This window comes from Ochotona curzoniae, unplaced genomic scaffold, assembly GCF_017591425.1.
Source record: "Ochotona curzoniae isolate NIBS_2020 unplaced genomic scaffold, NIBS_Ocur_1.0 patch426, whole genome shotgun sequence".
Classification (NCBI taxonomy): Eukaryota; Metazoa; Chordata; class Mammalia; order Lagomorpha; family Ochotonidae; genus Ochotona; species Ochotona curzoniae.
The window spans coordinates 282,587-346,424 of NW_024467002.1; the positions used below are offsets into that span (position 1 = coordinate 282,587).

Genomic DNA, 63,838 nt, shown 5'->3' on the forward strand with positions numbered 1-63,838 from the left:
GTGGGTGGGACACGGGAGACTTCATCACACAGCTCAGAATGAAGTGCAATTTAAAACCTATGAACTATTTGCTTCTGGAAATTTCCATCTAATCCTTTTAGACTGTTGCTGACGGACGTTGATGGAAGCTGCAAGTCAGGGAAGATGCAAACGCCGAGATTCTTTGCATTTATAATTTGTGTACTTTCAAGAGTGCCAGGAGAGGTGAGGCCTAGTCCTAATGGAATGTGGGCAGAGAAGCCAGGGAAAGGACAACATTTTCAGTGTAAACATATCCAGGTTGTTCACATCTCTTAGGAGAATTTATACTGCTGGGGAAGCTGGAACATAGGTCTTCAGTTTAATGGATGGATTTCACAGTAATGACCATTTCTTCCTCTCAGGGTTTCAACTCATATTGGATTGCCACTGTGACTTTTCATCTGCTGATCTGTTACCAGCTATACGGTTGCCTAGTATCTGTAGCTAGCAACTAGGAAGGTGGGACTCCGGAACCTGCTGGTGGTGCCTAGAGTAGCAGGTGCCAAGTGTGGCTCAGACTCCTTTGTACATCCTACACTTGTGCCTGTCATGATCTTTCTAGCACCCAGCAACAGTTCTCATATTGTTGAATAGGCTGTCTGTATTCCTAGCCAGGAGCACAGGTGGCTGCAGAAACCTTAGTCACTCAGTGTCTTTCTCATGAAGGTGTGGTGATCTACATGGCTACAAAGGGAAGCCGTCTTATCTCTGCCCCCTGGCGGCCATGTGACATCTGCAGGGAGTGTGGGTAGGGTACCTCGGAATGCAAGTGTGCCTTACTGATTACCAAAAAGGCAGAAACACACATGGGGGGGGGGGGGGGACTCGTTTCTCACCCATTGCCTGCTCTAGCTTCCTCCCAGCAAGCTACCAACAAGCACATCAGAGTTGTAAAACACATTGCTTCTTGGCCTTTTGGCTAAGATCAAGTGCACAGTTCTAGAACACAGCTTTTCTCTGCTGAAGCTTTTCCAGAGAGCTGTCTCCCCTTGTAGCTCTCCACTGTACTCCATCAATAAAGACACAATAAGATGTCATTACCAGCGAGCAGAGAAGCAAGCCAAACAGCACAGTTCGTCCTGTGCCTACAGGAAGGCACGCACAGCTGTCTGCCCACAGTGCAGCCATTGGGTCTTCCAATGCTGCAGGATGTGGGTGACATCTGGTGATGTGGCTGAGCCCAGGAGCCAACGCTGACCAGCGGGCAGCAGAGAGGGTCAGTTCTGGGTGCCCGAAAACCATCTCACGTGAGAAGACACAGACACAGTAAAATTCAGAACCTGGGACTCCACGAGAGGCCTTTATTTTTAGACCGTCACCAGCATAAAGATAAGGTCACTTGGGGTACAGGCACATTGTGGAGTGTCGGGAAAAATGGGTTGGGGAGCAGAGAGGGGAAGCAGAAAGCTGTGTGCAGCAAAAGAGGCACCCCCCCTTCACGGAGAGGAGAAGCGGCCGCAGAAGAGAATTGCGTTGGTCTTGATGTGCTGGATGAAGAAGAGGAAGGGGTGGTCAGCGCGGAACTGGTTGGGGATTCTCGCACACCTCAACATCATGATGCCGGCAGTGGCAGCCGCAGCCTCCGTGCCCTCCTCGTTGACCTCCACGAAGGACTTGTGCAAGACCTTGGACAGGTGCAGGCTTCCTTTGGAGGACATTCCAGAGAAGTCTGCGCTGCCCTCCTCGAAGGCGTCCGTCATGCCCAGGCGGCGCAGAACATCTTCCATGTCATAATCCTCCTCCAGTTTAAACCGAGGCAGGTACACGTCCACCTCCTCTTCGTCCATCCTATCTGGCTTGGTCCATTCCACAAATCTCTCATAGGTGAGTTCTTTTTCCACCTGGAAGAGAGTGGGCGATTCTAAGACCTGGGGCAGATGTGGCCGACAGGGCCCAGTGCAACAGTGAGCATGACGCTCTACAGTGGAGACAACAGTGGACAGTGGTGCTGCCGGGAGGCCAGACTCACAGCTCTCCTTCTCTCTTATAACCCTGCCTTTCAAATCAATAAGCCAAAGAGTGGGAGCCTTGTGGCACAACGGGTAAAGCTTCCACTTGCAACACCAGCATCCCGCCTGAGCACTGGTTCAGGTCTTGGCTACTCTGCTTCTGATCCGGCTATATGGTGCTTGGGAAAGCAGAGGTGGGGCCCCGGCACCTGTATGGTAGACTCTGATGGACACCCTGGCTCCTGGCTTTTGTAACTATTTGGAGAGTGAGCAAGCAGGTGGAAGCCCTCTTTGCCTCTCTCTGTCTCCCTCTCTGTAACTCTGCCTTTGATATTACCGCCACCCCCAGGACGCCAGCACGGCCCCGTTGGCCTTCCCGTCACCTCTTTGAGGTCCATGTGCTCATCTGGAAGCATGATGATCATCTGCAGCTCCTTGCCCACATACGGGAGCATCAGAACTCTGGTGAATATCTCGCCTACGTAGGTGATTTTAAAAGTCGACTTCCTAAACATCATCTGCACGGGTTTCTCTTCATTCTGTAAAGGAAGGAGACAGATGTGAAATTCAAACCAGACCCAGTAGGTACACTGGATGAATCTAACAGAACAACATCTACCACACTAAGGTGTGAACCAACCAATGGCTATCTAGAACGATCTAGGAATTCTAGGCAAAATTCACACATTACCACACACACAGCCCACATTTGTTGCAGGTGCATCCCCAGCCAGAGTGTGGATGCCCCCAGACAGTGGCTACTCTCCTCCCCGAATCCTCTTGTGTCCCACTCTCCACCCCCACTCTGCTTGAGTCCCAACTTGCTGGAGTTTCTACAGTGTCCTGAGACAGACACAAGCAAAGCACTGTGCAGTCTCAAGTTCCCTGCTAGAGCACGGCACTCAGCATGAAGCGGAATAACCCAATATGCTTCGACTGTGGCTTTGCCATTGTTTTGTAACTCCCCTGAACCAGCCCTCAGCAGTGATGGCCTCCTTGCCCTTGCCAGACCAGCTTGCAGCTTATTTTCTCTATAACCAGGAAAGAGCTCTGTGGGACACCTGGTGGCTGTCACTCAGCTCTGCCACTGTGGGATGCAACGCGTAAATAAAGAAGCATGGCTGCGTTCCAGTTCCACTTTACTTAAAAGCATAGACAAGCGGGCTGGGCTGGACTCCAGCAGCAGCTGTCACCTACGGGCAATTTGGCCCTGCACCTGTCCAGTTCCCCCTCTCGTCTCATGGAAAAGAATTTGGTCTTAGTAACTGGATGCTTCACTGCATATATGACTGTGTAAGCAAAGTCCATTTCATCGAGAAATGAAGAAAATCTGCATCTGTACACATCCTTCCCCAACCCTGGGCTGGCACAGATAACAGTGGCAGCCCCATCTCTGCCTTTCTCAACCGCAGAGACAAGACGGCAATGCAGGATAGAACTGGTGCCCCAAAGCCTGGCTCCTGTGCCACACTGGCCCTGCCTCATCCACCCCAGACCTGCTGGTGACAGAAGTGACCTAGGTATTCTGTTACAGTCATGTGAAGTCCCAGTATACATCTTGGATGAATTTTAAGGAGAATTTTTTTTCCCCCAGGGAAAAGAAGATAGCTGGTTTTAGAATAAAATTTAGAAGAAAGTGTATTTTTTGAGCAAATGGAAGGTTCACATTCAAGTCGGCCTGGAAGATTTAACTTGGGGCCAGTGATTAAGAACACATTTTCATTGGTTGATCTGCTTTTGTGTCTGGACAAAGAGAACAAACCACTCGAGATGCCACAATCCCACACCACAGTGCCTAGGTTTGAGTCCCGTCTCTGCTGCAGAGTCCAGCTTCCTGTTAACATACACCCTGGGAGACAGCAGTGACGGCTCAAGCACTTGGGACCCGTCAACCATGTGCGAGACCTAAACTGACCTTCAGGCTCAAACCAGTCCCAGTTACTTTAGGCCTTTGAAGGGTGAACTAGCAGAGAGAAGATCTCTCTCTCTGCCTTTAAAAAGGAGAGGAGAGGAGAGGAGAGGAGAGGAGAGGAGAGGAGAGGAGAGGAGAGGAGAGGAGAGGAGAGGAGAGGAGAGGAGAGGAGAGGAGAGGAGAGGAGAGGAAAGAAAAAAGAAAAGTTTGAGCATAAGCCAAAATGGCTTGGATGCCCTTTGAGCTGAGAGCATCCCGTATCGGTGTGCCTAGGTTTGAGTCCCAGCTCTGCCTTTGATTCCAGCTTCCTGCTAATGTGTCCCCGGGGAGGCAGCAGGGGATGGCATCAGTACTTCTGTCACTGCCAGCCATATATAAGACCTGGACTGAGTGCTGGGCTCCTGGACTTGACTTGGACCAGCCCTAGCTGCCGCCAGCTTTTGTAGACAGTAAACCAATGAACTTGTCTGAACATGTGAATGAACCAGAATGTGTCTGTCGAATAAGTATGGATGAAAATAAATTGCAACATGTTTTAAAAAGCATTAATTGGATTGGACAAGTGAAAGATGAGGGCCATCGGCAAGGAACACACACAAAGCCCGGGGTGGCTGAGCTCAACCTCTCCTTTGTGCACTTGTGTTTGGACAACAGTATATATTCCTATTATCCTGCCTCTCCTGGCTGAAGATCACCTGCTGGTTCACATTTGCCAAGTGCCAGTCACATGCCAGCCATTCTCATGACAGCCCCCTGGCAGTCTGCACCCATGTGGCAGGTCCAGGGGAGGTGGGAGACCCATTCCTTCCACACACACAGCCTCCTGGAGACCAGGCAGGACTTGGGTAAAGGGTGCTGGATACCAGACCCCAAAGAGGACTATCCGAGGGCATCTTGGGGGGGCGGTGCTGGACAGCTGCTATGGGAAACAGAGAGCAATGGGCAGGATCCCCCACAAACAGCTTTGCACACAGTACAGCACAGCTCCGGAACTATATCCAGAACGTTCCAAAAAGCCAGGCAGGATGTCAGTTCATCATGGGAATGACACCATGAGATCAGCCCCACGGATAGAACCTGCTGCCGTGGCACGCGACAGCCTAGGGACCGGCAGCCGGGAAGAAGGCAGCCACGTTGGATGATACACAAAAGGGAATCAGGGTGACAGGAAGGCCCCCGGGAGCTGGGCTCCCTACGCAGTCTAGCACTCAGGTTACTCGCTCAGGTTACCTGAGGTTCTTGCATATTTCAGAACCCGAAGGGCAGCACAGGACCTCGCCTGAGCCCCTCCTGTTACCCCGCAGTACTCACCTTGCTGACTTTAAACGGCCTCTCCTGGGTACTCTCTTTGTCAAACTGTTTTTCCCAGTTTCCTTTGAAGTAGATGGCGTTCACCAGAACCAGCTTACTGGATGAATTCACTGAATTTGGTGACAGCAAATCTGTGATCTTATCTGAAAGGGAGAATTAAACAGTCAGCTGAGAAGTTTACTGATCTGTCTGCAGGCATGACATTTACAAGGTGTGATCTCTTTGAACAGTCAAGTCCATGGATGAAGGGCTTTGCTGCCCCTTAGATATAACAGCATATCTGTCTTTCAAAACACAGTGGTGATAACAGAAGAAACATCTGGGCTGGATGCGGTGGCCTAGTGGCTAAAGTCCCCACCTTGGACGCACTGGTTCTAATCCTGGCTGCCCCGCTTCCCATCCAGCTCCCTGCTTGTGGCCTGGGAAAGCAGTCAAGGACGGCCCAAGGCCTTGGGACCTTGCACCTGCGTGGGGGTTGGTGTTGTGGCATTGCAAGTGACACTGCTGCCTGTGATTCTATAGAGGCACTGGTTCAAGGCCAAGATGCTGGATTTCCAATCCAGCTCCTTGCTGGATTGGCCTGGGAACGCAGCAGAGGATAGACAAAGTGCTTGGGCCTCAGCATCCATGCAGGAAATCCAGAAAAAGCTCCTGACTCCTGGCTTCAAGCCTGACCTGTTCTAGCTGTTTCGTCCACTTGGAAAGTGAACCAAAGGATGGAAGATCCCTGTTTCTCCATCTAACTCTGCATTTCAAATAAGAGGAATCTTATCAAATAAGAGGAATCTCTTAAAAAGAGAAGAAAGAATTTTCGTTAGGAAAACTTCAATAAGAATCAGAGTTTGACCAGGTCTTATGAAAATGCATAACAGCGAGCACAAGGAGCCAGCGCTGTGGTATTGTGGGTCAAGACATCGCCTGTTGTGCTGGCACCCAAATAGGCACTCATCCAAGCGCTGCTGCTCTGCCTCCGATCCAGCTCCACGCCAAAGGGCCTGGGAAAGCTTTGGGAGGATGGCTCCAAGGCCTGGGCTCCAGCACCCTGTGGGAGACCTGGGTGACGCTCCTGGCTCCTGGCTTCAGATCAACTCCAGCTCTGCAGCTATTCGTGGGGGTGATTAAGCAGATGGAAGGGGTCTGGCCTCTCTGTTTCTGTCTCTCCCCGTAACTCTGCCTTTCAAATAAGGAAATAAATCTTTCAACACAAAACAAAAACTCTGGGGGCCGAGCTACACCCCCACATGCGACAGCTGGAGCTCTGCCATGGGAATCTTTACACTGTTTGTGCAAAGACAACGTGTGGATTGCTCCAGAAGAAAAGTGCAGAGTACAGGCCGACGAGAGCGGAAAGCTAAAGAGCGTGGCCGGGGACTGCACTTCCTTAGGGTCTGCAGGAGCAGCACCCTCCCCGTTCAGCCCAGCCCCTCTGACGAGAAGGCTCCCCCGCAGGCTGCCAAGGAGGAGCAGTCTGCCCACCTTCTGTCGTCTTGGCCACCCAGCTGTTGATGTGTTTCCTGCACTCTTCCGAGGCGGCCATGAAGTCCAGCTCTTCCAGCTCTGCTTGGTAGAACTTGCGGCAGGAATCTTTAAATGCCTGGGACACAGACAACTGGCTTAGTCACCTGGCTACAAAAATCGCCAACGCCAACTCGCTCCTTTATGATCCCAAAGCACAAAGTCAATAAATACTCTAGGATTTATCGATATGATTTCTATAGAAGCAGTGAGAATTAACCTAGACCCCAGCTTCTTGGTTTTCAGCTACATGTAATCTTTTTAAGTTTTCTTTTTAATTATTATTTTCCATGATACAGTTTTGTAGGTAAAGGGATTCCCCTTCCCCCTTCTTTTCCTCTCTTCCCTTTCCCCCATATTATCATAGTAGTATAGTCTGCTAGTAACAATTACAAGGTTAACATTCTGTTATTTAAGAATTCATGCCTGGGGGCCCGGCATAGCAGCCTAGCAGCTTAAGTCCTCACCTTGAACGCGCCAAGATCCCGTATGGGTGCCAGTTCTAATCCCGGCAGCTCCACTTCCCATCCAGCTCCCTGCTTGTGGCCTGGGAAAGCAGTGGAGGACGGCCCAAAGCCTTGGGACCCTACACCCATGTGGGAGACCTGGAGGAAGTTTCTGGCTCCTGGCTTCTGATTGGCTCAGCTCCCGCCGTTGTGCTCACTTGGGAAGTGAATCACTGGATGGAAGATCTTCCTCTCTGTCTCTCCTCCTCTCTGTATATCTGAGTTTGTAATGGAAATAAATAAATCTTTAGAAAAAAAAAAGAATTAATGCCTGCATGATGGCATTGTAGGTATGGGAAAAAGTCGGAAAACATGTTGTCAAGGTATATTTAACTATTTCATTGGGAGTCCTCCATCTATTCAGGAGTAGAGACACCTACTGCAACATAGCTTCACTTCCTGATATGCTAGTCTCCATCATACAGTTCATCTATGAGAATACATGCATGTATGTGTTCATCTATGTATCTATTTGTTTTGCATGAAGGTCGCTTTAGATCACAAAGAACATATGGTATGTGTTCTCCTTGGACTGGCTCACTTCACTGAGAATCGTGGTCCTCAGTATAAACTGGCCACAACCCAGAGCCCTCAGGAGTTGCTGTGCCCTTGAAGGGAATGGCTGAGGATCTGGAAGGTAACTGGGCCCAGGATGCAGGGACCGCAGGGAGTGGCCTCTTGACCAAGCCTGGCAGGTGGCGAGGAAGGGACAGCACTGCTGGCGTCAGGGCTCTCCCCAGCCTGCGGGACCACCGAGGCCACACAGGAGAGGAGCTCTGCACCAGCCCTTCTGCCACCCCTTGTGATCCTGGATGTGCTCTGAGACAGCGTTGTTCAAAACCATGCCCAGGTCTGAAGGTGCCTGAGACATAGCAAGGGCAGCCAGCAACAGAACCATTCTTGTCATTTTAATTAAGTGTTCCAGAATGTAAAAAGCTCCACATTCTAGGATAGGTCAACTGTGAACAACTCTCATAAACAGTCCAAACTGTTTCACTAATAAACCCTATGAAGTGATAACGATATTGGTGAACACATAGAGTATGCCATACCAAAGTAGGAAACTTGATGGAAAACAAATGGGTTGAAGGAACTTGCTTTGTAGCAGGCCAGTGTTGTGGCCAAGAGGGTTAAGCCACTACTTGTGACATCAGCAGCCAGTATCATGGTGCTGGTTCAAGTCCTGGCTACTCCACCTTCCACCCAACTCCCTGCTAGTGCACCTGAGAAAGCAAAAGAAGATGGCCCAAGTGCTTGAGTTCCTGCCACCTATATGGAAAACCTGGAAGGCATTCCAAGCACTTGATTTCAGTCTGCCTCAGCCCGGGCTGGTGCAGCCATATAGAGTGAACCAGCAGTTGAAAGATGTTTCTCTGTCATTCCAAGCATCAAATCATTTGAGAGGCAGATTTATATAGAGAGGAGAAATGATGAGAGAGAAAGAGTGCATAAGATCTTCCATCTGCTGCTCCCCAAATGGCCACAATGTCTGGAGCTGAGCTGATCTGAAGCCAAGAGCCAGGAGCTTCTTCCAGGTCACCTACATGAGTGCAGAGGCCCAAGGACTTGAGCTATACTCTACTGCTCTCACAGGTCATAGGCAGGGAGCTGGATCAGAAGTAGAGCAGTTGAGACACAAACTGGCACCCATATGGGATGCTGGCACTTCAGGTGGAGGATTAGCCTGCAAAATGATTACACTGATCACCATAGAAATAAATCTTTAAGAAAACTGACCTTTGGATACCTGCATTAGCTGCTTTATTTGCACAGCCAAAATGTACTCACAAGTGACCGAAGAAATTTTTGTTTATGTCATGCAAAGCAACACAACAGCACGTGAGCAGAGACCCAGCTGGACTGTCTACCTCCCTTGTATTCACACTGCCCAACCATCACCTTGCTCAGTCCAAACCAGCAAGGACAACTTACTGCAAGGAATTCCCAAGTCTGCTCCCCAAAGAGCCGGTTGGCCGTTCGAAGCAGGTACTGCGTATCGGGCCTGTTCACCTCGCTGAGAAGTGACTGGAAACCCTGGTGGACATCACCAGCTCCACCACCCTGGGTTTTAGTTAAAGAAAGTGCCTGCAGTCCAAGACACAATGAAAACACACAATTTTAGAAGATGAACACAACATGAAAATTCAGCCTCACAAGCATGCAGATGGACGTTCCGTTCAACCGATACAGGTGAAGACCCATCAACTACAGTAGCCTGGTGTCTGCCAAGCTCCCTGCCTGGGCCCTGTCAGCCCTGGTAAACGTGACCTTCCTTGGTCCAGGCTTGTCAGGCTCACGACTGGCGGCTGGGCTGCAAACAAAACTGCCAGGCAGACCACCAATGTGTGACGTGGGGGCTGCAGTCTGCCCTGCACTTGGGTCTGGGCCGGCTCTGGCCAGCAGAACTCAGCAGACACATCTGGACGTTTTAAAACAGCTGCCACACCTGCTCTCTTGTGTCTCAGCCACCATGGTGGAGGGAAGCCAAATGACCTGGCCACAGGGTCCCAAAGAAGGTCCCAATCCAAGGAGAGACCTGCCTGGAAGAGAACTAAAGTGCCAGACTTGAAAGAAGCTTCCTTGGATTCCCTTCCCAGCTTCCTGCTGAAACAGGAAGTGAGCCCAGCTGGCAACATGTTGAGCAGAACTGCCTGGCAGAGCCACAGATTCAGGAAAAAAAAATCCACCATTATTTACAGGTACTAAGTTTTAGGAGGATTTGCCTTACAGCAACAGGTGGTAGAGATCTGCCAAGATTTAAAAAAAAAAAAAACTTTTAAAACTAAGACATGGGGCTCTGGCTTTTCATCCAGTGACTGCAGTGTCTGCTCCACCGCCTGCTGCAGGCCAACCTGTGCCCCTCAAACTCCCCACGTTAAGAATCCTAATCCTTAGGGCTAGGGCAAGAGATCATTAAGTTAGAGTCAGATCTAATTTACTCCAACTGGGGCCCTTTTAAGGAGAAGAGCAAGGACCCAGACAGAGGCAGAAGAGGCCAATTCCGGGAGCAGGAAAGAGGTCTCTGGAGCGACCAACCCTGCCAACACCGTCACTGTGGATTTCGGGCAGTGCTATGAGACAGACGTGCCTGGGGCGTAAGACCCCCAGCAGGTGGTGCTTGTTCCACAGCACCTGCAGACCCCCCTACTTCCCAAGGGACCATGCACTATAGTTGTCTCGCCAGTCTCATTGTTACATGTCAGGTCTGTAGCAGACTGTCCCTCTAGTTCATGACAGTCCTGTTCTAAGACTCCCAGCCCAAGTCTGACTCCAGGAAGAAACGTGACTTCAGGGTTTGGGGAGGTGGAGAAGGCTAAGTACCATTAGGAGCTAGAGGGCCAACAGTGGGGGACAGGGGTAGCCTTTATAAGCCATACCTTTTAGTGTTTGAGTCCCAGACTAACAGAGGTGACAATCCCCAGAATATCAGAGGACTCATCAACCTGAGACGCACAACTCTTACAAACTCGGGTCACGTGGTGATGAAATTACCCACTCCTCTGAGTCAGACACACTATCTCTGTCCCCAGGGGACAGGAGTAAGCAGCATGTCCTTCCTTGTCAGCTCTCCACCCCTGCCCTATGGCCCTGTGATGTCAACCCACAGTTGCCATCAAGAGCAATCCCCCTAGGATTTGAAAATGTGGAGGATGTGACTGACACCCAACAGCATTTCCTGTTGCCCTCCATGACGTTCGGTACCTGGACCATCTGAGCTGCTGTGTTTCCCTTTGCCCCCATCAGGACCATGGCCAAGGTTGCGGAGATGCTCATGGGCGAGAAAAACACATTCTTGCCGCTGTCTTCACCCAGTGTTTTCAGGAGGGTCAGGGCGAAGGTACTGTTTGCTTCTGAGAGCGCCTCCATGATGGCAAGCCTGAAACAACATCCCCACCGATCAGTAGCATGTAGAGACGACTCTGTCTCCACCCTCACAATACTCACCTTGATGCCGTGGCTGCAAGCAGATGGAGCACACACAGTCATTTTGTGTGCTTCCAGTTGTAAATGGAAAAAAGCAAAAACAGAAGAGTTATGTCTGGAGATGATCCTGTCCTGTAGGGACTTGCATGCATGCTTGCCTGGATACACAAAGACAGATTGTGGGAGGAGAGGACTTCCTGGTTCTTACCTCATATCTGAATTCTCTGGTATGTTCTAGCGTATTATGGACATTGATTTCTATCATTCTAAGGTCATTCAAAATGATCGATTCTCTCATTTCTCCCATAATTTTTTTTTAAGATTTTTATTTGAAAGGTAGAGTCACAGACAGGAAAGAGACAAACAGAGATCTTCCATCCGCTGGTTCACTCTCCAAGTGGCCACAATGGTGAAGCCGAGCTGGTCCAAAGCCAGGAGCTCCTTCTGGGTCTCCCACATGGGTGCAGGGGCCCAAAGACTTAAGCCACTCTGCACTGCTTTCCCAGGCCATAAGCAGGGAGCGGGCTTGCAAGTGGAGCAGCCAGGATTCAAACCAGCACCCATATGGGATGCCAACACTGCAGGCAGAAGCTTATCAAAAGCCCCATTTCATAATGTTTTTATAATGTGGAAGAAAAGATCTCATAAGAGGTGACTAGAAGCCCAGTAATTCAAGGGGTTGGCATTGTGGCTAGCTCTAATTGGGCCACTGCCTGCGATGCCAGTGCCCCACATGGGAGGCTGTTCACTCCCAGTTGCTCTACTTCCTGTCCAGCTCCCTGCCAATGCCCCTGGGAAAGCAGTGGAGGACGGCCCAAGTGCTGGGGCCCCTGGAATCCACATGGGAGACCTGTGGGTAGCTCCTGACTTTTAGCTTTGGCCTCGCCCAGATCTGACTGTTGCAGCCATTTGCAAAGTGAACCATCCAATGGAAGATCTCTCTCTCGAATTCTTCCTTTCAAATAAGTGATTTAAAAAAGAAGAAAGAATTCAAACCACACAGCAGGTATAGAACAACCTTACAAAGAGCACCTTCTGCCCCTCAGTTCTCCTAGGAAACTGGGGTCTGTGGGAAAGCCCAAATGGGAGGCCATGCTCGGAGGAACCCCCACCCTGGCATTCCCGGGTCCTGAGCACTGAGGGCACCTGGCTGCAAGTCCCCCAAGACCCAGCCTCTTCTCCCAGCAGCCTGGGTGGCATAGGCACAGAGGTCGGGTGTCCGTAGCCCCTGTCGAGAAAGTTCCAGGAAGCCAGCAGGGCCGCCAGGGTGGAGATGAGCTGTCTTGTACGGAACCACTGACTCACAGTGACGGGGCGACAGGCCTGCAGACACCTGTTATCAGCTCCCCACTTTACAACGGGAAATGAAAAGCCCACACAGGCAAAGTGACGGAGTTCAGCTAAGGAGCAGACAGGCTAACTGGGGCCCGAGGAGCTGGCTTCTCAAGAACTCCTCAAGAAGTCATGGCTTCAGGACGTGCCTGAAGGAATGAGGGCAGAGAAAAGGAGATGGGAGACAAAAGGAGGAGGGAAGAAAGAAGGGCCTCGTTCAGCTACTACCTGGGCACCTGCATCCCATCTGAGAGTGCTGGTCCAAGTCCCGCAACACCACAGTTCCAGTCCAGCATCTTGCTGTTGTGCCAGGGAGGCAGCTGCTAGTGGTCCACATCCTTGGATTTCCCTTCCACTACTCAGGAAGCGATTGGGAGTGCCTTAGACTGTCTGTATTCCCGCTTACATGGGAGACCCAGCCTGGCCTAACCCTGGCTGTCACGGACATTTGGTAAACTCCTAGATGGAAGCTCTCTCTGTCACTCTGCCTTTCAAATAAATAAGATTTCTGCTTTGTTTTGTTTTGTTTTGGGGTGATTTTTGTCTGTTTGGTTTTGCTTCTAAGAAAATCCCAGTCACACAGGAACCCTGAACATACGGCAGAAGAAGCTGGCACAGCCAAGGCTGTGGAAACAGCACCTGCCTGTTCCAACATGCCACATCAACATTTGCCAAATTCCTGTGTCCCCTGTGAAAAACACCGCCATCTAAGACCTTCCCAATGGCTCCCCGAGCAATGGGTGGGGACCCACAGGGCAATAGGAGAGGGCGGCAAGAATGGGAGCCTCCTGCAGTGGACACCCAACTGAAGGACCTGCCAAGAGAGCCATCAAGTGCCAGGTCGCCAAAGGGGTGGCTGTGCTTGTCTGCATGAGGGTCCCAGAGAAGCCCAGGTGCTAATCCCCGGAACCCATCCATGTGTCCCGGAATGCCAAAAGGGATTTGGCAACTGGGATTCACACTGTTCAAACAGGAGATTGTTCTGGATCATTCCACAGACCTCTAAATGCAATGACAGATTTTCTTGTCACATGAGGGGATCAAGCTGGCAAAAGGAACATCACAGGGAGGTGCGCCCTGGACAAAATATGCTATTTGGGAATAGCCAAATGTTAAACTCCAGAATGACAATCACAGGCACACCCCAGGAGACCGGGCAAAGAGGGGAGTCCATGCAAACGGCTCTGAGCAAAGTTCGTGGATCAGAGGGGCTCACGGCAAGAGCCGGCAGGTGTTCGGTGGTGGAGACAGCTGCAGTTGGCCATCTGTCCTGACCCTGGTGCCTTGTCTTATCTGAAATACAACAGGGCAACAGTCCTGTTTAGGACAGACTCTTGATAGCTCTGTTTGCAAGGGGTGTGGGCACAAGAGCCCCTTCTTTCTGGTCCACTCTAACCCACTTTGACTAGGGATTTCCATTGCACATTGTCTCTGGGAGCAGAGATCCACACAGCCCAAGCAAGCAGGGTGAAGAATGAAGCTGGATGACTCTGCTGACCGTGAAGAGGACGGAAATTTATCCCAACTACAGTGCTACACATGGGGCTCTTGGGGAGTGACTAGGATGGGCGTCATCAGGTGGGAAGCCTCATCATCGGCTTCACTGAAACAGCGGGAGACATCAGAAGACACGCACGCACATATGCTGTGTCTCGCCAGGTGATGTTCTGTGACTGTCACCACAGGAGAGCTCCTGAACTGACTCCCCGCGAGCTCTTCTTCTTCATAAGGCATCCCAGCCTCGGGTGTTTTGTTATAGTAACTAAAGACAATGGAGCCTCAAAGAATGCAGCTATTCCCAACTGGAAAAAGGCCCAGAAAAAGATTCTCTTTTAGAAGCAGCCTGGCCCTGCAGATGTCCTGATTTGGGCGTCAGAGCATCGGTGAGACTGAATACAGACGTCTGGCCTCCCACAGGCTCAGACCATCAACATGTGCTGATGAGTGTGCAATCGCTTGTTACAGCCACCGCCACAGGAAACTCACAACATAAATTAACATACCTGTGTCAGTCTTACTAAATATTTTGCTTAACAACTGCTTTTTGTTCATTTTAAAGATCAGGTGGTGCTCAGGGTGCTCCCAGCTTGCCAAGACTTTCCATGCACGTCTGAGATGACTCATGGTTAATCAAAGTATAATAGAACAGACATGTTACTAAAGTTCTTCTGGATCCTTTGATGAGTGAAAAGCAACTCGAGAATTTTGCAGAGTCGTGGAAATATCAGTACAAAGGTAGCCGTGACATGAACCAAAGCTAAATTTTACCTGCTGTGTTCCTTTAGCCTCTTAGTCAGCTACCTATTCCTCGGCTTTCAGGAAGCACTGGGTAAAACCATGAAAGTGGAATGGAGAATTAAGAAGTGGCATCCCAAAGCGAGATGCGCCGTACTGCACATGTGCGACTCAAATGTCTGCCGACTCCTGGCCACGCTGGGTCTTTGGGGATATATGTGACATTGTCCCTGCCAGGCTCCTCAGCAAATGGAGAGAGGACAAGGTTGTTGCCAGTGCAGCTGACCCAGCATGAAGTCCTTCCAGCCAAGGTCCAGGACCAGGAACCACCAGCACACATCACCCCCTAAATGCTGAACGATCCTCAATTCCAATGGAACTGCCTTGCCAACAGAGGCCGTTAGTGGAGCTCTCTGTCTTTAGTAAGGCCCTAGAGTTGCTAGTTTCAGGTGCTACCGTTCTGGTAATAACCTCGGAGAAGACAGAGCTAGCTGTCCTCCTCTCCCCACCTAGGCACAGCTGTCAGGTGAGCACATCTGGCCAGCTCATAGTACACCCTCTGGGGCAGAAACCAGGGTATAACTTTATCATCATATCAGAATGAATTCATGCTGCAAGACCTGATTTCTGGCCTGAACCCCCTCCCAGCATGAGGAAGGGAACACACCTGGTAACCCTTCCCTTTTATCTCTCATTTTCAATAATCATTAACATCAAGTGCAGAACAAAGAGCAAAAATTGTAGGTCAGTTGTCAAAGCCCACAGTGAGTTCAGAAGTAACGTTCCACCTTCCTGTAGGGCGTGGCTGCTGATAGCCACGGAAAATAGAATGATATCTATGTCCTGTATAAAAAAAAAGTTAAAAAATAACTACATCAAAAAGACAATTCAGTGACAACATGGGGGTATATCCAAGGGACGCAGGATAATCTATCGGTGGGAATCAATTAGCACACCGAGTAGCCACTCCTGGGAAAGGTCCTTAAATTGGAAAGAGAATGTGCCTTCTCCTCCAGGAAGGCAAGAACCACCCACTGGGGCAGCAGCCATAGAGCAGAGCTGCCGGCCAGAGCTGGTGGCCTGCGGTCACGGCTCTGCCAAGGAAAATGGAACTCAGGAAACCTAAGAAGGGAAAGTATCAGAAAGGAGATAAAATGAACCTGCTTAGCAAACCATGCGATTGCCAGGATGAATCAGTGGAACACCCTGAAAAACTGCTCAGAGATGACAATAAAACGAGGCCCAGATAAAGTTAAAACTGTGCAAAGGACACCAGCACACTTACAAAAGGAAAAATAACCAAGGGGGGAAAAAAAAGTATTATACAAAAAAGCTTGAACCTCAGAGAAAATAACAAATATCAATTTTCTGGACATACAATGCACCACACCTTACATTAGCACTTTTCTTGAAACATTTTACAAACCTGTTGGGTAGGCGTTGTCAGCCCCTACATTGTGTGTGTGTGTGTGTGTGTGTGTGTGTGTGTGTGTGTGTGTGTGTGAAAGGTTTTGAGAGAGATATGGAGAGGCAGAGATCTTCCATGTACTGGTACACTCCTCAAATGGCCACAACAGCCAGAGCTGGACTGGTCCAAAGCTAAGAGCTTCATCCAGGTCTCCTATGTGGGTGCAGGTGCCCAAGCACTTTAGCCATCTTCCGCTGCTTTCCCAGGCACATTAGCAGGGACTGGCAGGAGAGAAGCTGGGACTTACGGGGTACTGTCACAGGCAGCAGCTGTAACAACACGGCCCCCAAATAACCCTTAGCTATCCAAGCCGTTTTGTCTCTAGAGGTCATGCACCTAAGAAGTAGCAGAGTCAGGGCCACAGACCAGATCTGTCTGGTTATCCCTTAGGGAATGTGACACACAGACCTTCCTTTAAGATGAGTGAGAGGAAGTAAATGAAAGATAGCTTTTTGAAACATGAACTTCACAAACACAAAACCCACTCATTCCCAGCACTGACTAAAGGATCACATCCCTTCCTGTACAGGCAAATCATACTGTGAGCTGGAATGTTCCTACTTCTTGAGTAGACCTTGGAATTATATACAAAACACAAATAAGATACAAGAATGTAGGAACAGGCGCTAGCCCGGTGGTTACGACGCCCACATTCCACATGGGAATTGCCTGGGTGCAGTCCCAGCGCTGCCCCACCCGATGTTCCTGCTGCTGCTGCGAGGCAGTGCGACTGGGTCCCAGCCACCTGGACTTTATTCCCAGCATGGGAAGTGAACCAGCAGTTAATAAATGAAAAGGAATAAATGAGAAATGAAGAAAGAAAGATGCCATGGAGACATCCACTACATGTGAATATATATATATGTATATATATATATATATATTAAAAACCCTTGATCTGTGAGAACTTAACCAAAGATAAAATTCTCAGTTACTAAACAAAACACTATGCAAAAAAAACTATGGCCAAAGAAAATATTCCAATGCCAACAACAAAGAGTAAGTCACATTCTGTCACATTCGTGAAAGAATATTCACAGAAGCATTCATTTTTAAAAAGCACAGTGATATAAAAGAAATGTACAGAATTTCATAGCGAAAGAAAAACATAAAATGATAATGCAACTTAATCTCATCTATGTAATTTGGAAAGACAGATGTGAGTCTAATTAAAAGCATACTACATACTAACTGCATACTGATAGCCCTAGGTCATTTTAATTTGTGTTTTTTTTTTCAAGATCTTCACATTTTCTATAACACACTGCGCAAAGCAATCACTTGCAATGCCTTTCTCCTCCAGTGTTTCGCTTCTGCATCTAAATACTGTGTGTATGCTGCTTCAGACCTAACTGCCGACCGCTGAGCTAATTTGGGGTTCTGGGTAGGTTTCTATGCTGCTCCCCTCTTCCTTCTGCAGGAATCCCCTGGCTCTGTACCAGCTGTAAGTGCTCAGCCAGGGGTGCAATGGGAACCCATTTCCTTCCTTCATAGAATACTGCTTTCCTTGCACACATATTACCGCTCCCTTGCTCCTTTGGTTCTCTATATATCTGTGGCAACATTCCTCCAGGGGCTCTGTGGCTCAGTCAAACCCTTTCATTTTCTCAGAGCTCAACCTGCCAGCCCCAACTTGCTCTTGCACCTGCTGTAAGAAACACCTAAGAGGGCTGCTTGGTACTCTAACACACCTGGGCGTTCTAACATAGGATTGCAGCAGTCCCAACCAGCATCTTAACCACTCAGCTACAGTCCTGCCCCAACACCGATTATACTTTAATGTCACACTTCCAATGCCTTGCACACCTTTTAGAGCAAACTTACCAATCTCACAAACAAATTTAAGGAAATATTTGAACTTCTATTTATCTGATAAATACAGGCTCTAAAAGCTAATAACTCCATCTCTCCCAAAATTTCCAAACATGCTTAAAGACACAGAAAACAGTACAGTGATTTTAAAACATTTCTACGCTGTACTTAATCCAACCAAAGGAACTAATGTCACATACTTAATTTATATTTGGTGTGTCCCTGAATGCCTTTCCTACAGTAATAGGATTGCTCACTCTAATGATTTCCTGAGGTTAATCTAAACCGTCCCTCTTCATAGAAACAAGAGGGTGGGACTACCTGATTCAGTCACTGTCCCACCCCAGCTGCCGCTGACCTATGGGACTCACTCTGCAGATAAGCACATTCGACATGATGGGCAATTTCTAGCTTCACCTTCACTGGGATGTTGTAAAGCCTTGGCCCAATACCAAGTTTCAGTTCCTTGTGGCCTAGCATCTTAAAATAAAATATGAGGTTTTTTTTTCCATCTGACTTGCAGAGTTCCGAATTCTATCAAGTAGGTTAACACTGAGCCTTAATTTTAGGAGTCTAAATTGGGTTTGTGGAACTCTTAAGCTTGTAGACAAAGGAACTGGAAAGAACCACTTTTACACAGCAATCCTAGATGCAATGCAAGCGTTGTTGGGTTCCTTTGTGTCCTTTTACTTATTACTTTGAGAGAAACAGGAGATCTCCCTTCTATCGTTTCCTTCCCAAATGCCAGCACTGGCCACGCTATGCCAGGCTATGCCAGGAGTCTGGAACAGGGACCCAAGTACTGGTGCCATCATCTGCTCTTTCCCAGGTGTGTATGCGTTTCGGGTAGCAGGATTTAGAATGGAGACAGGATGCAAATGCAGACCTTGAGTGTGAGAAGTGGGCATCCTTACTGCCAGGCCGACACCTTGAGCGTGAGAAGTGGGCATCCTCACTGCCAGGCCGACACCTTGAGCGTGAGAAGTGGGTATCCTTACTGCTAGGCCGACACCTACCCTGCTGGTGCCTTGTCAAAGCTCACCTCGCTTGCCTTATCTGAACCGATTAACGAACTCAGGCTTTTTATCAATAGTTCAGCAAACTGATGCTTGCTTCCTTCTTAGTGCCCAAGGTGTCTTAATGTGGCGAGGATGATTCTTCACAAACCACTGCCTTTTTCTCCAAAGTCTCAAATACTTGTTGTATGGCAACAATTGGGATGTATAGGCTCAATGAAGCTGTTTTTTTAGAACAAAGAGTTAGCATCAGTCTTGTGATTTCTTTTCATGAAGGGGAGTTTAAAAAAACTCAATAGCAGATGAGTTTTGGTACTATCTGAAAATACTGCCATCATCGTTGGGCACATCAGGGGTAGAAGCTGCCCATGTATCATGCTACACATTAGATAGCAGTTTCAAGGTCTGATGCACCTGCTCTCCTAAAGCAGGCCTTGACGCAGAGGCGTTCCTCTGGGCTACAGCTACACCACACATCTGTCTCCACATACAGGTGCTACTTTGCCAGTGTCAGCAGCCACATGATCCGCCACCACAGTGCCACTGTGGACTCACTGCTCTGTGGTGCGTGGCACAGCTGCCTCTTCCAAGATACCCCTTTGCCACTGACCTTTATGTTGAAGCCTGCTACCCCATCTTCCAGTGTCCCGTCTTGTGATGGAACAAATTGTCCCCTTTCTAAGACAGATCATGCCATGCACCCCACTCTTCTGGAGCCTCTCAAATATCATCCCTAACCCCTGATTTCAGAAACGTCCCAGGGGCATCTTCTCTGGGACCCCCATTTCTTCATTCTGCCAGGCATTGGCTGCCCTCTCAGTCCAGCAGCGTCAGACAATTTCCTTGTCCATCAAAGTGACCCTTTGTTCTTTTCCTGCGCGTCCTATCAGTCAGGTGCATCTGAGGCTTTCCCAACCTTCTTCCTTGCAGGCCACAAACAGAACACGCCCATCTCTGGCAATTTGGGATGAGGCCGGTCACCACAGAAGCAACTGGGTTAGCTCTCCAGCCCCCCGATCGCCCCTCCAGAGACCCCGACTACAGAGTGCCACTTGTTAGAAGTCTGGCCTCTGATTTTCTTCCTTTTTTGCATTTTTCCACCACAGTGGCATTCTGTTCTAGTTTCCAGAAAATGGCTGTGACTTTCCCTTCCAAATGTTCTGCTGATCTGGGGGATCTTCTCAGCAAGTGTAGTTTCAGCGTGCAAGGAGTCTTATTCTCCGATATGCCTTCTTTACAGTCTCAGGCTGTGCACCCTTACAGGATGTCAGCGTCAGTTCCACTGAGTCGACTTCTGCACCCTGCGTTGTATTTGTCGCTGTGGTTGGTGTTTGCTTTTCTATCTGTTGATCTCTGTCTTCCATATCTAGGTTTCCCAGAACCACCTGACAACCCCTGGGTGTCAGCCCACGTTTAAGAAAATACAAGGGTCCAGGGTAGTGGCTCGATTGGCTAATCCTCCCCCTTCAAATGCCGGAATCCCATACGGGCGCAGTTTGTGTCCTGGCTGCTCCACTTACCCTCCAGCTCCCTGCCTGTGGCTTGGGAAAACAACAGAGGACGGCCCAAAGCCTTGGGACCCTGCACCCATGTGAGAAACCCGAAAGCAGCTCCTGGCTCCTGGCTTTAGACTGATTCAGCTCTGGCTGTGGCCTTTTGGAAGTGAACCTACAAATGGAAGATTCTCTCTCTCCTCTCTGTAGGTCTGCCTTTCTAGAAGAGGAAAGGGAGGAAGAAAAAAAGAGAAAAAAAACAAGAAAGAAAATACATCATCTGACAGAAGATCTTTCTGCTGTCTCTCCTCCTCTCTGTATATCTGACTTTGCAATACAAATAAATCTTTTAAAAAAGAAAAAAACACTGGTGCAAATTCAGGAGTGTGCAGGACACGTCAGCCAGGTACTTCATTGCAGTGCAGCAGGGCTCAGGGGTCAGCACTGGCCACTGGGAGGGCACTAGAAGCAGGTGGATAGTCACGGGGGTGGGGGGTTCCACTGGTTCCACCACCCCCTCATTTCAGCCCTGCCAGCTGCTACTGGGATGTTTTTCCTCTGTGCATACTGAACACCCTTTTCTAAACATTTTCCCCTCTCTACCCGAAAAATCTGGCGTCCTTCATCCTCCACTGTCCTTCGTGATTTAAAAGGCTCCTGGACCAGTGCCTTACGTAGGAGAGAAAGTCATTAAACACAAATGGCTATAAATACGTAAACCATTTGGTGATTAGAACAACATTTGAATACAAAAAGCTGTATTTCTTCAGTTATCTTGTCCCTCTTTTAATTGCAGAACGCACGCCCCCGCATGGAGCAGAGTTTGTTGAAAACCTCATTTGTCTTGCAACTTGCTTTTGAAAGTAACTGGCCACTAAACAGAATCATAATGCAACTTTCACTTTCACTTTACAATAAAATATAAATCCTAAACAATCACTTATGAAAAGATCAAAGAGGTTCAAATCCCCAACAGGATTAAAAACGTTGCAGTGTACTGCTTACTGAGAGTGATGCCAGAGCCATCCACTGAGTGTGTCAGACGCGACCTCAGTGCCTAGCATGTGCCTGCTTCTGCAGCTGCTGTAAATAACACAGCAAGTGCCTTCACACATATAAATTCACAAGGGAAAAAAATCAAGGTATATTCCTGAATTATTTACTGCTTTAAAAACAGCATTTCTGGGGTTGCTGTGATGGTTCAGTGGCCGATCCTCTGCCTGAAAAAGCCAGCATCCACATGGGTACCGGTTTGAGTCCCGGCTGCTTCACTTCCCATCCAGCTCCCTGCCTGTGGCCTGGGAAAGCAGTGGAAGATGACCCAGAGACTTGGGACCCTGCACACATGTAGGAGACCCAGAAGAAGCTTCTGGCTTTGGATCGGCTCAGTTCTGGCCATAGTGGCCTTTTGGGGAGTGAATCAGCAGATGGAAGATCTTTCTGTCTTTCGTCTCTGTAAATCTACCTTTCCAATTGAACAAATTACCAGCGTTTCTTTTAAAAATAAAAAACAATATTTAATCCAGGACTGTGATATAAAAGTTGTATTAATGAATGATTTTGTGAATTTTTGAAGCATATTTACCCCAGGATCTTCTGTCCCCCAGAGCGTCACCGGGGACAGTGGGGAGGTCATGTTCACCACTGATGGAGTCATAACGCTTTTCAAGGGGTCATTACTTAATAGTGCTTCTCTACTTCTTCAGTTAAGGGTGCCTTCACCTCCCAGACAATCTGATCACACAGACATTGGCTCCATGGCCACACGTGTCCCTGCTGTGTCCTCACCCTGGTCATCTCGTGGAGGCTACCTGAGGGTGTGTCTGGGGCTACATGCCCGAGTGTCCATGTGGATAACTGTTCCACACATACGTAAGAAGAGGAATTTCCTTTTTCTGGAGCCTTAGCCTAATCCCAGGTCCAGCAAACTGTGAAATCGATGGCATGGGGGCCACAGGATCATGAGACCGTACACATGATACAGAAAGGAATCCTGATTCTGCAATCCTAAATTTCACTATACAGTTACCAGTCCAAGTTAACTGTAACACCGTTGAGTTGTAATGGAACATCCTGGGCTATAATTGGCCTTACACAATTTTTAAAAATTGAGTTTGCGTGGCCAATGGTCGACCACCATGCATCTGTCCTATGTGATGGCCGCAAGTCATGGGGCGCAGTGACTCAGGGGTGACAAGGAAACACTGGCCCACGCATGCTGCCGTTAGCCATCACACCTTAACCACAGGGTGGGATTCCCGGCCCAGCATCACACCTGCTCCTGCAGGGCCTGAAGTCACACAGGATTGAGTCCTAAAGGACCCAGCTGCCCTCCAGCCTGGACGTCCCAGACAACATACGAAGATTCATCTCCCATGTTTGCGCTTTCCAAAGTTCAGCATTAAGGGACGGGGGTGGGGGGGGTGGAAAGGAGGAAGAAACTTAAATAGAAACTTCAAGTTACACCCAAAACCCAGATAGGGTGGAAATTTCTTCCAGGTCCTTTCAGCCTGGAAAATACCAAACCTTGGCTCATTTTGCCTGCCGTGAGTTAAGACACACACACACACTCACATACATACATACATGTACACTTATGTTTGCACAAACACATAAAAACAGAGCTGTTACGGAGAGATCTGCAATGACTGTCGCGGTTTATCTGCGCAGACCTGAGGGATTCACCTGTATACTGAGGGAAGGTAACACCGACCCCCTTCGCCTCTCTCTACCTGCAGCTCCCCGGGGTCCCCAACGCCCAGCGTCACCAACCCGCGCACATCCCTCTGGGTCACCCGCAGCCAGGAGCGGCCAGAGCTCTGGGGCTGAAAGGGGGCGTTACCCACCATCGCTGGGTGGGCAGGGGGCCACCTGCGGCTGCGGGGTGGGCGGGGGTCGCTGAGGGGCCGGCGGGGATCACCTGTGGCCCAAGAGCCAGGCGCAGCAGCCCTGAAGACTCGACGCCGCCCCCATCCCGCGCCGCTGGGCTGGCCGCCGTTTCCCCGGCGCGCCGGGGCTGGGCCTGCACGCCCCAGATCCGGGCGGTTCTCGGCGTCACGGGGCCCCGGCCCGCAGGCCCAACAAACACGAACTCACCCGCGGCCGCCACCGGGCTCCAGGAGGGAACCCGAGCCGGGACGCGCCCTCCCATCCCCCGCCCCACGCACGGGCCTGCCCGGGGTCACGGCTGTGCGCGGTGGTCACGCCCCGCTTCCCGGCGCGCCCAGATCCCCGCGTCCCAGGCCCACGCACTTGGCCCAACGTCGGTGCAGCCCTGCTGGGCCTCCCAGTCCCTCCCGCGGCGCCGTCCGGGAGTTGGAGTGGACAACCGACCCCCGCGCGCGCCCCCGTGGCGGCCCCACTCACAGGCACCTTACCCGCAGTCCCCGCGACAACGGCCGGCAAGCAGGACCGCGCAGCGGCGATGAGGCGTCAGAGCCGCCCTGGAGCCTCAAATACCGGCGGGGCAGGCCTGCGGGCGGAGCCGGGGAAGCCAGCCAAGGAGCAGCCCGCCCCGGAGCGGCCCTCGCCCAGGGCGGGGCAGGAAGGGCGGCAGGAGGCAGAGGCTCCAGGTGCGCGCAGGTACGCGTGGGTCCCCGCACCCTTGCCGGCCACCTGCGCCTCTGCAGGCTCCAGCACCAACCCAGCCCGCCAGCTGCACCAGCAGGGAGGGGGAGCCGGAAGTTTTCCACCAGGAGGCACCTGAGAGTCCGCCTCTTCCCATCCTCTCAAGATTCCAAGGCGCCTCGGGGATCGAACCTGTACCAGATCCCGGCACTGGGGCTTATACTGGACGGTGAGAGCAGAAATGAAAAAGGAGCAAGGGCCGCGCAGGACCTCAGTGTCCACACACTCCAGGAGTGAGTCCTCAGGGTACTTTACCTTAAACGAGTGGGAAACCCCGTCTGCTTTCCGGGAGCCCTCTCGGGCTGTTACGGGGTTGCTACGCAGGCTTTGAAATGAGCTCAAGGGTCAGCGACTCCTGTGGGGACGGGTTCAAGTCCCAGCTCCACCACTCCCCATCCAACCCCCTGTTACGGAAGACAGTCTGCAGGCTTGGCCCCTGCGACAGCGTGGGAGACCCTGAGGAGCCTCCTGGACACGCCCTGGCCACTGCAGCCATTTGGAAAGTGAACCAGGCAATGCAGGTTTCTCTGTCACTCCCTCTCTCTGTAGCTCTGATTTTCAATATGAAATTTTTTAAAGGATTTATTTTTATTACAAAGTCAGATATACAGAGAGGAAGAGAGACAGAGAGGAAGATCTTCCACCCAGTGATTCACGCCCCAAGTGGCCACAATGGCCGGTGCTGAGCCGATCCAAAGCCAGGAGCAAGGAACGGCTTCCAAGTCTCGCACACAGGTGCAGGCTCCCAAGGCTTTGGGCGTCCTCCGCTGCTTTCCCAGGCCACAAGCAGGGAGCTGGAAGGGCGTATAGGATGTTTAACGGCATTCCTAGACTGTCTACAGCAAGCCATTCTCAGGTGTGACTTTTATTTTGGAATTTTATTAGTGGAAATAAAGGAGTGCCTGGATATCAACGTAGTCCCCCCCCCCGCCTTGAGTACCCTAATCCTTCCTTTCACCCCGATTTTATTACCCTGTTTATCCTTCTGACCTTCTGACTCAGCTTCTAAAGAAATAAACCATGTGTGTGAAGCCACTTAAATACACACGTACATGAGATTCTTCAAGAACATCACAGTATAACTATACATTTCAAATTTTTATCCACAAAATGTCATCATTTAATCCTATTTTTTGCGGACCTGGGATACAAACCGGCGCCATATGGGATCCTGGGCGTGCAAGGTGAGGACCTTAACCACTGCGCCACCGTGCCGGGCCCCAATCAAAGGCTTTCAAAGAAGGCTCCAAATGAGAGTCTGTGAAATCTTTGTTGCTCATTCCCCCACCCCCTGTGCACACACGGGCGTGCACTGCAGGGAGAAGTCCCTTTAAGAACACACGTGAAGAGCTTACACTGTGGCATAGTGGGTTAAGCCACAGCCTGCCATGCAGGCATCCCATTGAGGACAGCTCAAGTGCCAGTGACTCCACTTCCAATCCAGCTCCTGGCTAATGTGCCTGGGAAAACAACGGAGGATGACCCATGTTCTTGGGTCCCTGGACCCATGTGGCAGACCCAGAAGGAATTGCTCTCTCCTGGCTTCAGACAGGCCTGGCGTTTGCAGCCATTTGGTGAGTGTGGCAGTGCGAAGCAGGTCTGTCTCTCTCAACCCTCTCTCTGTAACTCTCTCTTCCAAATATTAAACACACACGTGCACGTGAAAGGGAGCACAGCTGCCTTCCATTCCCACCCTGTAATCCAGTTGTCTCAAAAGGTGTTGCACCAACATAAAGTTATATTTAATTCCACTTTCCCACAAATTATTGAGACACATTCTGATATATCTGAGTCTGCTTTTTCATCTCATATTTGGTCCCACTGGTCACACTCTTTTAAAGAGCTTTTGTTTTTGTTATAATTTCTCCCAGAGGCGGGGATGGAAAGTTGCAGCTCCCATCTCCCTGGCTCATTAGCCAGATGCCCACAATGGTGGCCACTGGGTTGGACCACAGCTGCCCGAGAACTCAATGCACCTGTCCCCCGTGGGTGCTGGAGATCCGGCAGTGGGAACATCACCTGGTTCCTCCCATTGATTCCTCACCTTGGCTATTGTGAACAGGTGCTGCAGGTGGTGGAGCAGGTCCCTTCTGGGCACAGTGACTTCACGTCTTTGGAGCATGTACCCAGGAGTGGGGCTGCTGGGACACATGAACACTCCATTTCCAGTTCTTTAAAGAAGTCTCCCTACTGTTTTGCATTGTGACTGTGATAATTTGGTTCCTCACCAGTATTTTCTCCTTCTCCACATCCTCTCCAGCCTTTGCTAACTTCTTTTTGCTGAAGAAAAAAAAAAAGCATTTATTTTTATTGGAAAGGCAGATAAAGGAGAGACAGAAAGATCTTCCATCCACTGATTCACTCCATAAATGCCCCCCAATGGCCAGGAGCTTCTTCCAGGTTCTCCACACAGGTGCAGGGGCCCAAGAACTTGGGCCATTCTCTGCTACCCTCCTGGGCCGTTGCAGGGAACTGGATGGGAAGTGGACATGAAGCCAGGACATGAATCAGTGCCAATGCAGGATGCTGGCACTTGCAAGCAGAGGATCAGCCAGCTAAGCTAGCATGTTGGCCTCTGTTATTTTCTTTTTGATAATGCCGTTCTAACAGGGGTGAGGCAATATCTCACTATGGTTTTGATTTAAATTTCCCTGACGGTTAGCCGCCCCCCCCCCTTTTTTTTCAGGTGCTTGTGCCATTTCTATTTCATCTTCTGAGAACTGTCTGCCTAGGTTCTTTGTCCATTTCCTAACTTGACTGGTTGTTCTGTGACCTGTTGAGTTTTTTGAGCTCCTGGCACATGCTCATTGTTAATGCTTTGTCAAATATGGAGCTAAGGACAGGCATTGTGCTGTCTGTTCATCCTTACGGCTGCCGAGTGACTCAGCACATCCTTGAGCACTGCACTGGAGAGCAGACCTTACCTGTCTTAGGAGAGCTGCACCACCACACAGAGCAGCTGGTACAGGACCAGTACGGCGATGACGTTATTCAGCATGTACTGGAACATGGCCGACAAGAGCAAAATTGTTTCTGAAGTCAGGGGGAAGGTCTTAGCCTTGAGTCAACACAAATTTGCCAGCAATGTAGTTGAACAGTGTCTTACGCCTCTCGAGCTGAGAGGGCTTTGCTGGTTGATGAGGCTTGCTGCCAGAAGGCTGGTCCTCACAGTGCCTTATACACCATGATGAAGGACCAGTATGCCAACTCTGTGGTTCAGAAGATGGTGGATATGCCTGAACCTGCTCAGAGAGCGATAATCAGGCACAAGGTTTGACCTCACATTACTACATTGCGCGGATACGTGTAGGGGAAACACATCCTGGCCAAGCTGAAACAATACAACTTGAAAACCAGCCCGGATATAGGGCCTATCGGAGAACCACCAAGTGGAAAGCTGTAAAGGAAAAGAGAAAGAAGATAGTTTAACCATGTGAAACATTTCTTTTGTGAATTGTCAAAATGCGACTCAGCTAGGAATCTTCAAAATTTTTTCAAGATTTATTTATTCTTATTGGAAAGTCTCATATATATATAGAGAGAGAGAGAGAGAGAGAGGAGAGAGAGGAGGCTCTTCCGTCTGATGATTCACTCCCCAAGTGACCACAATGGCCAGAACTGTGTCTATCCGAAGCCAGGAGTCAGGAGCTTCTTCCAGGTCTCCCACACAGGTGCAGGGTCCCAAAGCTTTGGGCCATCCTCAACTTCTTTCCCAGGCCGCAAGCAGGGAGCTGGATGGGAAGCAGGGCCGTCTGGATTAGAACTGGCGCCCATATGGGATCCCAGCATGTTCAAGGCAAGGACTTTGGTCACTAGGCCACTGCACCAGGCCTGGTTCTTCAGTTTTTTTTTTTTTAATGCAAAGCTATTTACCGACTTCTTTCATCTATTTGTAGATATTGTTAAGGTTGTTGTGTATATTTGTGGGTGGGGTGATGAATTATGAATTATATTCAGCCCTGAGTGGAAATCTACCAGAATTACTGGCAAAGCACAGAGTGCCCATGTATGATGTAACTATCAAAAATAAAAAAAAAGCTGTCAAATATTTCATAAATTTTTATCTTATAAAGTCACCAAAGAAATGGTTTTTAAAGGAAAAAGTTCAGTACTCTTTCAATAAACTGCCTTGCAGTCTACGACCCCATAGCACAGCAGGTCTATAAAGCTATACATAGGATTGTAGTACCTGTTTGCTTTGCATGATGCCTTTTACAATGTAACAACCAACTGCACAAATATTATTGATGTTTTAAAAAGAGGAAGTTAAGTTGTATTTCAGTAATTCACAAACTATATTACAAGTTAAAACTCAGCAAGTGGGCCCAGCACAGTGGCCTAGCAGCTAAAGTCCTCTCCTTGAACGCTCCAGGATCCCATATGGGCACCGGTTCTAATCCCGGCAGCTCCACTTCCCATCCAGCTCCCTGCTTGTGGCCTGGGAAAGCAGTAGAGGACGGCCCAAAGCCTTGGGAGCCTGCACCTGTGTGGGAGACCTAGAGGAGGTTCCTGGCTCCTGGCTTCAGACCGGCACAGCACCAGCCGTTGCGCTCACCTGAGAAGTGAACCATCGGATGGAAGATCTTCCTCTCTGTCTCTCCTCCTCTCTGTATATCTGACTTTGTAATAAAAATGAATAGATCTTAAAAAAAAAACTCAGCAAGTAAAATAAGAATAAAATAATTTGAGATGAAAAGAATTCATTACTTACAGTGGTTGCAGTTTCAATACAAATACTGCCCTTAACATGTGTCTGGCGATGTGCGGAAGTATTGTCTATACTTAAATATGTAATTGTTATAATACTTAGAAAAAAAAACGATGACATTTGCATCTATTTAAAATGTACACCAAATGAAAAGTCTTAATAACTTTTCAGTTTGGTTTGCAATGAGAGTGGAAATTTGTGTTTTGTTTTGCTTATAGAAGTACAGAGCTGAGTTGAGCATTCTTTTGCTTTTTCATAGTGGAAGCAGAAAGTCGGAGTCAGAGGTGGAAAGGGCCATTGAAAAGTGATTTTGATAGCTCAACATTTAAGCATGATTACATATTCAGATAGCTTTTTTTTTCTTTCTATAAATATATGCATTGTGTGTGTAGCAATAGATGTAAGTTTACACTTTGAAAGCAAATCTTGTTTCAATGTTTATTATAAAAAGCCTTGCTAATTTAGTAGTGACACTTCCCTTGGTTGTGCAGGTGTGCATCTATAAACCTTCGTCCTCTAAATGGAATTTGTTTCATCTCTTTGGAAAACATTTGCATCTTAGTGTACTTATATGTCCCTGCCCTCTTTGACCTGGCAAAGAGTGATTTAAAAAAATTGTTTTTCATCTTTATATGGGTTCAGAGATATGAACCAGCTTTGTTTTTATTGTTATTGTGAGAGACACTTTGTTATATAACAGTCGTTGTGTTAATATGGACCAGCTAGGATTTGGCTCATTTGCAACTGACGCCAGGGTATTGTGTATAGTCGAAAATACTGGACTGGGATGCCTGGCTACCATGGAGGCCAACGCTTTTTCCACCTTGTTAAATGCGATGTGACTTTTTCCTTTGTACAGAAGAGCACTGCATTTTTTAATAGCGTGCTCCCAAGTAAGAGCAGATCTGTATGATAACATTTTTTCTCTGGACATAAGACATCGTAACAGGGCCTGGCACAGTGACCTAGCCGCTAGTTCTAGTCCCAGCAGCCCTACTTCCCATCCAGCTCCCTGCTTGTGGCCTGGGGAAGCAGTCGAGGACGGCCCAAAGCCTTGGGACCCTGCACCTGTGTGGGAGAAGTTCCTGGCTTCAGATCGGCATATCACCAGCTACTGGTGTCACTTGGGGAGCAAATCATTGGACAGAAGATCTTTCTCTGTCTCTCCTCCTCTCTATATATATATCTTACTTCCCAATAAAAATAAATAGATCTTTAAAAAAATTATAAAAGTAACATGATGTACATTTACAAGCGGCCTTATGTACATTTCCCAACAATCTTTTTAAGGCAAAATTGTGACCATATGTGTATAATTAAAATCGTGTATAATTAAAATCATTTTAAGCCTTTGTCTATGAAAATATTTTGGGGAAAAACTTGCTTTGTATATTCAGTTTCTGAAAGATAAAGAAAGTGCTTTGTTAAAAAAATGGGGGCATCAAGCATTTCCCAGAGATGCAAAAACAGATAATTCATCATCACCTGACCAGCCTTACGAGAAGCCCTAAGGGACTCCTGCCTGAGAACGAGCCGTCAGGAAAGCTCATGGCAGTGCCAGGGCCGCTACACACAAAAAAGAAAGAGGAGCCGTCCTCACAACAGAAAGCTAGCGAAACTCCAGGCTAAACAGTAAGAGGGGCATGAAGACACAGGCTGTGTGCTGGCGAGCTAAGCCAGCCCTAACTGCATGCTGCCTACAAGAGATGCACTTGACGGTCCAGTCCACACATCAACTGAATGTGAAGGGCTGAGAAAAGACACACCACGCAAATGGAAACCAAAACCTCTTCTCGGATATAAGAGGTGTTAGATCTTAAAGTGTAGAAGGAAATTAAGAAGTACTCTATATATTGAGAAGCAGATTAAGCAGATCGGTTGCCCCAAGAAGATGTAACAACCGGCCTGTACGATGGCTCAACTGGCTAATCCTCCATCTGTACACACAGGCATTCCCTAAGAGCACTAACTCGAGTGATTTGTACAAAATTTTTTATCTTTATATGGTCCCAGCTGCTCCACTTCCAGCTGCTTCTGCTTCCTGCTTATAGTCCAGGAATGCAGCGGACGATGGCCTAAGTCCTTAGGACTCTGCGCCCACATGGGAGACCCAGAAGATGCTCCCGGCTCCTGGGTTCAAATCAGCTCAGCTCCAGCTATTGTGGCCATTTGGGGAGTGAACCAGTAGATGGAAGATCTTTTCTGTATCTCTTTCTCTCTGTTTATCTGCCTTTCCCATAAAAATGAATAAATCTTTTAAAAATTAGGAACTGAAAGAGGGCTGCCATCGTCCATGGTTTCCCGGCTCGAGTCCCAGCAGCCCCGGCTCCCTGTTAATATACCTGGGTAACCAGCAGAGGACGGCTCAAGGCCGGTGCCCTGTGCCACGTGAGAGACCAGAAGCAGCTCCGGGCTTCCCTGTGGTCCAACCCCAGGCATGGCAGCCACTCGGGGGGTGAGCCAAGGAGGGAAGATCTCCTTCTCTCCCTCTCTGTGTCTACAACTCTGGCTTTCAAACAGGTAAAATGTTAGAAAGCAAGCTAAATATCAGACGCAGCGCTCTCCCACCCGTCTCCCTCGTGTAGACATGCTCTCTCCTCCCAATACTCTTTTTGCCCCAATATACACCCTGACCCATAACACAAATTCCCTCTAACTCAACATATGCAAGCTCTCTTTCCCCAGAATGTGCAGTCTCACCCCCGGTGCAGGAGTCTCTACCCACCGAGACACATGACTTTCTTTCAACTAACACATGGTCCTCTACTCCCTCGCTCTGTTCGCCAACAGCAATGATGCGAGACTGTCACAAGGCCTGATGCGGAGGGCCCATCCTTCCAGCTTCCTAAGCAAAGTCCTTTTGATGGTTTACAGGTTGTCCCTGGAGTAACCTGCCTGTCCCTCGCCCTCCGCTTCGCGGGCGAGGCAGTCACGGAACCCCACTGAGCACAGCTTTCCAGGCCTTCTCACACTCCGGCGTCACAAAAGGGAACTGCTTTTGTGACTCATGACTGATGTAGTGTTCCAACGGACAGTTACATAATGCCCTTTGGAAAATTCCAGAAACTGGCCTTGAGATACCCCGCTGAGGCTGCCGAGTAATCCGGCGTAATCCGGCACACCCCAGTACTCGCGGCCAGAGGACTGGGTGTGCCCAGAAAGATTGAACTAGCCCACCCCAGTTCTGGAAGAATAGAGAAGAACAGAGGGCTGCTACTGCCTGGACCAGCCACGCTCCCAAAGCAAAAGGCGCCCTCAAGTGGCAGGGCCGTGCCACGACGGCTGCTAACATTCAGGATGTGTGGTGAGTGGACAGTCCCTGGGTGGCCACATGGGCAGAGCCATGGCTTGGAAACACGGTTGTGCTGGGAATGTGGGTGGGAGCTAGCCCGGAGGCAGGGAACCCAATGCCGGGATGAGACCCAGGCCAGCTCAAAAGGGGAGAAGGCACAGGGCGGGGGCCTGTTGGGGGGCTTAGCGGGGAGATGAGAATGGAGAAATTCACTGTGATTTTCAGGGGACTGCAGCCCTGTCCCCAGCCCTCCTCGCCGTCGACAGAGGAAACCACAGCGTGAGTCAGCCCTCGCAGGTCACAGGGTTAAGGGCAGAGCCGGGCCGGGGAAGGGCCGGCATGGGTCAGCAGGTTGAGCCACACAATAGAGAAAGGAAACCCGCCCCACCAAGGCCTCCAGGTGTCCCAGAAGGCCTGCGCTGCATAACAGGGTTCCAGGGCACAGCCTTAGCTCGGCAGCCTGCAGGGACGTGGACACGCCGGCCCTGTGCACTCCCAGGGGGCGGGAGGTGTTTCTACCTCTCCGCTGCAGCAGCGTTGCAGCGAGGCAGGTACCCCTGGCCATTGCAGCCCTGCGCCCCACCGCGAAGCTGGCTGCTCCCCTCCCCCAGGGGGCGGGTAGAGGTTCCGGGAAGACGGACTGGAGTCCTTTGGGGTGAGTGTGACTCACGCTGGGGAGAGGAGCGCCAGCACATTCCCATTTGGCGCCTATTTATGTCCACCAGTAACTGAGGCGTCCATGGAAGAGAATTTCCAGCACAGCGCATGAGCGCAGGCAGGGTGGTGCATCTCCCAGGGGGAGCAGGAGTCTGGAAGTTCCCGGAGCTTCTTCTCGTCGCCAAGGTCAGCCTGCCTGCGTGCTGGTCCAGGTCGTGTGGGCGGAGACACCCCCCCCCCCCCAGAAGGTCAAGCCGATGCGGGTGGACCGGACGCACCACTCAGGTCAGAGGGAGACCATGCCACTGCGCGAAGGGTCGTGCTCAGGCAAAGTTTGGGAGCCAACTTCTTGGCTCGGCTTTAGCTTTCCTGATCCTGGGAGCGTTACTTTAGTACAAGCAGCCCAGAAGTCATCGTACAGGCTCTTTTGTGGATCCTTAAAAATCCTACATGCATTCTCGTCAAGTCTGGCTGGTTGGTCCCTTCCGGTGTTCTCGAAGAACACAGAATGTAAAAGATCTATGCATCCACTTACTTATTGGAGAGGCAGAATGACAGGAGAAGAAAGGGAGATGAAGAGGGAGACGGGGCGGGGAGGCGGGGGGACGTCCCTCTGTCACTACTTCACTCCCCAAATGAGCACAATGGTAAGAGTCCAGACGAAAGCCTGAAGCCAAGAACGGTGCCCTGGCCATCCTGGGCCACCCTAGGTGCATTAGCAGGGAACTGGATGAGAAATGGGGCAGCCAGGTCTCCAACCCCAGCACCTGCTGTCACAGGCAGCCATGGAGCACCCCACTCGCCACCCCGTGCACTCCTAGGCCAGCCCAGTGCAGTGTTGGGGTGGGGGAAGCAAAGCTCACATGACAGCCTCCATCGAGTACCTGCCTGAAGACCCTAGGGTGGGTGACCTGGGGAGGCCCTCTCCCCACGATAGTCCCCCATACAGACAGCTCCTCATCCCCCAGAGCCCACAGCCATCCTTGCATTGTTTAGGGCCCTCTGAGCGCTTTCCGGGGCGTCCAGAGCTTCCCCTTCATGTTTTCCAGAAGAGGGAACGCTTTGTCTGTGTTTTACAAATATTTCTTTGTGTATGGAGGAATGTGGATGGGAAGTCTTTCCTAAGGCTCACTCGGCTACGTGACCTGTCCACATGGTTGGTATGTCTGCAAGGTGGGCCTCCTCTTGCCACTCACAGCCCACTCTATGGACTCCTTTTCTAAGGTTTATTTTTGTTATTGTTGTTGGAAAGTCAGGTTTATAGAGAGGAGAAAGATCTTCCAGCCACTGGTTCCCCAGGTGGCCACAATGGCCAGAACTGAGTTGATTCAAACCCAGGAGCCTCTTCCAGGTATCCCATGCAGGTGCGGAGCCTCAAGGCCTTGGGTCATCCTCCACTGGCTTTCCTAGGCCTCAAAGCCCAGAGCTGGTGGGTCACAAGCTGGTACCCACGCTGGGTCCCACCCTGTGGACTTCTACAGAGCTTGACTTTAAAGAGGCCACAGACCAGCAAGTGTGTGTATATGTGAAACCAAATCAAGCAACCAACCCAGAGTTACCAGACACAAAGAAGAGATGAGGGCCCAACACAGTAGCCTACAGACACATCCATGCACACATACACATCCATGGACATACAGACACATCCATGCACATACAGACACATCCATGCACATACAGACACATCCATGGACACACAGACACATCCATGCACATACAGACACATCCATGGACACACAGACACATCCATGGACATAAAGACACATCCATGGACACACAGACACATCCATGCACATACAGACACATCCATGCACATACAGACACATCCATGCACATACAGACACATCCATGCACACACAGACACATCCATGCACATACAGACACATCCATGGTCATACAGACACATCCATGGACATACAGACACATCCATGGACACACAGACACATCCATGCACATACAGACACATCCATGTGTATACAGACACATCCATGTGTATACAGACACATCCATGCACATACAGACACATCCATGCACACACAGACACATCCATGCACATACAGACACATCCATGGACACACAGACACATCCATGCACATACAGACACATCCATGGACACACAGACACATCCATGCACATACAGACACATCCATGGACACACAGACACATCCATGCACATACAGACACATCCATGGTCATACAGACACATCCATGCACATACAGACACATCCATGCACACATACACATCCATGGACATACAGACACATCCATGCACATACAGACACATCCATGCACATACAGACACATCCATGGACACACAGACACATCCATGGACATACAGACACATCCATGGTCATACAGACACATCCATGTGTATACAGACACATCCATGCACATACAGACACATCCATGGTCATACAGACACATCCATGGACACACAGACACATCCATGGTCATACAGACACATCCATGGACACACAGACACATCCATGGACACACAGACACATCCATGTATATCTGTGAACACACGCACAAATGCTTCTCCCAGAGGCCTGCCATGCCTCACTAGTCTCTTTCCCGGTTAATAGAGTCCATTTCTCCCTTACCAGGACCCTAGGGGACCCGGGGTGCGTGCTCAGTAAGCGCTGCCCCTGCTCCCCTTCCTCCCAAGGTCCGGGGCCAAGGGCCTCCAACTTTGGTTTCAAGACTTTCCAGCTGCTGGATGTGGCGGCTTTGGAATATTTAATGAATCTTACTTTGGTCCGATCACTCTTCCTGGGCAGAGCAGTTGCCCTCAGACACACAGCCACCCCGGTCTTCTCCAGCAGGCCTAGTGTCTCCACGGCCACCTTCCTCCCCAGCCACCGCGCATCTGTTATCCCCCTTTCCGGAGATGGCCGCGTGCAGGCAGGGCCCAACTCCTGGGCGATGCGAGCAGGCTTCAGGGTGCCTCTAGAGCTCCTCCTGCGGACCCCCCACTTTCGGCTGGAGTCGTGGAGGAGGAGGAAGTGACCCTCACTTTGTGCTGGAGTCCTGGAGGAGGAGGAAGTGAGACGCAGCCCGTCCGGCACTTCGCTCCTCCTGCAGCGTTCCGCAGCACAGAGACCCGACCCGGCTCCGGAGGCGGGGCTGCAGTCCTGGCGAGGGGCGGGGACTAACGGGGGCGGGACTGGTGGGAGGGGCTAGGCAGGAAGCCCCTCCCCGGACGGGATGTGGTCAGGCCTGGAGCGGCACTTAGGCCTCGGCTGCCCTGGGTCAGCCTGCACCCAAGCGGCCACGCACTGCTCGCGAGGCCGGAAACCAGCTAACTCTGTCGCTCCCGGGGCTCCTTCCCAGCAGGGACACGAGGCGGCCGGAGGGTGAGTACCCCAAGGGCTGCAGCCCTGGGGGTCGGAGGGAAGATTCTCACCGCTGGGAGCTGCCAGCTCACAGCTCGGCGAGCTGCCTGGGGCATCCAGTTCGTGCACACTCCTTTTAGGAAACGGAGTGGGTCTTCCTGCGACCACCCCTCTGAGTGCCTGACCTGAAGAATCTTCCTGAGGGCTGGCCTTGGGCACCTGTGCTGTGAGGACAGAGTCCCGGATCCCCGAGAGGCCTGAGCAGGCCGCGGGAGTGCAGCCGGTGACCTGCTTTCCTCCGGGACATTGGGATAGGCTTGGGCACGGGTGGGACTTAAAGGGAAAAAATCCACATCCTTGGGGCCTTGACGCTGGCCAGCCAGCAAGGGTGCAGCAGCCACTACAGGCACGTTGGAGTCAAGGTGAACAATTTTGTAGTTAAGGTCACAGTTTAACTTCTTGGAAATTGGTTTCACTTTCCATGGGGCTCAGTTCCCAAGGACCTGGTTCCTCTTTAAGAAAAGAGGCTATTCTATTTTTTTTAAACATTTATTTATTTTTATTGGAAAGTCAAATATGCAAAGAGAAGGAGAGACAGAGAGGAAGATTTTCTATTCGTTGATTCACTCCCCAAGTGGCTGCAACGGCTGGAGCTGAGCTGACCTGAAGCCAGGAGCCTCTTCCAGGTCTCCCACATGGATGCAGGGTCCCAAGGCTTTGGACCATCCTCAACTACTTTCCTAGGCCACAAGTATGGATGGGAAATGGGCCAGCTGGGATACAAACCGGCGCCCATATGGAATCCCGACACATGCAAGGCAAGGACTTTAGCCTCTAGGTCACCGTGCCAGGCCCTGAAGAGGGTCATTCTAACCCAGCTGACAGCGCTACCCGTGGTTCTGCAAGAAAGTGGAAATGACCCCAGTATCCAGGAGCAGGGCCCTGGGCACAAAGAGGCCTGTGGACAATGGAGCAGAGAAGTGCTGCGTGGCTGTTAGGGCGCCGGGCGGCATGTCCACAGGGGCAGGAACTGGCATGCGTCTGGTGGCGCCTGTGGGCGAGTCACAGGGTGAGCTGTTCCCCAGGGACCATTCTGAAAGGGTCACTGCCCTCCTCTAGAGGTGAAGTTCTCCCTGCCGCTGGCTTGGTCGGGCCTCACTCACCCTTCCAACCACAGCTTCCGGCGTTGTCCTCCTCTCCCCTCCCCCTCTCCCTCCCCTTCTGGTTCTGTTAACCCACAGGGTCTCACCGCTCAGGCACACCATCGTTTCTCAGTCTAAAACATGCACTGCTGCCAGGGTCAGAGTTACAGAGAGTTTGTAGCCAGCTCCTTGCTGTTCCTGGATGAAGCCAGTCTATGGCCAGCTGGGCCAGAAAGACAGGGCACCCTCCTGCCATTGAGAGCTGACACTGGCCAGAATGCCATCGTGTGCTGGCCACCTTGTAGGACCACCGACCCAATGCCCTGCCTCTGTTGGGCCATGTATTGACTTTGCAGGGCAAGGGACATGGAACAGGTCCCAGAGTTAGAAAAGCAGCTCTGGAATGTGGTCTAAGTCCCTTTGCTGACCCACAGAGCTTCTGAGAGCGGGTAGAGGGTAGACTAGAGACCTGTGGCTGGAGTCTAGTTCCCAAACCAAGCCCCTGTCCTCTCGGCAGACGAAAGGTCCCAAAACCACACCAGTACCATCTCCCAGGCCTCCAGTGGCAACATGGCAGCTGACTGCTACCTCTGCCCCTGCCCAGCTGCCTGTGTTACCTAACAGGCAGGCCTTCCTGCAAGGTGCTGAGTCTTCTTGGAAAAAGGGGAGGGGAGATCAGCATTGATATCCTGCATGATTTGTTCCTTGAGACTGAAATCTCCTTGAATTTTTCACTTATTTGTTTTTATTCATTTGAAAGACAGACACACACCCAACCACATAGGCAGAGACACAGAGAAATATGCCTGCCGACTCGCTCTCCCAAGTCCCATGATAGCCAGGGCTGGGCCAGCCTGAAGCCAGGAGCTCTGTCCAGCTTCCGCACAAGTACTTGAGCAGCTGCCTCCCGGGGTGTGCACCCACAGGAAGCTGTAATGGGAAGTGGAGCTGGGGCGGGAGGGCAGCCAGCCTGCGTTTGCATATCCTTCTCTAAGCCCAGAGACCCACAGCCTTGCCTCCTGTCTCCCCCACAGGTTAACCACGGGGACAGCCACTGCCTGGAGCACAGAATCAGCTGGAGAAAGAACACATCTCCCTACACCATGGCAGGTAACAATGCAGCTTTGAAATCAGAATGGGGTGCCATGTTGTTTAGTATAAAGAACCTGAGCAACACAGTCCCATGTAAACCCTGTGCTAACAGATCTCTGTGGCCACTTTGTCTTGTGTTTTCTTACTTGGTTTATTATATATTATCACCTGCACCCAGAATATAGAAGTTCCTCAGGAGGAGGGTGCCAGACCGCACCTGTCTCTAGTCCCCAAAATCATTGCTGGGACACAGCAGGTACACACAGTAGACTCCAAGTCAGGCCCTGGAGGAGCTGGATAGAAGCTGAGGTTCCTCATAAGTGCTTATCTATCATGTGCACAGGCAAAACATACACACACATTTTTTATTCTTGGATGCCATGGCGTAACATGTAAATCTTCATTTTAGGAAATTTACCCTCGCTTTATTGTTTACTTTTTCGTGTAGATGAAGGTTTTTCCAGCTTAGCACTACTGACTCTGTGGGCCTGCTGTCCCATCGCAGCGTGGTCCAGGGGCACCCCAGGCCTCTCCTTGCCTGTTCCAACCAAGAATGTCCAGACATGGAGAACTGTCCCCTGCAGGCAGTGCCTGGTCCTCCTTGAGAAACCTGGATGGGTTTCATTGGTGTTGTTTTCCTGTTATGTCTCTAGTAGGGTGGAGTCCATTAGCAGAAAACGTTACTCATTAATCTTGTGCATGGGTCAACCTTTACCCTCAGCCGAACAGACCAAACTGTTTTGACCCAGCATAGGGGGGTTTTCCATAGATAGAATAAGAGGTTTTTCATCCTTTGGTTTACTGCTCAGATGGCTGCCACAGTCAGGCCTGGGCCGGAACAATGCCAGGAGCCAGTAAAACTCTGTCTGGCCTTCCTGTGTAGGCAGCAGGGCCCATGAATTGGCTGTGTCCCACTGCCCTCCCAGCTGTGTTCACAAGGAGCTGGACTGGAAGTCGGGCAGCCTGGCTTCAAGCTGGTGTGGGATGCCAGCATTGCACACAGCACCGCCCGCGGGTTTGTTTGTTTGGTTTTGTGTAGAAGATACCAGTGTGTGCAGGTTGAGTGTCCCTGATCTGAAGTTCCACTACGTGAAGTGCACAGTGGCATTCAGAAATTTTCAGGTTTTAGAACATTTCAGATTTGGGACCTTTAGATTAGGGTGCCCAGCCTAAAAAGGTCAATGCCATATTCCACCATCCGAAAAAGAAAAGCACGCTGTGGCCCCAGGCATTTCCAACCGTGGATTCTCCATCTGTATTGGCGACGACGGGCTATGGTATAGCTGTCTGAGAACACGTGTGTGACTTTATAACTGCTACCCGTTGAGAAACTGTGGTGTCTTGGCTTCAAGCACGAGAGTACACCGAAGCACTTCCTTCTCATCCCCGTCCTCCTTGACTTTTGACCAAGAAAAATTGCTCTTCATGGAGAACCGTTTCTGCCCCTGACGCAGGGAAGAAGGTGCTGATCGTGTACGCCCACCAGGAGCCCAAGTCTTTCAACGGGTCCCTGAAGAGAGTGGCCGTGGAGGAGCTGAGCAAGCAGGGCTGCACGGTCACTGTGTCCGACCTCTACGCCATGGACTTCGAGCCCCGGGCCACGAGGAAAGACATCACCGGTGAGTCGGAGGCGCCGGGGCTCCGCTGGTGTGCCACTTGCTCCTTGGTGTGGTTTAATTACAGAAAGAGCTTTTGGAAAAGTGAAGCATGGCACGTCCGTGTAGGTGTCTCGGGCTGAGCAAGTCCACGGCGTCAGTCCCCCGCGCCCGTCGCTGGGCCCCTCGGTGGAAAGCCAGCCTGTGTCCTGCCCGGGACAGTCGGTGCCGTGGACACTCTTGTGAGAGCATTCTCCTTTCACCTGTGGTGTTTGCAAACGTCGTCGTGTAGGATGCTCATTGTCTGGTGCTTTCTCTTTCCTGTTGCACGGTATTCCACGGAGCGTGCAAGTCAGTGTCACTGTTTATGTTTCCTCTGCTGAAGAGCGTGTCTTCTGGTGTCTGATCATTTGCTGTGGCAAATCACGCTTTAATGAGCCGTGGCTGTGTGTGTTTGCCTGCGTGTGCAAGTATGTCCAGAGGTAGACTAGCTCTGCAGGAGGCTGTGCCTGCTTCATTCTCCTGAAGAGAGACGAGTCACCGTCCACACGTGCCCGTTGACCCTCGCAGCAGCCGTGCTTGTCGGGGTACCGTTTCCTCCCTGTCACTCATGACAGCCAGTGTGACAGGTGAGAAAGGTCTCCCGTTAAGAGTTCTAATCCGTCCTCTCATGAGGAGTAGAGTAGCTGCTTGCTGATTTTCATTGATATTCATTAATATTAATATTAAAATTTTTAAAAAATCTTCTTTCCCAAATGTGCCTAGTTCATTATCTGTACTACACGGTGGATCTTTTTTATTTTTAAGGATTTATTTTCATTGGAAAGTCAGATTTACAAAGAGAAGGAGAGATAGAAAGATCCCCGTGCCAGCTGGTTCTCTCCCCAGTTGGCCACAATGGCCAGAGCTGAGCCATCCTGAGCTGGGAACCTCTTCCTGCTGGTGCAGGGTCCCAGACTGTCCTCACTGCTTTCCCAGACCACAAGCAGGGAACTGGATGGGAAGTGGAGTAGCTGGGACACGAACCAGTGCCCATATAGGATCCTGGCACTTGCAAGGCAAGGACTTTAGCCACTAGGCTATAGCTCTAAGTCCTTTCTTACCAATTTTAAAGAACTCTCTATTAAAAAATAGTCTTCCATGTGGAATATGAACTAGAAAGTCTTGGAGATTGATTTATTTTCACCTGTTTGAAAGGTGGATGGAGAGACAGACTGAGAGGGAGGCCTACCACCCGCTGCTTCACTCTGCAAATGCCACGGCAGCCGAGCCGGGCCGGGTCTAAAGCAGAAACGGTGCTCAGTTCAGGTTTCCCACACGCCTGTCAGGGTCCAGCCATTCCAGCCATCACCTGTCTACGTTAGCAAGAAGCGGGTGGGGCCAGGCTTGCGGGGTTGAGATCCGGCCTGCAGCGTGGGGCGACACACCTGTCCTGCTAGTACTTTGTACCCCACGTGGGTTTTGCTTGATTTATTTGCTTCTCACCTGCTCAGGGTGGCTTTTTCTTTAATAGAAATCTTTTTTTCATTTAGCTTCTGGATAGTATATCAGACTTAATATAAACCAGAAATTATAAAAATCAGTTTCATAGTTTCCTGTTTGGCATGCTGTACTTTTCATGTCAATGTTTTATGTATTTCAAATTCACTCCAGTGCAGAATGTGAAATATGGTGTGGTTTGTTTTCCAAGTTACCCACCCATTTGTCTCATCACTGCTCACTGCCTGGGCCCTGATTTGAAACGCACCTTCATTCTGCTCTGTATCCTGCTCAGAATTCTCATGGTTCGGGCCAGCGTGTGAAGCAGACAATCAGACACTGTTGTCCCACATGAGCACCAGCTCCATTCCAGGAGCTCCACTCCCAGTCCAGCTCCCAGTCCAATTCCCAGTCCAGCTCCCAGTCCAGCTTCCCGTGAAAGCAACGAAAGACGGCCCAAGGGCTCAGGCCTCTGTCACCCATGTGCGTCCAGGCCTGGCCATCGTGGGACAAATCAGCAAATTCATCTCTTACTCGCTCTCTTCCGCTCTGCCTTTCAAACGGGTAAATAAATCTTGAAAATGCAATCATCCCTCCCCCACGTGATGGTATTCTCTTCCTGTCCTGTTCTCCCTGTCTGCTCATGACTCAGTACCACATGATTTTAATTCTTTTGGCAAATAATGCGATTCAGTATCTGGCAGAGCCAGGTCTCCTGCATTTCCCTTCTTTTCTATTTTTCTAATTACATGTACTTTGTTTTGCCTTGGAATCTTTTTTGAATTAGCTCTTCAGATTCACAAGGAAACCCCACGATTTGTTGTTTGTGGGGTTCCGTTACATGTGTAAGTGAATGCAGGAGGAATCGCCCTTGTGTGGCGTCAGCTCCCTCTCTCCAGGAACGTGGGGTCACTGCATCTTCTTCTGTCTGTCATTATTAACCCGGTGTTTTTGCCTCGTGAGGCGGGTGATTCATTATTCTGTGTGTGTATGAGAGAGAGAGCAGAGAGCGAGGACATGCATGCAGCCGTCACTGCTGGTTCTCATCTGTGAGGACCCCACTCACTGGAGCTTCCCAAGGATGCAGATCACCTGCAGTGATGCGTCCCCTGCCTCCACCTCGTAGTAACACCTTGAATCCCATTCTCTTAGTGATCGCATAAGCTGCATCTGCAGACACAAGATCCAAGACTCACGGCAACACAGCCTCCATCCTGATCTTCGTCTTTCCGTTTTTCAAATGAGTCAGTTGACTGTTTTCTCCTGATGATGAGCAGAGCGGGGACTAGGAATGGCGAGGGTGCTGGGATACAGGGCCACTGGCTTTTGAAGAAATAATGTAGCATGAGCTTAATGTGAAAGAAAATGTTTAAAAATGTAGAGAACCTGGGATAAAAGACCAAGCAACCTCCTTTGCACGTCCACTCCAGTCCTGCACCGCAGCCCAGGCCAAGTGAGCCTCAAGATCTGGTGTGAGTTGTTACAGTGCTAATCTAAGTATAAGTGGAGATTCACACCTGTGTGCAGGTACGAGGCCCTGGATACCTTCAGAGCCTGTATCCTCATACCTGCCCAGCTGTGCCTCAGGCTTTGGGCCAGCAGTCACATCTGTCCTAAACACAGTTGGTAGTTTTCTTGTTTGAGTCATTATCCCCGAGGCAATATGGCGAAACAGCTGGTGACCATGTATTTTCTTGGCACCAGGTATTGGCCGCGATCTAAAGGCCATTTAGTGCATGCCGGAGGGATGTGTTGGTTGTCAGCCCATCCTAGCCTATTTTCTGTAAGGACCTGGAGTCCCTGTGGATTTCCACATCTGCCGGAACTGTGGGATAAGGCCAGGCTTCAGGGGCTCAAGGAGGGTTTCAGACAGTAGTGCAGTGTGGCAGTCCGCAGCCCCTTGTCCCCAGTACTCCCCGACTGAGGCATTCCCTCTGTGAACGAGGATCACGTGAGTGGCAGGGAGCTGCTTGCAGGGGCCCCTCGGCCTTTTGCACTTTAGGAGTGTATGGAAGAACTACTGGCTTGGTTCTTGCCATGACTTGGCCTCTCACAGAGGCCTGGGGCTCACACCTGGGCCTCGAGCCATCCCACCTTGGCCACTTGGGTCTGGCTGGTCTCAAAGCAGCCATGGAGCCTCCTGTTAGGCCAAGTTCCTTCTTGGTGGAGATTGAGCAAGCTGACACGTGGAGAGCTCAGCCCCTGCTGGGTGGCACACGCTAGGTCACCTCTACAAAATCTCCTGGAACCCATCGGTGGGCTGGCGCCTGGCAGGTGGTCAGCTGGGATGGGCTTTGGAAGCCCGCCTGGACGGTGACAGCTGGCCTTGTCTCTCCGCAGGGGCCGTCTCTAACCCCGAGGTCTTCAGTTATGCAGTGGAAGTCTACGAGGCTTACAAGCAGAGGTCTCTGAGCAGTGACATCATTGAGGAGCAGAAGAAGGTCCAGGAGGCAGACCTGGTGATATTCCAGGTTGGTTCGCCCTCTGTTTAACCTGTCAGACCAGACTGGTCATAGGTCCCAACTCTCCCCAGCTTCCTATCCCTGGAGGCGGTACTAAGGGCCAGCAGCACATGTCCACTATGGCTGGATAGGGCAGTTACAACACACACACACACCCTTTCCATGTATAACCATGGAGATGGACTGGGCCCCCCACAGCATACTGCAGGAGGCACTAACTCAGTGGGGTCATTCCTGGCACTAAAACACAGATGCCTTGGCAGCAAGTATAAAACAGTGTTCAACTCTAGCACAATTTCCTTTTCCCATGGGTCTTAGGGGAGTCATTGGGTTGGCAAACGTCCAGTTCAGATCCAGGAAGAGCGAGAGCCATAAAGGCTATGATTCCCCTGTGTAAGTCCATTGCTTGTTGCTAGAACGGTGCCCCGGACACTGAGAGATGTTTCTAGAAAATGCATTTGTTTACTTCTTGAGGACTCTGGAGACCCGGAAGGCCAAGGCTAAGGTGGTAGCTGCTAACAAAACCCTTCCTTCCATGTCGTCCCTTGCTGGAAGGCAGAGGGTTAGAGGATGCCAGAGGGCCAGACCTGCTTCTCTGACAAGCCACCAGTCCTGGAGCTAACTGCTCCTGGGACAGGGGCGTGACCGGAGTACTCACAGCCCAGACACCTCGGAAGACTCCCAGGGCCTGGAGAGCTCACTGGGAGTTAAGTTTCTGACACATGGACTTGGTGGGGGGATGCACACCCAGGCCCTGGCACCCCTCCCCTGCAGCTGTGGCTGGGCTTCAGGCACAGGGACCCAGGGCTGCAGCTCCTCAGCTTCCCCCGTTCCCACCTTGCATCAGCTCTGCTCTCTCTCTGTACTGGGAGCTGGGTTCCCTCCTCCCAGGGTCTCCCACCCAGCCAGGAGTCTGGTAGGTGCAGGTGGTCTGTGTGTTCAATCCTGTTAGAGGGGAGAAGTGACATGGTGGTTGCAAGGGAGGGGAGCAGGGGGCCTATGACCACTTGCCAGTGTCCCCAGGGATGGTGCGGTCCCCACACGCTTAGTAAAGTCACCAGGGTGTGTAGCAGCAGGGTGATTCCCACTGCCCCCAGGCTGGCCTCTGAGCAGCCCTCAGCGATGCCACCCCTTCCTCACTGGGCAGCGCGATCATTCGTCCTGACCATGTGTACATGTGTGGATCGCTGTGCCCTAGAGCGTGTGTATTGGCTCAGGCACAGGGACCACAGATCCCTAAGCCCCTGTCCCCCTCTCCTCTCTCCCTTGTGGCTGCCCCAGGGCCCAGCCTCAGCACCTGGCGGTGAGTGACAGCCCCACGCTGTGTGCACACTGCACCCCTCAGAGCTGACCTGCCCCGTTGCCTGGGGAGACTGTTCTGCTGCTCCTGAGCGGCCAGACGTGAGCACTGACCGTGCTGTTCCCCGCTTCCTCCTGCAGTTCCCACTGTACTGGTTCAGTGTGCCAGCCATCCTGAAGGGCTGGATGGACAGGGTGCTGTGCCAGGGGTTTGCCTTCGACTTCCCAGAAATCTACGATTCTGGTCTTCTCAAGGTATGTGCTGCGGCACCATGGACGACGGCTCAGGTGGAGGTGGGCACCTGTCAAGTTCTAGTTTGCACTTTCGTTCTCAGCAAATAGTGATGTGGGCGCTTTCCATAGGTAAAAGCCCCCGCCTCTTCACCCCCAGAGCCTCTTCCTGCCACACGTCTGGGCAGGAATCAGCATTTCTGTTGTCTGGGTCCAGGGGTTGTGACTGTGAAGATGTAGTTGTTCCCCTGGGGGTGGGCTGCTGGGCCGGAAATGGTATCTTGGTCTTTGGCCCGGGATTCTGATCTCAGGTGTGCCTCCCAGCCAGTGCAGGGCTTTGGGCTGGGGCCACAGTGGTCCTGCTCTCTTCCTGAGATGTCTACATCTTCCTGTGCTTCCTCCCATGCAGGGTAAATTAGCCCTTCTCTCCCTGACCACGGGCAGCACAGCCGAGATGTACTCGAAAGCCGGGATCAGCGGTGATTTCCGGTACTTCTTGTGGCCCCTGCAGGTAAGCCAGCCCCAGGAATGGGGACTCTGAGCATCCCCAGCCTGCTAGGCCTGCTTTTCCAGGTGGTACCCCCGACGCCCACATGTGCACCCTGGGCCTGAGAAGTGGTCCACAAGTGGCTCTCTGCCCAGGCCAGGGTGGTGAGCTTGGTAACTCCCAGCAGCCTAGGTACTCTTGTGTGTGGCACTGTTTGGTGAAGGCCAGAGGCCAAGGACGGGATTGAGGAGAGCAAGACTCAGGCCAGGGATGGCAAGGGGACCCTGACACCTGTGTAGGGTCGTTTGTCAAGGCAGGAACAGAGCGCACAGACCCAGGTCTGTGAACTTGAGCCAAGCGTGCAGGCCTGCTCCCTGACCCCGGAGCCATCTGGGCTGCCTGCCCCTGGGACTCAGCAGTATGACTATTTCTTTAGGATTCTTTGTCAGCAAAATCAATCCTATTGTATCTTCAAAGTATCCCATTTATCTGTATGAATGCTGTGCTCTTGTCTTTATGTTCAGCCCTTGCCTTGGTTGTAAATGGGATTCTCCTTGCCAGTTATATCTTAAAATTGCATATGCATTTATAGAGGCTGTTGAGTTTAGAATAGTATTTGTTTATCACTTAATCTATTTCCTGATTTTCGTGGCTGATTCTAATTACTGTGGGGTTTTGTTTTATTTTTATTTTAAGATTTACAGATTTATTCTGGAACTGCCTGGTGGCTAATTCTCTGCCTGCTAGTGCTGGCATCCCACATGGGCACTGGATCTGTTCTCAGCTGTTCCATTTCTGATCCATCTCCCTGTTTATGGCCTGGAAAAGCGACCGGGGATGGCTCTCGGCTTCAGATCGGTTCAGTTCCAGCTGCTGTGACCATTTGGAAAGCGAACCAGCACGTGGAAGAGCGCTGGCATGCTCTCTCCTTCTCTCTGTAAATCTGCCTTTCAAATAAAAAATAAGTATTTTTTAAAATATCTATATGTACCTTGATTTTAAAGGCGGAGTTACAGTGAAAGAGGGAGAGACTGAGAGATCTATGCACTGGTTCACTCCCCAAGAGGCAGCAATGAGTGAAGCTGGGCTGATAGGAGGCCAGGAGCCAGGAGCTTCCTCAGGTCTCCCACAAGGGTGTAGGAGCCCAAGGACTTGGGCCATCCTCCGCTGCTTTCCCAGGCCACGAGGAGGAGCCGGATCAGAAGTGGAGACCAACACCCATGTGGGATGCCAGTGATGCCACAATGCATGCTCCCTCCAACATCTTATTCTAGAATAATCTGTAGTCTGAAGGTATGATAACTGGCCCAGTTGTCCAAAACGAATGTTTAATGCCCCAATCAGTAGCAAAGATTCCAGTGGCAGCTCAGCTCGAGGCCTGAATACAGAGCCCCACAGCTGAAGGCTCCAGGCAAGGCGGCTGTGTTCAGCTGCCTCGTCATGGTGAAGTTGTTTCGTCAGCGTGGAAGGGTTGTCTCCTGCCATTTCCCCTCCCTGATCACTGATCCAATGGTACAGAAAGCTCCTGATGGCTCCTGTTTCTCCCTTCGTGGCTTTAGCACGGCACGTTGCACTTCTGTGGATTTCAAGTCCTCAACCCTCAGATCAGCTTCGCTCCCGAGTTCGTGTCTGAAGCGGAAAGGAAAGCCATGGTGACGTCCTGGGCCCAGCGGCTGCAGAACATCTGGCAGGAGGAGCCCATCCAGTGCACGTCCCCCTGGTACTTCGGACAGTGACCCCTGCTGGCCAGCGTGCGCACCACCCCAGCCTGACCTACCAGCTCAAGCACCAACTGCTTGGACTGAACTGTGCCCTGACCAATCAGCTGTTCCTCTCTACAGCCTGTCTCCCGGTGATGCTAGTCTTCAGATGGATCTGCACGTGTGGAGCTGCACTTGTTTTCTTTGGTTTCATGACTCAGTTTGAGAGTTTCTGCCTCCCCCCCCCCCCCCCCCCCCCCCCGCCCCAGGAAAGTGTCATTGATTCAGAACCATTTTTAAGCCAACACAGAATGATGTGTGTGCCTGGGGTATAGTGGGATGTGTGGATACATGTATACCCTGTGTCAGGGGTCAAGGCAGGAGAATTAGCTGTGGACCCCTCTTTGTGATGACAGTGTGGCTCTCAGCCACGTGGAACTAGCCAGTCAGTACCGTGAGCTGCCCCGGCTCCTTTGCTGGAGAACACCCTGCCAGGTGTTTCAGCGTTATAGTGGGTTTACATCTTATTTTTATTCCCACCTGTGGCATAACTGTGAGGTTCCCAGCGAAGGTGCACTTGCCGCCGCCGCGTGCCCACCGTGACGGCTCTCTGAGGGCGGAGTCGAGGTTGTCCTGCCGCCCTGTGCGTGATTGTGCAGCACTTCTCAGGCTCCCTGAGGCACCAGCACTTAGCAGCCAGTCATCCCCAGGCTCCTCCCTGCATTGTCACTGCTGCCCAGGGACCCTTCCTCCTCGCCTCGCCCAGCAGCCCTCCTTGTCCGCAGACAGCTGCTCTCAGAAGTCAGCCACACCTCCTTGCTCCAGCGCTCTGGTCAAAGACCTTGGCTCAGAGCCGCCACCTGCCACTGTCACCTGGCAGCTCCCTTCTCCCGTGTTGCTCATGGCCCGTTTATTCCTGGTTGGTGTCTGGCGCCACCTTCAGGCCGCTTCTCAGAAGGCCCCTTTCTGAGCCCTGGTCAGAGTTCTTTTCCCGTGAGGCACTCCAAGGGGGTGTTCAAAACCTTAGGACTGCCATGGGGACCACCTCTCTAAGCTCATTTTCTTGGAAAAAAAATGTATTTATTTAACTCTTTGAAAGATAGGGTTACACAGACAGAAAGAGCTCTTTCATCTGCTTGTTCATTCCCCAAGTAGTTGCGACAGCTGCAGCGGGTTTCCCACTTGGGTGACAGGGTTCCCAAACACTTGGACCATCCCTGGTCCAAGACCAGCAACAACAGGAAGCCAGGTTGGAAGCAGAGCACTGCGGCTCGCATCTGCATTTCAATAGGGGCTGCTCGCGTCAAACATGGCGGCTTCAACCCAGTGCCGCAACGCCATCCTGTCTACCCCACTCGGTGGGTCTGTGTGTCCTTTAGCCATGGCACCCTGAACATACATCCCCACAATGCCAGCCCATCCACCTGTCTCAGTGGTGAGTGGGTCCCTGTGCCCTTTAACCTCAGCGCCCTGGGCACATGTCCTGATGTACAGGGCTACCCCTGAGTGGTGGAGAGCAGATGCCCAATGCCTCCATTGGCCTCCGGTGCAGTGGACAAAGCATCTCACCTCTCAGGCTTAGAGTCTGAAGCCAGATCCTGCAGAGCGTCCATTGTACTCACAGGCGGGGTTTCAGCCACCAGACCCCCTTTCCAGCCAAGGTCTCAATGCAGCCACCAGCTGCTGTTCTGCTCTGGGTTGTAGAGGAGCCTCCTGTCGGGTCCAGCCTTGACTCTGACTGGAGTCCTTTCGGGTTCAGTTCGGGTCCCCTGGGCCATTCTGCAGGGCCTCATGGAGCCTTTTGGGGGTGGCAACTGTTTCAGGATATACTTGGGACGACCCTGCAATCCCAATGCTTTAGTGGGGACAGTGTCTACCTGTGTCTCATGGCCTTCTCTGACCCTGTGACCCCCTGACATGGGAACCTGACCACTGAAACACACTGTCTTGTATTGTCATCGTCCTCTTCAAGCAAGAGGACAAGGCCCGCAGGTGCGCCTACAGACACAGGCAGAGCCCGTCTGCTTCAGACCTCCCCGGCTGCCTTTGTCAACTTGGCCTTCAGTGCTTCCATCAGAGCACCTGACAGTGTGCGAGTTCATCCCTCCACGAAGCTGTCCAGAGCCAACCAGACAACGACACGTTTGCGTATTAGCAGTGAGCCCTAGGGCGGCTGCCAGGGAGGTGGCTCTCTCCTCTGGGGTTCTCCTGGAGACTACTATTGTGGGGTACCCCACCATCAGAATTCCTGCATTCAAACTTGTTCACCAAACTCCTCCTCCCCAGTGAGTCAGCACGGGCCGCGGTTCCCACTGTGGCCCAGGGCTCACTGGCCACTCTGGATACCTCCGCCAGGCAGTGCTGGAGGCCGGCACCAATGTCAGACATCCACTTTGCCTGGTAGCTTTAGTCCTCATGCCCTGGGCAGCTGTCCAAGCCTTTGGCCCCCAGCACCCACAGGCTGCCGGGGGGCGGGTGCTTCAGCCTCTCACACTCCCAGCTCTGTGCCTCCCCTGGGTCACTAACTAGCAGGAACACTTTTTCCTCCTAGGCCTGGACCAAAGCTGGAGTTGGAGCTTGGCTCACACCCTGCAGCCAAGCATCGTGCTCTGGTGCACCTGCCTCCTGTCGTGTCCAATGTGCCCATTATTCCCACCTCTGGTTCTCCGTGCTGTTCCAAGACTGCTGGATTCATTACCCCTCAGCTACTGGGGCAAAGTGTAATACTTTCCAAATGAAAGCAAGATTTTTTTCCCAAATGCCTAAGTGTGCTTTGAGCACATGTGTGAACATACCATATGCCTGCATGTACCATCCACACCTGTTGGCTTGAACACATGTGACACACGTGTACTTACATGCAGAGCGTGCACAGCTACATGCACAGGCTCACAGAGACACTCTGCTCTTGCACCTCTCACAGTTTATTCTTCAAGCATTTGTCTGGGGTCGATTGTAATGCCTCTTAAACGGATTGTGTCAGGACGACCCGGACAACAACGTGTTCATCTCTCCCATGAGCATCTCCTCTGCTCTGGCCATGGTCCTCCTGGGTGCAAAGAGCAACACTACAGCTCAGATAGCCCAGGTAAGCCACCCTGCAGCCCACGGTGGGGCTGGACCGCAGCGGCTGCTGCTCCTGCCACATGACAGAGCACAGGGTGAGTGTCCACACCAACTCCAAGAGGGGCTGTCCACCAGGGAGGGAGGTACCCGGGAGCAGGAAAGAAGGATCCTCCTCCACTGAGATGGTTTTGGTGAAGGATGGGGTGGAATAAGGAAAAGTGTTTCTCCAATTGTTGACCCTGAAAAGACTGTTGGATTTTTATGCTGCATCTTATTTTTATTTAGAAAGTGACACCAGAACTTTCTAGAAGCTAAGCTGCTAGCTTCTCTCTCCTTGTAGGGGCAAAGCCTTTGCAGTCATAGCTGCTCACCATTGGGAGGTGAACACCTGCTTCCCAGCCTGTGTCCTCGCTCAGTACGGAGCTGGAGGGACAGAAACCCATGAAGGACCTTCCAGGGTTGGGCTCGAGGCCTCTGACAAAGACTAAGGCACTTGTTCCTTGTGTGCTCCAGATGTTCTGGGAGCATCTGGAGACGGCTCCAGGGCCAGTCCTAGCACCCAGGGCTCCCAGTGTGTGTAGGGCCCAAGGAGACACTGCCAGCGCCATCCTGTCCACGCACTCTCCTCGGGGCAGTGTGGCTCCTGTGTTCAGCAGGATTTTCTCTCCCCCGGGTGGATGGCTCCCAGTAGGCTTGCTCATTCTAACCCTGCCCCCTCCTGTGTGTGAGAGAGGAGGTTGAAGACTTTCTGTGGCCCAATGCTGCTTTTTCTCTGTGTGTGAGAAACACTCCTCTCCTGAGGATTTCTATGCTTAGTCTCGGGAACCGCATCCCTCGCCCTACACCCTTTTTGCTTTTGAAGATGCCCCTGATGGCTGCATTTCTGCCCAGTTTTGGTGCTCTCACCTCTGTCTTCATGGGTGTGCGTTAGAGCGAGCTTTGCTCCTGGAGGGGGGCAGCCCTTTGCTGGACCTCTCTGCCCTTGTCTTCTTTGCTGTTCCCGTCCCTTCCCCTAAATCTGGACAAAACAAAACAGAAGCCAAGGAACTCTGTGCAGGTGGCAGGGCCAGTTCTTTCTCTGCCTCGGTTTCCACTGTCTCTGCCTGGGCTGGCCACTCCTCTCCTATGCCCAGCAGTGTCACTTCTCCAGGATGTGCTAAGTGGTCATTTACAACAGAAACAGCCTCCTCTCAGGGTAGTAGTTTTTAGGAGATATGTTTTATTTTTATTTGAAAGTTACAGAGGGAAAGAGACACAGAGAGAGAGAGAGATCTTGCATCCACTGGTTCACCATCCAAATGATCGCAGTAGCTAGAGCTGAGCAGATGCAAAGCTAGGAGTCCTTGCTTTGGTGCAAGGATCCTGTGGTCTTGGAGCATCCTCTGCTGTTTCCCAGCTGAATCAGAAGTGGAGCCGCTGGGACATGAACCAGTGCCCCTAAGGCATGCTGTTGCCATGGGCAGAGGCTTGCCTACTGAGCCATGTCGCTGGCCTTAAGGAATGATCCTTTGGAACACAGCAGACCCAGAGCACTGAGGTCACCTGGAAGGGTTTCTCTCCGCAGGCACTTTCTTTGAGCACAGGGGAAGACGCACACCAGGGCTTCCAGTCACTTCTCACCCATGTCAACAGGCCGGATGCGCAGTACCTGCTTAAAACTGCCAACAGGCTCTTCGGAGAAAAGACCTGTGAATTCCTCTCTGTAAGTTGAATCAGAACCCTCAGTCGTATTCAAAACACCTGGTGACCTAGAGACTGGGATAAAGTCCTTAGAGAACCTGGGAAACTGACAGTGACATTTTAAAATAAAGACTAGGATTGTACAGCTGCACCTTGCCTTGTTTACAATCGGCCCTTTCTGAAGCTCCTGTATTGATCCCTGCTCATTCCAGGCGCAGGCCGTGTCTAGTTACAAACTGGGATGTTTTCACAGCTGGTGGACTGAGATTGGGTCACCATGGAAAGATGCGTTTTCCCGTTTTAACTCAAGGGTGAATGTAAGCTCCGAATTCGGGGGAGCTTGCTGGCACCTCCTGTAGCCAGGCAGCCTCACTGAAGGCTTTCCTCTCTGCAGTCGTTCAAGGACGCCTGTGTTCAGTTCTACCACGCGGAGCTGGAGCAGCTTTCCTTTGCCCAGGCTGCAGAGAAGTCCAGGAAACACATCAACGCATGGGTCTCCAAGAAGACAGAAGGTCAGAGGACGCGTTCCTGTGCTCTGCTCCCCTCCCTGCCTCCACCCTCTCCTCCTGTGCTCGCCAACCCACCCACCCATCTCCTCCCTCTCCTCCTGTGCCCGCCAACCCACCCACCCATCTCCTCCCTCTCCTCCTGTGCCCATCATCCCATCCCCACAAATCTCCTCCCTCTCCTCCTGTGCCCGCCAACCCACCCACCCATCTCCTCCCTCTCCTCCTGTGCCCGCCAACCCACCCACCCATCTCCTCCCTCTCCTCCTGTGCCCATTATCCCACCCCACCCATCTCCTCCCTCTCCTCCTGTGCCCACCAACTCACCCACCCATCTCCTCTCCTCCTGTGCCCACCAACCCACCCACCCATCTCCTCCCTCTCCTCCCTCTCCTCCTGTGCCCACCAACCCACCCACCCATCTCCACCCTCTCCTCCTGTGCCCATCATCCCACCCACCCATCTCCTCCCTCTCCTCCTGTGCCCATCATCCCACCCCACCCATCTCCACCCTCTCCTCCCTCTCCTCCTGTGCCCACCAACCCACCCACCCATCTCCACCCTCTCCTCCCTCTCCTCCTGTGCCCACCAACCCACCCCACCCATCTCCTCCCTCTCCTCCTGTGCCCACCAACCCACCCCACCCATCTCCATCCTCTCCTCCCTCTCCTCCTGTGCCCACCAATCCACCCCACCCATCTCCTCCCTCTCCTCCTGTGCCCATCATCCCACCCCCACCCATCTCCTCCCTCTCCTCCTGTGCCCGCCAACCCACCCCACCCATCTCCTCTGATTTCAGTGCTGTTTCCCATTGACACAGAGATCATGACTGACTCCACCTTGCCTTATGATTGGGACCTTAGTGGACCCATAAAGTTTCCCGGCACACACTCAGGTGTTCGACAATAGAACCTTGCTTTGCATTTCCAAGGACTAAAATGGCTACATAAACATCAAACCCTCCTTCGGGTGGGTTTCTAACTTAACAATGTGGAGTACAGCCGACCGTTCCTGGCCTGTGAGGTGCACCTGTCAGGTGATGCCACTGTGTCTATGGGGGGAGACTGCTGGGCACCTGCCTGCTCGGCCATGCCCTTTGACCGCCTCTTCTAGATTCCCTGGGGTCTCCACCACCGGGATCTTCACACAGGGCAGTCACTTCTGCTTCTGTTTACCTTCCCTTTACACCCCGTGACTAGACTTGGCAAGCCTAGACTTGACTGGTCCAGTAGACCCTTTGTCAGGCCTGATACACTCCAAAGATGGAAGGAGCTCCATCTGGACTTGAACCTTCTTCCTTGTGTCTCAAAGAGCAGCCTGTCCTAACATGCCCCAGGGCTCCTGGTGGCTTGAAGTCTGAGCCATTCACATGCCTCTGTACTAAAGGAGCGTGGGCGGTCTCCTTTCTGCTTGAACTGCCTGGCCCACTTAAGCCCCCTGGAGGCAGTGAATTAGCAAGGATGTTGTTTGTTATGGAAAAGGTCCCACTTGAGCCTGGGGAGGAAGGGACTCTAAGTTGTTTCACTGTTTCCTTTAGGAGTGCCTGGGGCATTGTTTAGAGTTCCAGGGATTGTCTCCATCCGCCTTGCAGCCATTCATCCTAGCTGCTCTGGCGCTTCCACAAGCAGGTGTAGAATTTAGAACTGAATGTGACAGCGGAGCGTGCGCACTCCATCTAACCTCAGAGGATAACTCTGGTCCCCAGCTTCCATTTCTTCATAGATTTTCTCCTAAATCCATTATCTTGCACAATGCTCTTTCTCTTTTTCATCCAAATAATAGCTTTAAAAAGACAACGAAGCAGTTTTAAAATTTGACATTAAGAGATGAGATGAGCTCCCGTAAGGCCTTGGCCGAATAAACTTCTAATCTGAGTTGTGGGCTCTGACGTGCTACAGTTCTGGCTAACGTGTGCTTTGATGCTTACTGACTCTGTGGCGTCAGGCAATTCACCTCCCCTCCCAATGTCTCGGCGGCTTCATTTGCCAGATAGAATAACAGGGACTGGCATGGTAGCATAACAGGCTAATCCTCTGCCTGCAACGCCTCCGTGCCTTTGGGCGCTGGTTTGCAGCTTGCCTGATCCACTTCCTATCTAGCTCCTTGCTTAAGGCCTGTGAAAGAAGCAGAGCACGGCCCAAGTGCTTTTGTCCCTGCACCCACCTTGGAGACCCAGAAGAAGCCTCTAGCTCCTAGCTTTGGATCAGCTTAGCTCCAACCATTGCAACTATGTGAGGAGTAAATTAGTAGATGGAAGATGTGTGTGTGCGTGTCCCGCCTTCTCTCTCTGTAAAATGTTCATTTCAAATAAAAGGTAAATAAATGTTAAAGAGAGAGAGAGAGAGAGAGATGGAAATCACAGCGACCTCCTAGGGTTACACCTAGGTCTCCAAATTGTTAATATGCCAAAGTCACTTATGTAATACCCTGCCTGGCACGTAGCAGAACTAAAGCATTCCACCTTTCCACCAGAGCGACACTGCAGCTTTCTAGTCTGTGCGAGTGGTCTCGTGGGTGTTGGTCCTGTCCCCCTGTCCTGACCAGCCTTGCCTTCCTCCCATTACAGGGCCTGAAATGGCCCATGTCATCCCTTGGTGTGAGGACATTAATCACTACATCTAAGTGTTGACAACCCCCTTCCCAAAAAAGAATCGTGTGTGTATGTGTGTGTGTGTGTATACACTTTTCTTTAATTTGAAAGACGGAGTGACAGAGAAAATGAGAGATAGAGATATCCTTTCACCCACTGATTTATTCTGCAAAAGGCCACAGTAGCTGGAGCTGGGGCAGTCTGAAACCAGGGTCCTCTTCCGGGTTTCCTACATGGGTGCAGGGGCCAAAGAACCTGGGCCATCCTCTGCTGCTTTCCCAGGCACCTTAGCAGGGAGCTGGATCAGAGGTGAGGCAGGCAGGACTTGAACCAGCTCTCATATGGGATACCAACCCTATAAGCAGAGGCTCAATTTACTAAGCCATGATGCTGGCCCCATATATCTCGTCTTTGTCCGCAGAGCTTTCCACAAGCTTCCCAGGCAGGGTAGACACTTAGCCAGGCAGGTGGCCCCCAGGGTCTGTGGTGCTAAGAAGGGAGGCAGCAAGAGGAGGGCAGGCAGGCGAAGGGGCCAAGCATGGGAAGCATTATGTTTGGAGTGTGAGGGGCTGCAGAGGGGATGTGGCCAACACTTCCCCATACCCATCAAGCTCCAACCGCTGCTTCGAGTCATGAATGCATGAATAACTATGGTAGGCAGAATCCCTGCTCCCCAGCTGCTCTGGGCTAGGCAGCGGCCATGCTGCTGGGCTCTTGGAATTGCACTGCCTTTGGCGTTGTTTGGATGCCCAAGGAAAGCCTGGTCTTGCATTTTAGTGACTCTTAGAATAGGAAGCTCTGGAGAGGCTCGGCGCTGTCTGAGCTCGGTCAGCGCACCTGCGGCACGACAGCCGAGACTTGAGGTTTCACAGACTATCAGAGATTCCCGAGGATTTGTCATCGTTTGAAGGTTGCAAAGTTCAAGGCTCAGGGGCCAGCATCTACGGGATGGTTGGCTGGTGCACTGCTATGTGGCAGGGGGCAGAAAGGCAAAGAGAAAAGGGGGCACGGGGCGGGGCATGCAAGCAGTCAGGGGCTGAAGGCGTTTTTTTAGAAGGGCCTGGTCCTGTGAATAGAAACCCATCCTCGTGACAGTGTCATCTGTCCATTCTCGCAGGCGGCGCCCCCACAACCCACATAGCCCTCACTAGGCTTTCTCCTAACACTGCCACAGCGGGGAGCAGCTTCCCAACACGTGAACTTTGGGAGGATACATTCACATGCTCAGACCCCGGAGGGCAGGGTCACATGGGGCCATCGGACGTACCACGACTATCTCCTAACTTCTCACCTTATCACTTCTACATTGCTTTCGAACTAAACCCTAAATCGTCAGAGAATGCTCTAAGCTAACCCTCCAGCCAAAACACCTGCTATTGCTACCCAGTGCTTCCAGAACAAATTCAAATTTCTCATCACAGCAAATAAGAACCTTTCTGTGCTACAGCCCTGCTTCCCCTCTAGTCTGCTTCCTTCTGAAGTCTGCCTCTGCATTCCTTGAATGCCACCATCTCTGGCATTTTTTTTTTTCTTACTTGAAAAAGAGAGGAAAGAGAGAGAGAGATCTCCCATCTTCTGGTTTACTCCTCAAATGGCCATATTGGCCAGAGCTGAGCTGATCCAAAACCAGAAAGCTAGCACCTCTCCTGGATCTTCCACGTGGGTACAGGGGCCCAAGGACCTGAGCCTTCTTCCAGTGCTTTCCCAGGCCACAGCAGGGAGCCAGATCGGAAATGGAGCAGTCAGGACGTGAACTAGTGCCCACACTGGATGCCAGCACCACACTGCAGCTCAGCCTGGTATACCACTGCACCAACCCTGTGAATTCTTGAATCAACAGGAGACTTTGTCTCTACAATGACCTTATTCTTTCTAGCCTTCAAACTCGCGTCTGGCAAACACAGCTGCCAGCTGCTGGGGAAGTCTTCCTGACTGGCCCAAATGGAGCCAGTTTGTCCAGTCTCCTTGGTGCCACTTGCAGGATTCACTGAACACCCGTGTTGCTGAATTGTGCTGTGATTATTGGTGATAAAGGATTCTGGTTAATGGGTCTGACCTCATTGCTGCTGCTGGCTGGCACAGGGCAGGAACTGGGGCTGGAGCACTGCTGTGCACCAGCTCCCTCTGGTGGCAAACTCTGGGGTAAGCCTCTGGTTCAGGACTGCCTGCCTCCTCCACTGACCCTGGCGTGAATGCGGGGATGCTTTGGTTTGCTGCTGCCTCCCATGATTCTTCTCTCTGTAAATCTGCCTGACCAATCAAAAAAAAAAAAAAAAAAGACGCTGTGGCTTCCTTCTGGTGTAGCTGGCCTGGCCCTGGCTCCTGACTGCTGTCCGGCACCAAGGCGACCCTGAGGGCGGGGTAGTGTTGAAGGCTCCAGCGATTACGCCCACCACCTTCCTGAGAGACCTGCACTGAGTCCCTGCTTCCAGTTGGACCGTCGTGATCAATACCGAGGATGAAGACACCACTGCGAAGTCCTGTGTCTCTTTGTCACGCTGCCTCTTAAATAAATTAAATTTACATTGAAAAAAATATTGTTGTAGAAAATCTCTTTTGCTCTTGTTCCAGTTACCAACTGTACTTGGAATAGCTCACCCGCCTTCAACCCAGCACGGGCCGGGGCTGGGCGTCGGGAGGACACGCACATGAGCTAGGCCCCGTGGACGTGATGGTAACAGCCTGCGCCTTGGCACGTGTTTTTTCACATATGCACATATTTTATTTGTTATTATTGTTTTTTTCTAATTAGATCATACTTTTTTTTGAGTTAGGAAGATTGTATCTTGTCCTTCTAATAATTAATACTTGGGAAGAGCCCAGTGCAAGCTGGTTGAATGCTTACGCTAATATCCACGAAAACAATGTCAACTGTGGAGATGCGTCATCTTGTGAGGCAGCTTGATATGGTGGGGTTGGATCTGGCTGGCATCACACACTTGCGTTTGAATAACGTACTTCTAGTTTTTCAGTAAGTGAGTCTGCTCCTCGATGTCTGTTCTGGCTTCTTGATTTTATTTTTGTTTTTTTTAATTGTTATTAACATTGTATTATGTGATACAGTTTTATAGGCACTGGGGATTCCCCCCGCCCCTCCCACACCCCTCCCCCCATAGTGGATTCCTCCACCTTGCTGCATAAGCTCAGTTGGCACGTTTTTAAGCCATGAGTCTGTCTGTCAGAGCTGTGTGTCCTGCCGCCTGAACTTCCCCCTGAGCACAGCAGGCCCCGTGGACGTCCAGCGATGAGCTGATTCTGACGGCAAGCCATCTGGTGAAGTAGTCTCGCTACCACCTGGCTACTCACATGACACACAGGAGTGGCCAGGCTCCAGTCCCAGCCCCTCTTTCCATTCTAGAACTTCCTGCGAATGAGCAGCCTGGGTGGAAGCAGCTGGTGGTGGCCCCACAGCTGAGTCACTGTCGCCCCCTGTGAAAGTGTGGGCTCCAGGTTTCTGGTGCTGCCCAGTGGTTGCAGGTATGTGGGGAGTGAACCAGTGGATGGAAAAATCTATCTCTGCTATCCAAATGAATAAATATTTTCCAAAAGAGAATTGATTCTGAACATTTTTTTTAAAATCGGGCTAGGGAAATGATGATATATTTTACCCTGTTTTTCTCTCTCTAGCAGGAGGAGTGCGTTTGAGGGGCACCTGAAAGTGAGTTCCACTGAAGCCTTGTGCGCACGGACTGCTGGAGTCCTGTGGGATGGAGTCGGAGGTAAACACTCCTCACGGTGCTTTCTGCTGCAAGGGAGCGGTGCTAACTTCCGAGTCCAGGCTCTCGGGCCCTTGAACCGGATGCAGCTGTGTTAGGCTGCTTCCGGCATGGCGCGCACAGGTGGGAGAGTGGACCTGCTGCTAGGAAGGACAGGAGTCCGCTCACAAAGCAGGTGGTCCGCGGGTTCCAAGAACTGCTCTGCTAGAGGAAGTGAGGGCTTCGAGGCTTCCCTCCGCGTGGGAAATTCCCTTCCGCACCGACACTTCCCTTTGCTACAGTCAGAATCCAAGCAGCCGTGCGGTGCTTCAGTATGGGAAAAGCTTGGTATTCTGGGAATTTTGTCCTTATGTTCAGAAGGAGGTTGTTTTTAGTCAGCTGGCATTGACTCCTCCCTTTAGCGCCTTTTAACTTTCTTTTTAAGATGTGTTTACTTTTTAGTTGAAAGGCAGTTACAGAGAGAAGGACAGAGATCTCATTGGTCCACTGGTTCACTCCCCAAATGGCTTGAACGGCCAGAGCCGAGCTGATCTGAAACCAGAAGCTTCTTTCAGGTCTCCCACATCGGTGCAGGGGCCCAAGCACTTGAGCCATCCTCATCTGCATTCCCAGGCCATGAACAGGGAGCTGGATGGGAAGGGAAGCACCTGGGACTCGAACCAGCGCCCATGTGATGCCTGTGCTGCAGGTGGAAGCTAAGCCGGCCATGCCACAGCATGTGGTTACTCTGCAGAGGGTAGGGTCTAGACCCGTGACCTCCTACCCAGAGCCTCGGGGTCGAGTTCAGGACATGTCTGCGCTTTCGGGGCCTTTCCCTCGTGAGTCTAGCTCCTGACACTCCATAAGAAGAAAGAAAATGCAGTGGAGACAGCGTGAGCGCAAGAGCCTACAGACCTTGGCAAGGCAGACTCCGGGCACACACCCCGCACACACCCATGGGATTTATGACCAATAGCACACCACACATGAAGGAGTAGTCAGGATTACAGCCAACATACAGAAACACGGACACAATGCAGCTCTTACACCGTGCATCCATCTACGGCTCCCAGGCCCTGAATGCCACCATCAGTATTTGCTGTGTGAACTAACAGGGCAATTCCTTAAAGAACATCCCCTCCAAAGAGAGCGGAAGTTCAGCGTTGTCAGAGGGGGCTCTGAGGCCCCGAGTGTCCAGTGGGTGGGGGTCCTGCACTGCGGGTGGGCAGAAATCTTTTCTTGCCAAGCTCTTGTGGCCTCTGCCTCCACCAGCCTGGACAATTGGACGATCCCTGGGAGGTTGCTGTCTGCACGGTCATGCTTCCTACTGTGACCTTATGGCTTACGTAGCACTTCAGGTTGGCAGTGGCAGGAGCAACCTACATGCGGGTGCCAGCACCTCCATGCTTGTCCTCTGTGGGTGCTCCTCCTCGGCCCTGGTGTGTCCTGAAAGCTCCCTTGTATCTTACTCCAGTGAATTCCTCTCCTGCTTAACCTGCGGCATGGCTCCCCAGGGGAGGTTCACCTGCAAAGCTGGTGTTTCCACACTGCTGCACAGAGCAAAGCCTTCCTGAAGCCTCGCAGGCTACAGCGAAGCCGTCTGGATTCGAATCCCCATGCAGCCACCGGCCTGTGGCACATACCCTCCACATTCATTACCTTTAGCCATAGGCACAGTCAGGGAGCCGCGTTGTCTTCCGCTACTGGTACTTCCGCCTTTTCTTCTGGGAAGTAAGGACGCAATTTATGAAAACAAAATGCATCACGGACACTTGGTTCTTCAACCTCATTCTTGCGAATTCATCCTAGGAAATTATTATTGTTGTTTTAATCACTTAGATACAGATTCTTCTTCAAAGTGAAAAAAAAAATCCCAAATATGAATTTGGTTAAGTGAAATATTGTTCCTTTGATTTAAAACACTATACATTTAATAGGAAAAAAGTGTAGTGTTCTGTATAACATATACAACTCTGCCATGGGGAGTGTTACATACACAAAACAGGCAAAACGGGATGACACAGCTGCCATCAAGCTGTGCAGATTCTAATATTTTATGCTACTTCTTTTTTTGTGTGACCTTAAAACTTCTATTCTAGGGTTTACAAAGGTGAGAGGGTGGCAGACTCATATGGGCCTTCAATTACGGTGGAGCGGGTCGGGGGGATAGCGGGGAAGGTGGGCGAGATAAACGATTGTTTCCCTCCGTGTCAGTGTCAGGGAGAGAGGGGAGAACGTGTACCACTCCTTGCTGTCAGGCAACATCAGCGCTCGGGGGAAGCAGGCAGGCATCTCATGTCGCCTTTGAGACGCCAGTGTGGGGAAGAGTGTCCCAAGGTGTCACTTGAGTGATACTGACCATTCTGAGAAGCTGTCGGCTTCGTCACACCAAAAGGAGCAGTTCTTTCCAAGACCTACCGGCTGCCCTTGTCTTCCTCAGTGTGCCTGCAGACCTAAGTGCTTGTTGTAGAGCCTGGCCTGCAGTGTTGTTCACCTGTCCTGCTTTACGTCCTTGGATGAGGTAAGCTAAGTCTTCTGTCGGATAAGCTGTCCATCTTGTCTTTAGTGTTCATCAGGGTATGCTCTCCATTCTTTTTCTAAAAGGTTTATTTTATTTATCCATTTTATTGGAAAGGCAGATATACAGAGAGAAGGAGATACAGAGAGAAAGATCTTCTGTCTGCTGGTTCATTCCCCAAGTGGCCACAACAACCAGAGCTGAACCAATCAAAAGCCAGGAACTGAAAGTCTCTCTGGGTCTCCCACGCAGGTGCAGGGTCCCAAGGCTTTGGGCCATCCTTGACTGCTTTCCCAGGCCACAAGCTGGGATCTGGGTGGGAAGTGGACCAGCCAGGACATCCATATGGATGTGCTGGCACCCGTATGGAATCCTAGTGGATGCAAAAAAAAGGGGCTTAGCCTCTAGGCTATTGCGCTGGGCCCTGTTCTTCATTCTTATACAAAAGTTGGCAGCTGAGATGGCCCAGTCCTACAACATGTGCTCTGGCTCAAACTGCATGTCTATGTGACTTTTCTTGAGGTCAGGGATTGAGCGTAGTGGTTTAGTTGGGGACCCCCCTGAGGAATCTCACCTGGGAGGTCCTCAGACTTGGCTCTCATGTGTGCCAGCTGGTGCAGGGTCAGTCTCAGTCCATCCCCTGTATGAGCCAACAGATGCACCAGTGGGTGAAGCTGTCCAGTCTATCTCACCCCCAGCCCTGGCTTTCACACAAACTTGGTAGGTGCTAAGGCCTGGCCCAGCCCAGCCAGCCCCAGCTGCAGCTCTTATGAGGGTGGCCTGTGCTTTGGCCTGACCCAGGGAGGCCTCCATTTTCCCCCTTCCAATCCACCCTGTCTCAGCTCCCTTGACTACTGGTAGGTACAGTGTGCTCTGGTCTGTGGAACTCCCAAGATGTCAAACAAGCTTTCAGTGGCCCCATCTTGACCCATCCCCAGCCCCCCAGTCTCTGGCATGCATGTAGCAGTGGGGTGACCCTGGCCAGTGTGCATCCATGGTGGCATAGTGAGTGCTCTATCCCACTGCCCTAAGATAGTTCAGAAATAGAATAGGCATCTATGCAGTTACACTGGGGCAGTTAACACAGAGTTGGCATGAACCAGGTCCAGAATGCCAGCTGTCGGCTGCTTTTTTTCCCTACATGTAGGCAGTTGCCTACAGCTGGGGCTCATAACTTGTTACATCCTATTTCATGGATATTGGCGGAAGTTCAATACTTGTGGGTCAGATACAAATAGTTTTATTCCTCACAGCAGACTAGTCCCTGGTTGTTATCCTTCTGTGTTGCCTCCCCATCCCTCCTAAGTCCCAGGATGGCAATATACAAGGCACACTGGGAAGACCTGTGGGGACTGAGGACACAATGGGAAGCGCACAGTTTTGTTAGAGTGATGGAAGTTTTCCTGCCTTGTTTTTCATGCTTGTCGTTGACCTATGTGAGCACAGGAAACACAACACAGCTCAGTATTTGTTTTCAGAAAATAAAGGAAGGAAACTTCTCTATTAGGATGTAATCCTGACAAATGAGTGCAAGAATCAAGACGGAGAAGCCTAGACAAGGCCAAGTTACAGTACTTGCTGGCACACATGGCTCAGGTCTGGGTGCAGGCCAGGCTGAGCCAGTTATAGCACCCACTGGCAGATGTGAGATCCAGGACTGGGTGCAGGACAGGCAGGGTTGGGCCATAACACCAGCCAGGACTGGTGGCTGGCTGGACTGGGTTGGGCTCCAGCACCTGCCAGCATGAGCTAGAATTGCAGGCAGACCTGGCTGGGTCAGGCTGAAGCACCCACCAGAAAATGATGAGGTGAGGTGGGTTATGCCAGACTAGGCCACTGTACCCATCAGCACACATAAGACCCAGGGGACCAAGCCCAATAGGGGGGCTGCGAGAGCCCCCCTGCTGTGTCACCGCTCCCACTGGTGAGCTTAAGAGCGGAGGCTGGAGGCAGACCAGGCTGCACGTAGCTACAAAACCCATTGGTCTGCAGTGATCTGTGTTAGTGGGAGAGCCAGGCTGGGCTAAGTGACCATATCCACTGGTACATGCATGAACCAGAGTAAGTGCAGGCTGGTTGGGCTTTGCCACAACATTGGCTAGCAGGTGCTGGGACTGGGGGCAAGTCCTGTCAGGCTAGACTGCAGAACCATCTGGAAAGTGCAAGATCTGGGGCTGGGAGTG

The 63,838-nt window shown here is 51.3% G+C and overlaps 2 protein-coding genes across 2 annotated transcripts; one reads left to right on the top strand and one right to left on the bottom strand.

Annotated features, from left to right (window-relative positions):
* Positions 1-1,308: 1,308 nt before the first annotated feature.
* On the bottom strand, positions 1,309-23,939 carry LOC121167780 (serpin B6-like). Its single transcript, XM_040997368.1, has 7 exons — positions 23,872-23,939; positions 10,917-11,091; positions 9,147-9,299; positions 6,670-6,787; positions 5,194-5,336; positions 2,354-2,509; positions 1,309-1,862 (listed from the first exon to the last, which is right to left on the bottom strand). The coding sequence occupies exons 2-7, from the start codon at positions 11,079-11,081 to the stop codon at positions 1,458-1,460; spliced, it is 1,140 nt and encodes a 379-aa protein (XP_040853302.1). The 5' UTR covers positions 11,082-11,091; positions 23,872-23,939; the 3' UTR covers positions 1,309-1,457.
* Positions 23,940-36,032: 12,093 nt separating this feature from the next.
* Positions 36,033-48,326, top strand: LOC121167781 (ribosyldihydronicotinamide dehydrogenase [quinone]). The gene is made up of 7 exons (XM_040997370.1): positions 36,033-36,134; positions 38,290-38,365; positions 39,802-39,966; positions 43,762-43,892; positions 45,324-45,437; positions 45,823-45,924; positions 47,460-48,326. Exons 2-7 carry the CDS (start codon positions 38,359-38,361, stop codon positions 47,634-47,636), a joined length of 696 nt encoding a protein of 231 aa, XP_040853304.1. The 5' UTR covers positions 36,033-36,134; positions 38,290-38,358; the 3' UTR covers positions 47,637-48,326.
* The last annotated feature ends 15,512 nt before the right edge of the window (positions 48,327-63,838 follow it).

Bases quoted from the DNA above. Each gene is read 5' to 3' on its own strand.
- LOC121167780 (XM_040997368.1), bottom strand. From the start codon at position 11,081: ATGGAGGCGCTCTCAGAAGCAAACAGTACCTTCGCCCTGACCCTCCTG. The intron at 9,300-10,916 runs GTACCGAACGTC...CTTGGACTGCAG, and splicing joins CAGCAGCTCAGATGGTCCAG to GCACTTTCTTTAACTAAAAC. The intron at 6,788-9,146 runs GTAAGTTGTCCT...TCTGTGTCCCAG, and splicing joins AGACTTGGGAATTCCTTGCA to GCATTTAAAGATTCCTGCCG.
- LOC121167781 (XM_040997370.1), top strand. The intron at 39,967-43,761 runs GTGAGTCGGAGG...GTCTCTCCGCAG, and splicing joins CACGAGGAAAGACATCACCG to GGGCCGTCTCTAACCCCGAG. The intron at 45,925-47,459 runs GTAAGCCAGCCC...TCGTGGCTTTAG, and splicing joins ACTTCTTGTGGCCCCTGCAG to CACGGCACGTTGCACTTCTG.